The sequence below is a fragment of the Arachis ipaensis genome, chromosome B3 (genome assembly GCF_059453495.1).
Source record: "Arachis ipaensis isolate K30076 ecotype BB chromosome B3, ASM5945349v1, whole genome shotgun sequence".
NCBI classification, from domain to species: domain Eukaryota; kingdom Viridiplantae; phylum Streptophyta; class Magnoliopsida; order Fabales; family Fabaceae; genus Arachis; species Arachis ipaensis.
This window is the reverse complement of record NC_142438.1, coordinates 52,292,542-52,364,630: the sequence shown is the minus strand read 5'-3', so window position 1 is coordinate 52,364,630 and position 72,089 is coordinate 52,292,542. Positions and strand designations below refer to the sequence as shown.

Sequence of the window (72,089 nt, the reverse complement as noted above, 5' to 3'; positions counted from 1 at the left end):
AAAAATAAATGTCCTTAATTTGGATCTTTGATTAGCTTAGACTAGTGAGAGTATTTGTCATTCAATTGTGGGAGAGTTGGGAACATTGGTTGGGATAAAAGAGTGCTTTTGTATTTTTATTGAAAATATTGGCAATTAGGTACATACTCATGTATTAATTAAATGTTAAACCATATGCATTAATACTTTTGTATATACTTTATCGCAGAAAGAAAAAAAATACAAAATAAAGAAAAATATATCAAAAGAAAAATAAAAAGAAAGAAAAAGAAAGAAAAAGAAAAGCAATAAAAAGGGGACAAAATGCCCTAAAGTGAAGTTCAATAATAATCAATGCATATGGGTTGTGATAAAAAAGAGAATGTATGAGTGTGCGAAAAAGTGAAGAATGGGTAGTTAGGTTAGCATTCAAATTTTATAGGTTGTTATATAGGTTAGGTGGGAAGCTTAGGTTAATCAAAGATTCAAATTTCTAGTCCACTTAACCAAATACAATCTTACCTTGACCCTAACCCCATTACAACCTAAAGAAAAGTTCTCATGATATTTGTATGCATGCATGAAATAATTGTTGATTGTTAGATGAAAAACAAATCTTGGAAAGCATGATTAGGGGAGGGTTGAGTGAATCAACCCTATACACTTGAGTGACTAGAGCGGATATATATCCAGTGAGGATTCAATTGGCCAATTACATGTTTTCACCTATGATCATCTCTTTTCTTGCAAGTTTGTAAAATTTTTTTAATAACTCAATTCAATTGTGGGTTTGACTTGGTTGATATTACCTTAGACCTCATGTTCATCATGTTTTCTTAGAAGTTGATTTATTTTGACTAAGTAGTTGCATTCATTTAGATAGATTGCATGTAAGTAGATTGCATTTACATAGTTTGCATTGAATAAATAATGTTGATACCCTTTGTCTCTTTCTTGAGTTTAGCATGAGGACATGCTTAGTTTAAGTGTGGGGAGGTTTGATAAACCCCAATTTTGTGGTTTATCTTGTGCTTAATTTGGAAGATTTTATCAACTTATCTTATATTTATTCAATGAAATAGCATGGTTTTGTAATTCTCCCTAAATTTGTGCTCAAGAGTGAAAACATGCTTTTTAGGCCTTAAAATAGCTAAAATTAATTCACCTTAATTCCATTCGATCCCTTGATATGTTTGTTGAGTGATTTCAGATTCATAAGACAAGTATTGGATGGAAAAAGTGAAGAGAAAAGCATGCAAAGTGGAGAATTCATGGAAAAACAAGGATTTGGAGTGCATATAGCGACGCACACGCGTGAAGAGGTGCATCGTCGAAGGCGACGCATACGCATGACATGACGCGTACGCGTGACAAGAAAACGCCAGACGACGCGTACGCGTCACAGCCAGCACGTGACCTCATTAAAGTGAAAATGCTGGGGGCAATTTCTAAGCTTCTCAGGCCCAAATTCAACTGATTCCAGAGACTATTTCATGTAGAATTCAAGACTGGACAAAGGGGGAGCAATTAGTTTTAGGTTAGCATCATGTAGGTTAGTTTTCTAGAGAGAGAAGCTCTATCTTCTCTCTAGAATTAGGGTTCTTAGGTTAATTCTCATCTTAGATCTAGGGTTTAATTCTTGCTTTCATCTACTTTTTCTTGCAATTTATTGTTCTTTCATCTTAACTCCTCTAGTTTTACTTGTCATTTTCTTTATTTTGTTGCTTTTATGTTGATGAACTCTTGTTGGATTTGAATTTTCATTTAATGTAATTTATGTTTTACGTTTATTTATGGTTTAATTGAGTTGTTGTTATTGTTTTCTTGCAATTGGTAGTTGTAGATTTTATTCTTTCTTGCAATTTTACCATGCTTTCCTTTTATGCCTTCCAAGTGTTTGACAAAATACTTGGTTGGATGTTAAAGTAGCTTTTTGAGTATTCTTGGCTTGGAAAGAGAAATTAGGCAATCTTGAGTCATTAATACCCAACTCATGTGAGTGATCTAGAGTTGTTAGTTAATATTGTTTCCATTGACTCTAATCTCTTGCTAATTCAATTAGTGAGTTGATTAGGACTTTTGGATTGAGATTAACTAGTCCTATTTGACTTTCTCCCTATGTTGAAGATAACATTGTACCTTCTTCCTATGTTGGAGATGATGAAATAGGATAAGCTCTTGTTAATTATTGTTATGATTAGTGACTAGAATGGAAAGCCTATATTCTCAATCCTTGCCATGAATGTCTCTCTTTATCACTTGTTTTCTTTAGTTGCTTGCTTTATTTTCTTGCCCTTTTTCCAAATCAAACCCCCCTTGTTCCTTTATAGCCAATAATTGATCACTTCATTGCAATTCCTTGTGAGACGACCCGAGGTTTGAATACTTCAGTTTATTTGCATTGGGGTTTGTACTTGTGACAACCAAAATATTAAAATTTGATTTGAGAATCGATTATCGGTTTGGGATATGCTCACAACGAAATTATTTTGCTAAATTTCGAACCGGTATAAATCATCTCATCACCACTTTTTAAAGGGGATTCAAATAGATACTTGTACAGTAATCCACACCCTGCTGGTCTACGTGTGGAGCGCACGGGCTAGGGAGGAAGTGTGGGTCAACCGCCTAAACCGAGTCCGATTCACAACAAAACCACCCAGTTTTCAAGGGTTTGACCCTCGTTGACCGAGTTAATTGCAAGTCCGGTCTTAATAATGAACCAAACTGGATATGCCATCGGTTCACTGATTTTCTGGTCGAACCAGCCAGCCTGATATGAGGATTTATACCGGTTCAGAATTTAACAAAATAATTTCGTTGTGAGTATAGCCCAAACCGATAATCGATCCTCAAATCAAAGTTTAGAGTTTTGGTTGTCACAAGTCCAACCCAATAAAAATAACCGAGAGTATTAGTCCCGATTCGTCTTCTCAAGGAATTGAAGTGAGGTATGCATATTATTGGTTATGGTATCCAAGGGGTGGGTTGGTAAAAAGGCAAGAAAATAAATGACAAGAAAAGTAAAGCAAACAATTGAAGAAAGCAATTAATAAAGAGAAGCATTCATGGAAAGGATTGAGAATATAGGCTTTCTATCATAGTCACTAATCATAACACAATAATTAATAAGAATTTATCCTATTTAGTCAACTCCAATAATGGAAAAAGGTACAATGTTATCTTCACATGAGAGAAAGTCAAATAAGACTAGTTAATCTCAATCCAAAAGTCCTAATCAACTTACTGATTGAATTAGCAAGAGATTAGGGTCAATGAAAACAATATTACTAACAACTCTAGATCACCAACATGAGTTGGGTGTTAATAACTCAAGATTGCCTAATTTCTCTTTCCAAGCCAAGAATGCTCAAAAAGATACTCCAACATCCAATCAAGTATTTTGTCAAACACCTGGAAGGTATAAAAGGAAAGCATGTTAAATTGCAAGAAATATAAATTCTATAACTACCCAATGCAAGAAAAGTAAGAATAACAACCCAATTAAGCACATTAAACATGAAATACCTCAAAATTGCATTAAAGAGAATGAAAATTAACAAGAGTGCATGAACATAAGGGTAACCAAAATAAGAAATTAACAAGAAGAAATAGGAAAATCAAGACAATAGAACAAGAATTATTGTAAAGAGAACAAGATGAAAACAAGAATTAAAACCTAAATTAAAGAGAGTTTAACCTAATTCTAGAGAGAAGAGGGAGCTTCGCTCTCTAGAAATTAACTAAAGCATCATCCTAACCTAAACTAATGGCTCCCCCTTTGTCCAATCTTCAATTCTGCATGAAATAGCCTCATAAATGAGTTGGATTTGGGCCTGGGCAGCTCATAAATCGCCCCAATGAATTCACTTTAAGTGAGTCACGTGCCGCTCGTCACGCGTCCACGTGGATGACGCGTGCGTGTCGCTGGCCTAAATTCCACCTCACGTGTACGCGTGGGTGACACGTGCGCGTGGGTGACACGTGCGCGTGGACTTCAATTCTCCAAATGCTCATTTCTTCATGAATTCTCCACTTTGCATGCTTTTCTCTTCACTTCTTCATCCAATACTTGCCTTATGAATTTGAAATCACTTAACAAACATATCAAGGCATCGAATGGAATTAAAGTGAATTAAATTTAGCTATTTTAAGGCCTAAAAAGTATGTTTTCACTCTTAAGCACAAATTTAGGGAGAGTTATAAAACCATGCTATTTCATTGAATAAATGTGGGATAAGTTGATAAAATCTCCTAAATTAAGCACAAGATAAACCACAAAATTGGGAGTTTATCACGGCCGGTCCGGTTTTGATAACTATGGCTAAGTTGTTTAGGCTTACATTTTTACGAGTTTGATTTTAGAGGTAAATATCCATCTATTTAAGTCATGTAAACGAGCTAGTCCAACGGATTTGGCTCATTTTGACGATTCTAATTAATTCAAGAGCTAGTTCAAATTAATCTTTATTGAATGAATTCCAAAATGGTTCTAATTAATAATTAAATTTGTACGACCATATAAAAATAAATCCTCATATATAATAATTTAATTATCTTATCTATTATATATTTTTCTAATATATTTTGTGATTGAAAATATCAACATTATGCTCTCATTTTCTAAAAATGTTGAACTTTTAAACTTGTCTTTAAAATATATTAATTTTAAACTTCAATTCAAATTAACAACAAACTGTTCATTAAAATAATGACAAATTTGTGATCTAATAGGGGGAAAATGTTTTTTAAGAAAAAGCTTTTGATTTGAGTTGTTTGTAAAATTTTTGAGAATTGACTTCTTGCTAGAATATTGTAAATGATTAGTTATTAAAAATTAGCTAGCTAATTATTACACAGGACTTTAGGACATTAATTATTTTCTCATTTAAAATAACTTTAGATTAGTGACAAAATTGTGACAAATTACATTAGCGTGCTTGGCAAATTTGCTTCAAACTTTTCATGAATTTTCCATGGATTTATATAGAGGTTAGTGATTAGTAGCAACATGAAATAAGGACAGAATAAGGACTAACGTTTTTTTCTGACAAATTAGTAACAACTTGAAATAAGCGAGAAAAGTCTATCAGTTGTTAAACGGTCGTTAATTCCTCACTAAATAAGCTTTTGATTAGTGACTCAATTGCGACTAGGTATTTCTAAAATTTTGTCTATTAGCGAGTAATTTGCTACAAAATAGGTAGGATATAGCGTTTGCTTTGCGACAAGATTGCAGTTGCCAACTCGCTCGCTAAATTAAACTTGTGACAAATTAGTGACAAATATATTTCTCCCGCTAATCACAACTTGAAATAAGGGAGCGAAGTGTGTCAGTTGTTAAACGGTCACAAATTTGTCGCTACTTAGGTCCTAAGCGCTCAATTTCCGTATTTTCACTTTATCGACTAATTAGCAAGGAAAACTTCCCTAGCTGAATGATTTATCCGTTGCGACGAGTTAGCGACGACTGTTTTCTATCGCTACCCCAATTTTGAATTTTACAATATTATGCGACAAATTAGCGAGAAACGAATTTCTCGCTAAAAAAAAATTGGTGACAAATTAGTTAGGAGATTGTCCATCGCAAAATGTATTTCAAGTCTTTGTGATTGATTAGCTAGGAACATTGTTCGTTGCTAATTAGCCTTTTTTGCACAAAGTTTATTCAGCGACGAACTAGTGTGCGAATTGTTTCTCGTTAATTGTATATCAAACACTTGCGATGAAATAGTGACAATAATATCCCTCGCTATTTTACTTTTATTCGATTGAACCCCTAAGTAACTGATTTGCTTGAATATTGTCACTTGCTAATTAATTTGTGACAAATTAGCAAAGAAATTTTTCCCACTCTTTTTTTATCTACAAAAGTCAATTTGTGAGAAACAAACTTACTCGTGAATCTCTTGCTAATCAGTCGCTTTTCTCAAGTTCGGATATTTTGTGATCGCTGATTAATTTGCCGTTAGTGCATCACTAATTCCTCGCAAGTTAATGACGGATCAGTAACAAAAAATATTTCTTACAAAAATTCGTCGCTAATTTGTCAAATTCTTGTAGTGTTATTAAAAGAATATATTATTCTATGAAAAGCAGCATATCCTTTTATGATTCTATTTAGAGTAAAACAACATTGTCCATATATATACTTCTTGTTTACTTAAGTTCACTAATGATCAAAGGGTTTCTAAGGAGACAAAATTTTAATAGTTGGGTTGCTAAACAGATAAAATGAAATATTGAAGCAGAGAGTCACTAATAATGTGTGTTATTAATATAAGGATATCAACAAATATAAGATTATTTATTATACTAAAATTATACTAAAGAGTAATGATAGGATAAAATATTATTCAGACATAGTTGAAATTTAAATTTCATTTTGAAAGTAATCAATTTCAAATGAGTACAAAAGAACCTATTATACAAACAACTCTCTATAAGCAAGAAAAGGCATATGACTTCAATATAAACCCGAAAAAAGGCATAGAATATTGAGAACTTCATAGCCCTAAAGCATTTAAAAAATATAAATGATTATTTTTTTAGACAACATCATGCACAATGCACATAAGTTGAAACAACACAATGTGAACAAAAAATTCATCTACAATCTAACTTGTGCACATCGTCAACATATAACAACCTTGGGTTTAACTTCCATACTCTAAAAGCAAAGAGAAAAGTCGATCAAAAGAAAAAAATTTCATATAAAAATGTAAAATTTCACCTTGTAGAATAGAGCTAGTCCAATCTAGAAAATTTCTTTGATGTTGTCCTCATTCAGACTTAATTGATCCTACACTCGGGATAGAGCTCGAGTAACCTCATCATCAGTCAAAGTTCCTGCATATCTCACATCCAAGTGACTCATTTCATTGTTCATGATGGATACATCAAAGGTAACTTCTCCGATTACAAAACTGGAATAAGTATGTTTAGATAAAGGAATAATTAAATGAAGTATGCCATAGCCAAGAAGAAAAAGGACAGGATGACTATTCTAACTTTTAAAAAGAAAATTACCTCTGTAATACCACCGATGGTAAGATCTTAGATCTCTGCATTCTTTTCACTGGTATCATCAACTTGCTGCCATTGCTCCTTCTTCACTGACGACAGCAATACAACTCACAACTCACCACCGATGCTATTCTTTCTCCTCACCACTGCATCAAAAACCACTATTACCTCTCACTTATTGTTCTTCATCTATGCTGCTTGATGGAAATAGATTCGGAGCCTCTGCCACCATCTTTTCTTTTTTTTTTTTTGCCAGACGCTCTCCCAACTATAACGTCAACCACCACCATTCTCTATCTTCTCTGCCAGTTATTACTTCCATCACTGGCGAGCTCTTTCTACTCACACACAGAGAGAGAACAAATATATGTTTTTAAAACCTGAATTTAAATTTCTTTACTCCAACTCTCATTTCAAATTCTGATAAAAAAACAAAGATTGTGTTTAAAATTAATGTTTCTTTTCTTTCAAAATTTGAACTCTTGTTTGCTTTTCCATTGTGCCACTTTGCATGCAAATAAACTAGACATTTGTAAAGTAAGTAGATTGGACATTTGTCAAACAATGAATCACAAACACTAGTTAATTATTATATAAATTAATTAATTAATAATTAATAATTAATTAATTAACGATTAATCGATTTTTCCACTATGACAATCCATTAATAAGCACTTTTGTCAAAAGATGACAAATACAAATACATACATTTCACTTGCTTGTAGCTTAGGTTATTTATTGATGGAGAACATGTTAGTGGTTGCTTGAGATATTGGGAACAATACCACCAAAGAGACATATCAAAATGGTGCTATGAGTTTTTTTGGAGATGTCTTATCAAATTACATTGGTATTAGCAACTTTAGCGTCAAGCTTAGATGATTGTGGAATAGAGTCAAAAATGCTAGTGAATACATCTGACCATACTTATATATGTAGTATGCCAAATGCTGATTCTATATTTGCTTGATGTTGTCTTTTCAAACAAGCGAAATAACAAAGTGCATATCTGGTTCTTACCAGTTCTTAGCAATTTTTGTGACATAAATATTAGTTGAATTTTTTTTCTTTTTTGTTGTAGTTTATATGTCGTTGCTATATGTTGACCCTCGGATTTCTATAGTGTGCTGACAAAATTGTGGATGCCCTAAATTCTATGACTACGACTTTGGTTGTGCCTCTTATTTTATTTCTATGGGATTGACATGTTTCACAATGACCAAGTAGTTAGATAATTTGAAGAAACTAGTCTCCATCAGATGTATATTACTATTAAGGACATGCAATCAAGTTTGTTAGTAGCTCAGATTAAAACAACAAAAACATCTTATAGCCCAAACAATTTTTAATTACAAATTATAAAATAAAGAGTAATTAACCAATCAATCACTGAGGTTTTTAAAATCGAACACTTTACTCTCTCAAATTTTAAAATACACAAAATACTCTCTAACATTTACTTCCGTTAAACAACAATTACTTTCCGTTAGTCACTAACAGTGACTATTGATGTAGAATATTAACTCGCACACGTGGTCGTTAATTGTCCACGTGTGTAGTCTGGACAAATCAGTTCCCAGGGTAAAGTATAAAACAGTTTCCAAAGGTAGCGTTTGTTTTCAGGTACTGAGACAGAGACTGAAAGACTGAGACTCAGTATCGTATTTGTTAGTTCAGAGACTGGTACTAAAATTTCTGTCTCTGTCTCTAAAATTTCAGTATTTCAGTACCTCCAAAAAGTAGGGACACAGGAGACTGAAATTTTTAGAGATAGAGACTGAAACTTTAATAACATTTTATACCTAAAATACTTTCATTTCAATTAATTAATTCCAATTTTATCCTTTGTGCAAATTAAATTAGAGTTTCATTCTTATTTCAATTCCTGTCTCCCATTTTGCACCAAACAGAATACTGAGATTTATTTCAATCCCTGTCTCTTAGTCTCAGTCTCAGTCTTTCCGTCTCTATCTCTCTACCAAACGCTACCAAAGAGTTCAAAAAATCTCAAAATAGTCCCCAAAAAAATTTTAAAAATTTAAAAATAATCCTTTCAAATATTTTTAATCCTTTTCAAAAGCCGACGTCTTATAATACTTTTTATTAATAAGAATAATAAAAATTATTAAAAAGTATATAATAAATAAAGAACAAAAAAGAACAAAATAGATATTAAAAGATAATTTTATTAACTAACACTAAAAATATCATAAAGAGTAATATTATTTAATCATTGATCTATAACACTTATATCGAGATGATGTTGAAATCATAATAATAACAACTAAATCTAAGAAGTTATTGCATTAGAAAAGTCATTATTTATATACCTACACTCTTACAATATTAACACCAAATAAACTTAGAAAAATATTCTTAAATAAAAAAAATATTTTTCTTGGTATAATTGCTCATTGTAGTACACTACAAGAAAAACGGTGAATACCATCGGATTTAGTGACAGATGTTAACGTCAGGTTTACCAATGGATTTACCGACAGAGTTGGCAATAAATTCGTCAGGTAAAAAAATAACCATCAAAATTCATTTTTTTTATGGTAAATTCGCCGGTAATATTTAGAGGAAAAAATTAATTAGCGTGAGCATTACCGTCGAATTTACAAGCAGATAAATCCGACGATAAATTTGATTAGTGAAACGTTACGTTTTGGAGCACCCGCAAAGCTTTACCGGCGGATTAAATCCGCTGGTAAATTTTACGGTAATTGTGCCCTAAATTCGAACTGCGTACCCTCTTCCCCCTCATTTCGAATACAATTTCTCTCTCCTCATTCTATCGCCTCCCACACTCTCTCTATCCCTCTCATCTCTCTATTATCTCCGGCAACCCCTCTGACGACCCCTTCTGATCGTTGCTCCCTCTGCCTTCAACAATAGTTGTTGACATTTCGGTGACCACCTCTAGTCACCAGTCTCTTTTTTCTGGTAATATCATCATTTTCTAATTAATTTTTCTTTTTATTTTAGTTAAATTTAGGATTAATTTAGGTTTTAGTTGCCAATTAGTATTATGATTTAGGTTTTTGAGTGGATTAATGTTTTAGGGTTTGACAGTATGAGTACTATTTTAAGTCTTTAATATACATACTATTTTAGTTAGTTAGTTTAACTTAGTTACACTCAGTTTTCTAGTTTTAGTGGATTTGGGTTGTTAAGATAAGTTCGATTTAGATTAGTAGGTTTGAACTACTGAAAGTGTTTGAGCATTCTTGATTCTTGATGGATGTTGTTGCTTAAGTCATATAACTCCATTAATCTTAAGTTTTTCATTGATAAGTGAAGGATTACCATGTGTTCATAACATGCAGCGGAAGAAAAGAAAGTAATCCTTAAAGATCTATTTTGTGCTTAAACTTTATTCCAATAATATATAGATCAGATCTAAATACCTTTAGACACTTTAGTAAAAACTTTATTCTTCGATTGTACGACGACTCTATGCGTATCCACACCGAGACTAACCTTTGCTGTCAACTCCTTGACCAATGGACATCTGATCTAAATTGAGGAACCTCTTGCAACTCTTTACATACTATAAAATTCTTCTCCAAGAATTAGGCTCACATACATTTATGTGCGTAGAGGTAAAGGAATAAAACTCTTGTGTTTTATTCTCATCTCTGTCCCATTCCTCTACTCTTGGCATACATATATATAGTATGAGATTTGTTACTGATTTTAAATTTGAATCTCAATTCAAATTTAAATCATATCTTAAAATTCTAAATCTGAATCCTTCAAATTTATGAATCATATCATAACTCAATTTGAAACAGAATCAGTTAGGATCTCATCCAAATTTAGAATTCAAGTTTACAAATAGAATAACTAATTATTCTCAAATCTCATTTAATATTCTCAATTATCATACTATTATTATATTCTTGGTGCTAGCAAAGAATATAATAATATTCCATTTGAATCAATATAATTATTTATTTGATCAAATCAAAATAATAATTAAATAATTCTATAGCAAAGATTAGAACACTCGTTAGTGTGTGACCCCATAGGTTCAATACTAAGCGAGTAGTAAATTAGTCATACTAAATTTACTAATCAAGGTTGGCGTCTAGCAACACTCCTCAATAACCTGATAGTATGAAGTAATATATTTTTACTAAGAACCTTAGAAGAATAAAGTATAATTCCTTCCATCTTTTCAGCTCTTGGTTAACCCTTACAGTATGGTTTAATCATCAAACTCTAACTTGTTACCATTATTATAATGAATTGTGAATGACCTAAGAAACTCATTTCTTCATTCATTCAATCCCTTTGGCCAAGGTTTTATTCATCTCAGTCATTATAATCATAGAGCTCAAAATCTTTACCGAGAGTTGACGGATTTCTTATTGACTAATTATTAATTCTACAAGTATTTAAATCATACCCAATATCCATTCAACTAGCACCCTAGGGTATTAGGTGTCCGGAATCAAAGTATAATAAATACATTGTTAATTATTATGATAGTCGCAGGTCAAAGGAAACTCTATTACTATATTCATCTTGAGAATATTCTATTGACAAATATGCGGTAATTATAACCATTAGAAATTCTCAGAGTGAGTCAGTTCGATGGTCATATCTTTATATGCACCATTTATATATATAATTTAATAAATGAGATCTATTAATCTCCATCCAATAAAGACCATTATATATATATTGATCTTTCCGGATTATTAATGTCCTTTTTAATAATCCTATGACCAAGAACAATTTAGATTAAATTATAAAAAATTTATCTCTCAATATTATGATCACTATGACAATGATAAATCTCTAAATTTAATCAAGGACCTTATTATATTAATATTTTAATATAATAATAATAACAAATTATTTGACACATGATTGATTGGATTGTGGTCATATTCCTTATTCCCAACAATCTCCTACTTGCACGAGAGCCAATCATGATAGATTGGATCTTGGGCATACTATTATCTCAATAATCTCCCACTTGCACTAGAGCCAATCAATCATGTGTGTAATTTTTCAATGCACATTTGTGTTTATCAAAACTCTTTTGACCTTAAACACCTTTGCTCTTGAGCATGTTTGCTTGACCTTTTATAAAATGCACATAGTGCATAATAAATATCACGTTTTCTCAAAACATGAAATCTCCCACTACAATAGTGCATAATTTTATTTTAAGAACAATCCTTATTGAACATGATTATAAAAAATCTAAGTAACCATTAGATCTATCTTTATAGAATTGTATCATTATACAAATAGGCTACTTTTTCGAAAAATTAGTTTGACGATCAAACCTTTTATACTTTTAAGAGAAAGTATATCCTCTATTGAGTGGTATATAATTCTAATAAAAGTAATTGTACTCCTACTCTTTCTTTAAGATGGAATCCTTTTTCTAAAAAGAGTTCAACATCTTATCACAAACACTTTGTCTTAAGAAAGGTGATAGAAATAATACTCATTATTTCTTTAGGGTAACCACTAAATTTTATTTATCAGATCTAATATCAATTCTATTGTTGTGCAATCTCTTAACACATATAAGACATCTCCAAACTCTAATGTTATTGAGTTTCAGCTTATGCCTTTTTCATATCTCATATGGATAAAAAAATTGATTTAATGAGAAATTTGTTATTTTAGTAATATTTCTAAAACGTAGTCCAAATATTTAACAAACAGTAATTCTCAGCTAAATCAAATTCCATGTTTCTTTAAACATGATGGAGTACATAGAGTACTAGTATTTGTGCGTTGAGAGAATCTCATTCTCTATTCAATAGAATATCAATTAGATGTTAGAGATTTTACTTTAAGCTCTTATAATAAAAATATTCAATATCTTTATTATTGGTCAAACCAACCCTTGAGAATAATTTTGATTCTCATCCTCAATACTCATATTGAGTTTTTTCAAAAAAAAAAACACAAACCTTAATCATATTAGGGCCAATTATAAATTGTTTGTAACAAAATAAATCTCTAAAAATACTTACAAGAACAATTCTCGCTAAAGCCATTTGATTAATGGCATTCCAACTTCTAAAGTTGTTTAATTCAAAATATATTGTCCAATACTCCCACTAGTTTAAATAAAATTTTTTGATAGTTGTACTATCTTGTTTTGGACACCAACGTCTTCTTAAGATGTTTAGTAATAAATAGTGGGTAGATGTCTCTGAAATTAGAACTCATGGTTGTCAAAACAACCTATATTGCAATAAAACAATAATCCAAATACTTCACAAGTACTAACTATTCCGTCATCAATCTTATTGTAGGATATCATTTGAATAGGATTATCATCTCAATAATAACTGTACCCTTTGGAAAAATAATTCTAAATTGTAGCCAATATATTACTTTCAAGTATGCCACACAAAAGGTGGACATATTTAAAAATTTAAAATATGAAAGTAAATTAAGAAATCTATATTTCTGTTAAAATTATTTAGAATCATGAATGAGTACCTTGGTTGTCAAGTTGTTACTCATACCTATTCCAAATAAACATGATTAAATTGCATCCCATACAATTATAATCTCAAATAATTATCTGGTTGTTAGACAATTATTTAACTGAATTATATTTTATATCCCTAGATTGTCTAGGTTCAAGTATAAAATTAATTCTCCTTATGCATCATCATATACATCAATAAATTCTATCCGTGATTACAAGTTTCCTGGTTGTCAGGTCGTTCCTTGTAAACAAGAGATAAATTTATTTTTGACAATATCCTAACTTTTAGGACTTATCTCTATTGTTAGAGAATTTCTACCAGTATTCTTGGATTAAATTTTTATACTCTCAGGTTGTCTAGGAAAAAATATAAAATTTAATCCTTAATACATCAAATATATACACTGATTATTATCTTGAAATAAAACTCCTGGTTGTCAGGCCGCTCTTTATAATCAAGAACGTTAGAAAAACTAATTTCTAAAATTACAGTGTTCAAAACACATCAATCAAATTAGAATTTGATTTTTCATGTACTAACATTAAGCCTTAAAAAATTATCAAATCAAATTTGACCTTTATATATACACTTATATATATATATAAAAAACAAACAAAAGATATTTTGCATCTTATTCCTTTTATTGTGATCAAAATCATAATAAAATTTAATATATAAATAAAATCAAACAAAATATTTGATTATAAATATAACTTTTATATTAAAAGAATGATAATTTAATCACAATTAAATAATTAATATTGAAATAAATTAACTATTAATTTATTAGAAAACTATCTCAATGGAAATAACTGCATCGCATGTTTAAAAATTTTTTGAATTAATCCTATTAATTCACAAATTAAAAAAAAATAGGAATAAAATTTAAACATAAAAAGCCAAAGCTCTGATACCACTGAAGGATTACCATGTGTTCATAACATGCAGCGGAAGAAAAGAAAGTAATCCTTAAAGATCTATTTTGTGCTTAAACTTTATTCCAATAATATATAGATCAGATCTAAATACCTTTAGACGCTTTAGTAAAAACTTTATTCTTCGATTGTACGAAGACTCTATGCGTATCCACACCTAGACTAACCTTTGCTGTCAACTCCTTGACCAATGGACATCTGATCTAAATTGAGGAACCTCTTGCAACTCTTTGCATACTATAAAATTCTTCTCCAAGAATTAGGCTCAAATACATTTATGTGCGTAGAGGTAAAGGAATAAAACTCTTGTGTTTTATTCTCATCTCTGTCCCATTCCTCTACTCTTGGCATACATATATATAGTATGAGATTTGTTACTGATTTTAAATTTGAATCTCAATTCAAATTTAAATCATATCTTAAAATTCTAAATTTGAATCCTTCAAATTTATGAATCATATCATAACTCAATTTGAAACAGAATCAGTTAGGATCTCATCCAAATTTATAATTCAAGTTTACAAATAGAATAACTAATTATTCTTAAATCTCATTTTATATTCTCAATTATCATACTATTATTATATTCTTGGTGCTAGCAAAGAATATAATAATATTCCATTTGAATCAATATAATTATTTATTTGATCAAATCAAAATAATAAATAAATAATTCTACAGCAAAAATTAGAACACTCGTTAGTGTGTGACCCCATATGTTCAATACTAAGCGCGTAGTAAATTAGTCATACTAAATTTACTAATCAAGGTTGGTGTCTAGCAACACTCCTCAACAACCCGATAGTATGAAGTAATATATTTTTACTAAGAACCTTAGAAGAATAAAGTATAATTCCTTCCATCTTTTCAGCTCTTGGTTAACCCTTAGAATATGGTTTAATCGTCAAACTCTAACTTGTTACCATTATTATAATGAATTGTAAATGACCTAAGAAACTCATTTCTTCATTCATTCAATCCCCTTGGCCAATGTTTTATTCGTCTCAGTCATTATAATCATAGAGCTCAAACTCTTTACCGAGAGTTGACGGATTCCTTATTGACTAATTATTAATTTTACAAGTATTTAAATCATACCCAATATTCATTCAACTAGCACCCTAGGGTATTAGGTGTCCGGAATCAAAGTATAATAAATACATTGTTAATTATTATGATAGTCGCAGGTCAAAGAAAACTCTATTACTATATTCATCTTGAGAATATCCTATTGACAAATATGAGGTAATTATAACCATTAGGAATTCTTAGAGTGAGTCAGTTCAATGGTCATATCTCTATATGCACCATTTATATATATAATTTAATAAATGAGATCTATTAATCTTCATCCAATAAAGACCATTATATATATATATATATATTGATCTCTTCGGATTATTAATGTCCTTTTTAATAATCCTATGACCAAGAACAATTTAGATTAAATTATAAAAGATTTATCTCTCAATATTATGATCACTATCACAATGATAAATCTCTAAATTTAATCAAGAATCTTATTATATTAATATTTTAATATAATAATAATAACAAATTATTTGACACATGATTGATTGGATTGTGGTCATATTCTTTATTCTCAACAATAAGTTTGCACCAAATAATAATGCATGTATACAAAAGTGTACTAATATCATCAAGATGATATATAACCACCCGTGGCTGAGCTACAGAATTATTCCTGCTGAGACTAGAGAACGATGATTTTAGAAGTGAGCGATAAAAACTCTACATATTCAAACCTTACTTAGTTTATATCTTTTATTTTTTGTTTAATTATGTGTTTAATTTCAATGAACTATTTGGTGAATGTTCTTAAGAATTGTTTTGTGTATTTTAAAATCTAAGAGATTAAAGTATCCAACTTAAAAAATTTCAGAAATTAATTTGAATAATTACTCTAAAATAAATATATATAACAAGTTTATTTTTTAATTTCAAAAAAAAGTTTGAAAGTTCTAAATTTATAGGTACCATCCCATTCCTTGCTAGTGTAACACAACCTAACCCAAAATAAATAAGGGCAATGCTGTCATGTAAAAGCCAAAAAAACTTCTTTACTTTTTTATTCATTACCTAAGCTCCTTTCTCAACTTCAATCTCATCGATAGTGTGGCAGAAGTAGAAGCACATTAATTGAGTTTAAAAAAATAGATCAATATATTGAATTGGATAATATATTTATTTATTTAAACTAAAAATATTAGAATTATCTCTAATTAATAATTATGCTTCACTTTAATGTGAAATGAAAGTGTAGTTGATCCATAATTTGGGTGGATACTATTTTTTTATTTAAGGTAGTTGGTCCATAGTAAAAAAAAGTAAAATAATTTAATTTTAATTCATATCACTAATAAATTGCAAATTATTGAAAAAGACTAAAATATGTAAATTTATGTGTTGTTTCTGACTGATAAAAAAAAAGTAAAGAAAAACATTCTTTATCTATATACCCAAGCCACATAACACCAATAGTATTGGCTAATAAATATATCTTAAAAAGAGAAAAGTTTAACCATCAAATAAAATACCTAACCATAACTAAAGTATTATCAAGGATTTTAAATTCACACACGCCTCGTTTTTATTTACGTGTTGTTGTTGCATCATTTTTTTTTCTTTTTCTCCTATGTCATTATTGCATCTTTTTGTTGTTGCATCATTTTTTTTTTTCTCCTATATCATTATTGCATCTTTTTCTTCTTCTTTTATTATTATCATTGCGATCACTATCACTACTGTCACTTCCTTTTTCTCCTCCACTTCCTCTTCATTCTTCTCCATTTAAATTTTTTCTCTTTCTTTTTGCTTTTCTTTTTCCTCCATTTTTATCATCAACGTTATTATTATCATCGTTATCATTATTGTCATCATCGTCATTTTCTTCTTTTCCTTATTTTTCTTTATCTTTCTCTTTTATTATTGTTGTTGTCACCACCACCATGTCACTACCTCCATCTCCTCTTCATCCTCCTTCTTTTTTCATTTGAATTTTTTTAATCTCCTACTTCCTTTTCTTTTTCCACCTCCTACTCCATCATCATTATTATCATCATCGTCGTCTTCTTCTTATATGTATAACAGTTCAAATTCAGAATGCACCGCAATTTCTTAATGATGACGACACACAAACAAACTCAGTTCAAAATAAGATTAGACTAAAAGTGCACCTTACTTAAATCCAAAATGCACCGAAATTACTAACGATACACGAACAAACTCGGTTCAAAATAAGCGTAGATCAAGTGCACTTTATTTAAATCTAAAATGCACCAAAATTACTTAATGATGATGTCACACAAACGAACTCAATCCAAAATAAGCACAGATCAAAAGTACACCTTATTTAAATTCAGAATGCACTAAAATTACTTAATGATAACTCAAAACTCCTCCTTCTCCTTCTTCATTTTTTGTTTATCTTTTCCTTCTTGTTTTACCTTCTCATGATTCTTCTTGTTTTACTCTTTTAACAAGAATAAAAACAAGAAAAAATCAAACGAAGAAGAAGAAAAAATACATAATATTACAAAGTCACTTGGATGATGAAGACCCCTACATTCATTCAACTAAATAAGATTGTAATACATTACAAACATGTTCATTCAAATTTAATATGAGAAGCAATGCTTCTAAAAAGAAGAAATAAAAGTAACAAAAAAAAATAAATAAAGAAAAATAAAAAGAAAAAAAATACAACATTAAAAAAGATATTTTTATGCTTTTGTAACAAAATTTTGGAGTAAAAATTAAGAAATTTATATATTATTGTGAAATTTTGGTGTTATTTGTTCTGATGAATTCTACATAATTCAAAACTCTTCCTCTTCTTCCTCCTCATCATCTGCTACTTCTTCTTTTTCATCTTTTTTTTCTTCATCTTCTTTTTATTTCGTTTTCTCATAATTCTTCTTGTTTCACTCTTTTAAGAGAAATAAAACTAAAAAAAAAAATCAACTATCAGATAAAAAAAGAGTAAAAAAAACGCAACAATAAAAGAATGTCGATGAATTGAAAACTCGCGAAAAAGAAGAAACATGAAAAAAAACACAAAAAATAAGGAGGAAGAACACAAAAAAAAAAGATATGAAATGACTTGAAGTTGAAGTGTATATTCATACTCTTATTAATAAAATTGATTTTTGTTGTGTTTTGAATCAATTTAATTAAATTTAATTGTCAAAAAAAAACTTAGATAATCTAACAACTACGTAGCAACTTGGAATGCCATTGCTTCATTTTAAAACTGAAAATTTTTTTAGAAAAATATAAGTATACAATGAAAATATTAAACAATGTGAACAATGAATATATCAGATGTTCAATTTAATATATATGCAAATAATTATGATAATTATTTTTAATTGGATAGTTATTCTTTTTTATTCGATTTACTCGTGCATAATTAACCATAATTAGATGCTCAAATTCACTTAGTATGCAAATGATATTTTTTTACTTTATTAAATTAATTTTAAAACTCATTATTTATATTATTTAAAAATTATTATCTACCTAAAAAAACTCAAATTTTCCCCTAATTTCCAAAGAGAAATATATCCTGCAATGCATTATGTGACCGGTCTACGCAAAACAAACAAAAAATTGCACGCACACTCCCTCCAATCCCGGTCTATCTATATCATCTCCGAATATTATTCCTCTGACCATCTATTTTTAGCACATTACATGGTAATTCTGGCAACAACACCATCATCACCAATTCCACCCCACACACACTCTCTCTCCCCCTCCCTCCAAACCCCACCCTTCCCCCCAACATGGCGCGCACACACAAAACAACAAAACAAAGGGGCAACAAATTAGACCCCCAAAAAATCTTCATCTTCATAGACAACAGGAAGAAACCAAATACTTTAACCTCAACCTCTCCGAGCAGCGGTCCATTCTCAAACCCAAGAGCCTCTAACGTCTAACCAACACACACACATTCCCTCAAAGGCTCTCGGCATTACCAATAAATTAAATTAATAAGAAAAAATAATGGCCGCTGTTCGCTCTAACAACCACAACCGCCGCAGTCACGTTTTCTGCGTGTTCTTGTTCATTGCTGTCTCTCTCTACAGCCTCCCACTGTCTCTCTCAGGCGACGCGGAGTCCCTTCAAAAGCTGAAACAATCCTTCACCAACGGCGATCGCTTGCTGTACACGTGGGAACCCAACACGTCACCTTGCGAAAACTGGATGGGCCTGGTGTGCGCCGACGGCATGGTAATGGGCATTCGCCTCTCCGACATGGGCTTGTCTGGTACCATCAACATAGACGCTCTTGCCGAGATCCCCGGGCTCAGGACCCTAAGCTTCACCAACAACAGCTTCACGGGCCCAATCCCTGACTTCAGCAGGCTCGGCGCCATCAAAGTCCTCTTGCTCTCCTACAACCAATTCTCCGGGCCCATCCCTTCCGATTTCTTCTCCAAATTGACTTCCCTAAAGAAAGTTTGGATCGACTCGAATAGCTTCTCCGGCCAGATACCCGAATCTTTGATGGAGCTAGCGCTTCTCAAAGAGCTTCACATCGAGAACAACCACTTCACCGGAAGGATACCCGCTGTGAAGGAAGATTTGACCTCGTTCAACGCGTCCTACAACAACCTCGAAGGTCCTATACCGGAAGCGCTGGCTAGGTTCGGTGAGAATGCGTTTGCTGGTAGCGGGAACGAGAAGCTTTGCGGGAAGCCGTTGAGGAGAAGCTGCGATAGTAGTGGCTTGCCTTCCTCGTCTTCGTACACGTTACCACCGCTTGATAAGAATCAAGGGTCAGGGTCAGGGTCAGGGTGGGGCATGAAGATTATCCTGTTTCTGTTCTTGGCTGCAGTGGCAGCGCTTGTGTTCGTGTTCGTAAAGGCGCGGCGGAGGAACGATGAGTTCGGGTTGATGGGGAGAATAAACAGTGTGGATTCGATGGTGGACATTCACGTGGCGAGTACGAACGGCTACAGGGCGCCGGAGGGAGAGGGGTCGGTGGGGATGGCGAAGAGAGGGGATTCGAACAAAGGAGGGGCGCGGGGGAAGGGAGGGGGAATGGGGGACCTTGTAATGGTGAACGACGAGAGAGGGGTGTTTGGGCTGCAGGATTTGATGAAGGCGTCGGCGGAGGTGCTTGGGAACGGGGGGCTGGGATCGGCGTACAAGGCGGCGATGACGAACGGGCTGTCGGTGGTGGTGAAGAGGATGAGGGATATGAACAAAATGGGAAGGGATGTGTTTGACGCTGAGATGAGGCAGTTTGGGAGGATGAGGCATAAGAATATATTGGGGCCTTTGGCTTACCATTACCGTCGGGAGGAGAAGCTCTTCGTTACTGAGTATATGCCCAAAGGCAGCTTGCTTTATGTCTTGCATGGTATGCTATGCATCTCTTTATTAACATTTAAAGGAATGTAGAAACTATTTTGATTATTTTTATTTCAGGTGACAGAGGAACAGCCCATGCAGAGTTGAACTGGCCGACCAGGTTAAAGATTGTGAAGGGAATAGCAAGAGGGTTGTCATACCTCTACACTCAATTTTCCACCTATGACCTTCCCCATGGAAACCTCAAGTCCAGCAATGTCCTCCTCAGTGATGACTATGAGCCTCTCTTAGGTGACTTCGGATTCCACCCACTCATCAACCCCACGGCCGCCGTTCAAGCCATGTTCGCCTACAAATCCCCTGACTATATCCAGTACCAAAAGGTCTCCCAGAAGACCGACGTCTTCTGCCTCGGAGTCCTCATCCTCGAGATCATTACCGGCAAGTTCCCTTCCCAGTATCATAGCAATGGAAAGGGTGGCACCGATGTTGTTCAACGGGTATTCACGGCGATTTCCGAGTCCAGGGAAGCAGAACTCATCGATCCAGAGTTGCAAGGGAACATGGGATCGCAAACTCAGATGTTGCAGCTTATCCACATTGGTGCTGATTGCACCGAGAGCAATCCTGACAAAAGACTTGCCATGAAGGAAGCCATTAGAAGGATAGAGGAGGTTCAAGTGTAAATAATAAAAAATTATTAAAAACAAGCTTCTTCTTGTTATGTCCATAAAGCTTAGCTTTTAGCTCAAGTTGCCTTTTGTAGGTAAGGGAATTATTACATGCCTTTGTACTAAGAGGTGGTTTTGTCATTTTGTGTAACAAGGTGAAATTCAAATGATAATTTTTTCACCCATATTAGTGTCTCACTTTTGTAAGCCTAGTTTACAATTACAAGTGTGTTGTGTTGTTTTAATGATCACAGGATCTCAGGCTTTAAAATTTTATGAAACAACATGATTTAGTGCATTTTTTCTCGTTCATTTTTCTCTTTACATTCTCTCTCTTTTCTAAATATAGGTGTTAATGTCTCCACTAAACATGAGTTCAATTTTATTTTTTAATGTAAATACTCTTATTATCCAAACAACTTTTGCATTTCCAATAGTAGTAGTGCCTTTTATTGAACATCATTAAGTGGTTTAGGAAAAAAGATTGAAAAAACATCCGATTAAAATGGTAAATGAGATGAAAGATAAGCGAAAAATAAAAAAAAAAAAACATACATGAGATTAGGGTGTTCATGGCCCGACCTGACCCCAAACCTTTTAGGGGCTAATTTGGTGTGATTTCACTAGGTATAGGGCTGGATAAGGGTCTCAAAAATAGATTCGGTCATTATTTCGAGTCGGGTCTAGGTCATAGCTCGGGTCACCCGAACTCGGTCCGATGGTCGGGTCATCATACATAATTAATATTTTGTGTGATTAGTAATTGATGATGGCTATTCTTATGTGAAATTTAAGTATTGTAAATTTTAATATTTTGTGTTATTAGTCATTATAAGACTATAAGTTAATGTTTTATGTTTAAAATGCATAAGACTTTAGACTAATACATAATATTGTGTTATTTGTATTGATTAAAATATTTGGTGTTATTAGACAATATTAGTATTAATTGTGGTTATGCTTTAATTTTAGAAAATGGTTGATTCTTGTTATATTTTTCTAAGTGAATTATACCATGTCAAATAATGGTTGGAGTCTTGAAAATTTGGATATTTTCACATGCTAGATTGCTAGTTTATAAGAAGGTAATGTTAACGACCCGATTTTCACCCGGTATAATCATGGCTCGAAAGTGTATAAATTTCATCGGATCTAAGGCCGGATTCAGATCTAACAAATAGACCCGGTATATATTTCGGGTCGAGTATGGGTCACATCAAACCCGATTTCACCCGACCTATGAGCACCCCTACATGAGATTATAAAAAATTATCTATGTATAAACAATCTCATTATAAACAATTAAACATATATAATTTATAATAAAATTCAGTGATGTCATTTGATTCATATACCTCACCTCACTTAGTCGAACAGACTTTGTTGTTTATACTAAATCCATGGATTTTTTTTCAATATTCATTTTAACGTTTATATTAACTCCATGCCCAATTTTGTGATACTAATAGAAGATGCGACGTCTAATAGTTACTTTGATATTGTCATACATACAACAAAAGATAATAGTGTTATTCTCACCTACCGAGAACATACCAAAAACAATCGACATTAGTCATTCTGAAAAGAGCATTGTAAATGATGATGATCATAAACACTGATTAATAACATCTTCACTATAAATCATTTTCTAAAACCAAACTAAAATTTTAAGTGCACAATAATAACACATACCCCCCTCATGCATTAGCATGAAAACTACATGCAGAAAGGGGCATGATAATTGTCAGCTTCTCTTTAGAGAAGCCAGAAAGTCACAATTTACTTTCATGGCCTCTGCTACAAAAAAGATCTAGCTGCCAAGAAATCTAATTCTCTATCGTGCCAGTTTCCACGACGACAAATGGCGCATCCTATCGTAAATTATTCTTCCATCCCCACGATCGAAAACGAGCCACAGCTGCATTAAAATTTGCAGATGGACCAGCTTGACTGTTAAGATGACAGGATAGTTTAATCAAAATCAAGGAACTCCATCCTTTTCCTCATGGTGCCCTTTAGATCGGTAGCATCCCTTTCTGCCTTTTGAGCCTGAAAGTGTAAACCAAATGAAATTAAGCTAATTCATGTTAAAAAAAATAATGAACAAATTTGCCAGCATACAATTTTGCAATGGCTACATAGTCCTTTTAGCTTTCAGTTGGAGATCGTGCTGAAATTTCATTTCCCCGGAGGAATTGGAGCAAACACCAGACAATGTGAATGTCAACAACAACTAGGACTTATATGCATCAGACGATTTAAGTGCCAAATCATATATTAGGTTTACAATCAAACCATTAAAATTTAAAGGGCGTGCTTGAATGTACAACCTGATAATTACATTAGTGGCTATTTCCACAGCTTGAACCTGTGACCTTGAAGTCACACGAAGACAATTCAACCGTTGCTCCAAGGCTTCCCCCTTCTAAACCATTAAAATTTAAATCTCCTAATTCACACATGATTTTTTTGAAGTCTCAATACTTATAGTCATTGCCAATTACCCTTGAATTGATCTACTCTCTTTACCAAAGCCTTTATGGGCCTTTATCACATTACCAAACCACCTAAAATGATATTCTACCACATTTTTCATAATAGGCACTACACAAACCTTTCCTTCAATGTAATAATTGGGGTTAATAATCAAATTAGTCCCTGAAAGATAAAGTATTCTTCAAATTTGTCCCTGAAAGATTTTTTCAATCAAATTGGTCCATCAAAGATTAAAAGCTTAAGATACTAATTGGAGGCACAAAGAATGTTACACTTTAGCATATCAAAGTTATAATGCTAGTTATTTTCAAATAATCTGGCATAAAATAAACAAGAAGCTTTCCAATGACATCATTCTCTCAATGAGGATCCAAAAATTCTAATAAATTATAAAAAAATTATACTAACCTCCCCCTGAAGACTTAGGTTATGAGGTATGGCACACATCTTCCCTTAATTTCTCAAATGTGACACTAATATCTCTAAAGTTTGGGGAACATCAAAACCTAAGACCTTTATAGATTATAAAATGTGACACTTACTTTGACTTTTGGATAACATTACACCTTACATTCTAAGAGATTATGCATGTTGCTGAAACCATATGGAAAATGGACGGCTATTTGCATAAATCTAGTTTTCTGTAGAAAATTCTATGGTCCTTTGCCAGGGTTTCAATACTGCACCAAAACCTTCTTTACACTAAAAGTGCCAAGAAGAGGGACTGGGTTTGTGATAGGGTTGCAAGGCTGGTACCTCAAGATAATACTAATAATTTATGGACCTTATGGACCTCCAAAGAGATAATGTACTCTGGGATGAGTAAATGCAATGGGAAGAAAGGATAAAGGAAGAGGGGGGGGGGGGGGGGGTTAAAAGAGGAGGATGACAGGGAAATTGTTGCCATTAATAACCTAAATTGAAATAAAGGAATGAAATAAATGATAGATGAGAGGTTCAGAACTTCAGAGTTAAGAGAGGGAATGAAAGAGAGGAATGAACCAGAAAAAAGAAAAGAAAAGACTAATGTTCTGTAACAGAAGAGTCCCAAAAAGTGAGGGAAGGAAGAAATCAAAAAGGAAACCACCTGGAGAGGAGGGCCATCCGAAGGCAATGGCGATGTTGCAGCGGAGATACTGCAACGGCTTCTTCTGTTCTTCCTCAAGCAACAGATGGCGCCGTCAACAGTAAAGAGAATGACAGAGAAAGGAGACAAGGGAGGAAGAGGAGTTGGAGAGCCCGGACAAACAGCCCCCTCGTTCGCCCGACCCCACCCCCACCCCTGGGACAGACAGCCCCGCTTGGCTGCCAGTCCCCACCCCCCTCGGACGGACCGTCCCCCTCAGCCGCCCGCCCACCCACCCACTTTCCTACGGACCGACGGCCACCTCGGCTGCCTGCGCCGCGTGCCCCCACTCCCCAGACGGATGGCCACCCGCCCACCCCCACCTCCCGGACAGCCGCCGGCCCCCTTGGCCACATGCCCCCACCCTGCTGAGGCGCTGACGGACGGTTGAAGTAAGAGAGAATATATAAAATGTAAGTCCAATAACAGACATATAGACTCAAACTTAGAATAGAATTGAAGGCAACATCATCCCACTAGAGCTAAGTATCTTGGTTCATTATCCAAAATGATAAATAGACAAAACAGATGGCTAAATGGAAGAGTGCTTCATGCATTATCTGAGATGAAAAAATTCCAATAAAGTCATGGTTATTGGATTGAGTCAGAATCTTAACAGTAAAAGTCAACGTCCACATAAGCTTAATGGTGTAGAAATGAGGTTGCTTAAATATATGAGTGGTAAAACTAGACTATATAGCATTGGGAATGATCACATCAAGAGGTAGGGGAGACCTAAAAGAACTTTAGCGGAAATTCCATCCTCTGAAAGACTTTGTAAATCCACAGAAGCAAAAGGTTGTGTAAATAGTTTGCATAAAATGTCTGTTTCAGTGGGAAAGGGAGGTCCAGCTATCTATAATTCTAGTAGAGTAAAAATATTATGGAAGGGAAGCAAAATTTCTCTCAAGGGTTGAAGTGTAAGCCCACATTTTGAAATTTGATTTATTAGAAACTTCTTTTCCTACTGAGAATTGGGGGCAGAGGAAACAGACTTCAATTTGAATAAGTAAAATGTGGTGGTCTTATGTAATCAAGTTAGTAAACCTCCTTTGACAAATGAGGAATCTGCAGAGTGCAGCTGGCAGATTTCAAATATTTTGGTTTACAATTAACCTAAGATAAGAAAAACAATAAAAAATTAGAAGGGAAATTTACTGTCATTTGCTACCAGCAACTTGCATGTGAAAAGCACTGGTTGACTTTACAAATTCCCACTTGATAGTCCATAAAAAGAAAGAAAAGAAAATTCCAGAGTAACCAGTAGTTCCCAGACATTCTAAAATTCCAGCTATGCTTTATCTGGTTCGATTAACCATAGAACCCTCACCACAGCCCAGAAATTCGGAAAAAGTTAGCCACAAGTCATCAGTAAGCGATACAAGAGGATGCATAAAAAACAACCCAAGCAGCATTTGCATACAAGAATTAATTTGTCCATGGCCCTTCATAATTATAATTTTTCTACTAATGATTGAGAAATAAATGTCCAATTATCTGATTATTAACTAATTGATGGATTTACCTTTCGTATTTCAGCCTCTGACACACAAGTCATATGTTGTGGAAGCTCCTCCTTACCCAAATCCTATCCATTGATAAAAAGATAGAACATTATTTAGACTCTTTTGTGAAGTAACTGATAGTAGTCAAAAAACATAAAATGAGCAAAAACACACCAGCTCTCCAATTAAGACAACATTTTCTCCACGAATCACATATAAGCCTAAAGGGACATCACAATAAAGATCACCAACAATCAATCGCTCACATGCACCTTCAAGAACAACATTAGCTGTACATGGCCATCATCACAATGTCAGTCAATATTAGAAATAATAATAAGGTTAAATTAAGTTTTTTCTCTCTAAATGTTATCTTGATATAAACAATTCTAAATAGATCCCTTGCTATTACCTTCAGGTATGACCCTTCATTGAAGTTTGACATGGAAAACAGTATCCCACTTCATTTCATGACAAATACAAATGAATTCTCTATACGGAATACTAATCTATGTTATCTTCATCTTCTAGATCTGCCCTTAACACATAACAACAAAAGTATTTACAGCCAATAAAAGCCTAAGATTGCATTGTTCATTATTTCACTTTCATCCACCCATCGCAGCACTTTACTTCTTTCTCCCTACTTTCATGTTCTCAGCCACAAATGTTAGCTCAATTCAATGCTAACAGTGGCACAGCAGAGCGAAAAGGGGAGATAATTATTTAGAACCATTTACAAATACAAGGACTCAATCCAAAAGAAAAATAGAACAAATCAATTTAAAAATCAATGTAGTGTAGAGACCAAAAACTTAATTTAACCTAATAATAATAACAGAATTGATACATGTACGATGCAGATAGGACAGATACGTTACCAAATTGATCAAAAGAGCGCAATAACCCCAAAAGTTTTCGACCATCTCTCAAGAGAACAAGAAGTTTTTCTGTGAAAAATAACATAAATTGGTAAGAAATTTTTTGTCATGAGTTGCCATATCACACCATTCAGTGCACTTTAACCGAAGATGCAAATCTAAATACATATAATAAAATAATGTCACCAGACAACCAAGTTTCCAGATAAAGAATGCAAACTGTAGAACAGAAAGTCAGAAACAGAGATTGATTTCGAACATTTTCGAGTGATAGAACCAGAGTGTTATTTATACCCTGAAATGCAACAATCTATAGCATTTTTTAGAGTTCAGAACTTCCATGACTGGTTGCCATACATTAAACTGGTAATTGATAGTAACCTCCCAAAAGATGAAAACACAGAAATACTCACAGAAAATCACCCACTAAAACAACTGGCTGGGAGCTCTAAAAGTAGGTTCCTTTATGTCATCTCTTACTCGGATATTTATTAGATGTTCACTGATATTAGAGAAGAATTTAATAAGTGTCAAGACGTAGATGCAGCCATGCAGGAGACCTATCCTCTCTACTTGGGGTACATAATGTAGCCACTACCATGACCTAAACCTATCCCTTTGACCCAAATGCCCACTTGAACAACCTGCGCTAAGCCGCTAACCCTCAGCGTGCCAACTAGTTCTCAACTTTCAATTCTCATTGCATTAGGAATCATATATCATACGTATTAATATATCCCCATTCCACAAAAAGCTTCCTTTATTAAAATACATCTTTTCGTCCAGCATTCTATGGATTCATATCGAAGCACTACAAGTGAATATCTTACACTCACAAAATAAGTACCAGAAATCGGACACCACAACTTTTTCAGCACAGATAAAAATTAAAAAAATATATCACTACTGAAATCCCCAGGTGATGTACAAATCCGGAATGAAACAGCAATCCATGAGTTAACCCAAAAATAATTAAAATAAAATGAAGAACCCAAAATTGGGAGCAAGTTACTATTATCAGACAAGATTCAGACATGAATTTAAACACCAATCGCATAAGTTCAAAATAAGCAAAGAATTTAACAACCCAAAGCGAAAGATAGAGATTCATACTGTCAAGGTATGTGGCAAGGGAGGTAGAGAGCAAGACGTCATCTGGAGCAGGCCAAGACATTGAACCAATTCGGTTTTGGCACCTGAAAACACCAACCAAGTATGATCCAAAACCTACTTCAAAATCTCAAATACAATTAAAAATAAAGAATTGCAAATTGGTGCCCATTACATGCATTTTCAGCTTCCCTTCTTTAAAATCATACAAATTAACCAAACAAGACTAGAAAAAAGAAACCCTCTTTAATAATTCAAGAACATTTAGCATTTTTAAGGGTTAGGTTGGACCTTTATGGATCCGCAACTTTCGTCTGAAGAAAGATTTGCTTCTTCGATGTTCTTTCTCTGTTTCCCCTCTGAGATGTATGAGAGTGAGAGTGAGGGTAAGAGAAAGAGAAAGGGTATGAAAAGATTGAAAACAAAGCTTCGACTCTCACTCTCTGTGTTTGACCCTCGGAACCTTCTGTTTGGTCGGAGATGCCTTTCGTTCCGTAACACTTCCGAAGATATTTGATACTTCACAAATGAGAATCTCAAAATTGCAAGTTTCGCTCGGTAACTTTAGTATTGCACAAATAAGCTGATGCAGAATCCATATTTACACGTACATCTTTGGCTAAACTTTTTTACTTATGGGGCTGAAATGGATAAAGTCCCTAAAAAATTGGGGTTTTTTTTTGGAATTTTTCCAAAGATGGGACCGTTTTGCAAATTGTCAAATTGGAGGGACTGGTTTGAAATATTTATTTTTAATTCACGAGAAGTCAAATCACACGGTGTGATTTCATGAATTGATTTTTTAAATTTTTTTATTACATACATTGGATGATTCTATTTGTACTAGGGATGTCAATGGGGCGGGGTGGGGGATGACTCCCTGCTCCCCGTCCCCGCCCCCAGAATTAATCTCCATTCCCGCCCCGATCCCCGCCATGGGGGGATAATTGTCCTCATCCCTATTCTTTGCGTTTCCCATATTTCTCGCGGGCCCCATTCCCCATCCCCTTATATTTAACATTCATATGAAAATTATAGTAAAAAATATTAAAAAAATAAAAAACAAACTACAAAATACTATTACAAACACACAAACATATCTTATCCAATATTATAAGTCTAGAAATACAACATAGCAAATTATAATCCATAAAATAAAATCTTAAAATACAACTTCCATTCTAAAAAAAAGTAATAAGATATAGTCTTAACATCAAGTATTCTTTGATGGTCAGCATACTCAGCAAGAGAAATCATAATTGCTTTAGATACATAGAAGGAGAGAAAATCAAGCAACTATTTCAAAATCAAACCCTAATTATTTCAAAATTATAAACCATATATGTCTAATTGCTTTAGATACATAAAAGGAGAGAAAATCAAAATTATACAACACATTGAGTAGGGAAGACTGAATAATAGGGTTAGGATTTTTTTTAATTGGTAAAATTACTAAAAATCCCACCTATGTTAGAAATAAAGTAAGGTTATTTAAGAAATTTCAAACATTCGGGGAATTATCGGGGATGGGGCGAGGATCGCCGCTCGGGTCCTCGCGCCTGTCTCGGGGGAATTTTGCTCCCCATCCCCATCCCCACGGGAAAAATTCCCCACCAACGGAGCCCCATTCGGGGCGGTCTCCGCGGGGATCCCCGCCTCCTGGGGATTTTTGACACCCCTAATTTGTACAAGATATTTTTTAATTTATTAAAAATATTATTTATATATTAAAATTAGTCACTCAAAATTATAGTTATCAGAACCGAACCGGTAATCAACCCGGTTATATAACTGGATCACCGGATTATTGGTTCAACCAGCAGGTCATTGATTCACCTAGTTAACCCGATCATAACTAAAAAAAAATTATATAAATAAAATTGAAATAATATCTTAAAACTTAAAATGTGAGTCTTACAAACATTAATAATCAAATATCAAGTCTTAAACATAACTAATAATCTAAAAAAAGAGTTAATAAACTAGTCTCTAGTATAAAATATGTTCTCAATTTAAATCAACAAGAGCAAGTTAAAGATAACACAATCATTAAATCAAGTCCAAGGGGTGAGCTCAAAGTCGGCATCAGCATCTTCATAGGACAAATTAGGAGCTTGATCAACATTTTCCTCATTTTGATTTGCATCCATATCTTCCATATCATTGTTACTTGGTCCATTATTATCTTGGTCATCTTCCAAATTTAATTGATCTACATTTGTGTATTTTTGACAAATCAATATCAAGAATAATTCGTAACAGCAACTGACAATTAAAATATTCAAGTGATTGAAGAATTTACCAAGATCATCCAAAGTTGGTTGAATGGACATATTTGCCAAATCATTTCGTAGATACAATAGCAGCAACCAGCAACCAGCAACTAGCAACTAAAAAACTAAATACCAACACAGCAACCAGCAACAGCAGCAACGAGCAACAAACAGAGAAAAATGGAAAATACAGCAACCAGCAACAATACAACAGGAAAAATACAGCAACCAGCAACAATACAACAGGAAAAATACAACAGCTTTATACCGAATTACCGATTACCAAATACTAACATAACAACCAGCAACAAACAACCCTAAAAAACTAAATACAACAGTAGCAACTACCAAATTCAAGAACAATTTTAACTAAAATTTCCCTAACTTCAACAACTGCTCTAAAAAATTAAATTTATCCACCAGATTCCATAACAATGGGTCAATAGCTACTAAAATATGTTCAGGTTCAACAACTCTAAAAATCAAATACAACAGCAACTGACCTGAGGGAGCAGAGGCACTGAGGCAGAAGATGAATGCTTTCTGAGCTTTCTGACGACCACCACTTCCACCCAAATGACTCGAGGGAGCAGAGACTGATAGTGACGGAGAGGTGAGGCCACAGAAGATGAACGCTTTCTGAGCTTTTTTATGAACACGTTCTGCCACTGACGAGGTGAGGCTGAGACTGAGAGTGACGACGAGGTAATGCCGAGATGACGAGGTGAGACCGAGACTGGGTGACGACAGAGTGACGAGGGTGAGGCCGTGGGAGTGAGGGTGAGGCCGTGAGGGACTGCCGACGGAGAGACGAGGTTGGCTAGGGGGTATCGGCGGGGACTGGTGAGGGTTCGGCGGTGAGGGACTGCCGATTGATGAACTCAGAGTCTCAGACACTCAAAGAGTCTCATATGCCATTAAGGATTTAGAAGTAATGGGGGGAAGGGGGGATTAGCCTAGGGTTTCACTTTCACAGTTTCAATGAAGGGAGGATGAATTAGAAAGACGCCGTTTCAAGATTTAAAAAAAAAAAATTCACCACCCGGACCGGGTCAAATCACCCGGCCGAGTCACCAATTTTTATCAAAACCTATCAGGTCGAACCGAATTCCACCGAGTTCATTGCATGGCAAGTTCAACGAGTGGTTCAGCCCGGCCAGGTGATCGGGTGACCAGGTTTCCGCTCGAACTGGCCGGGTCGAGCCGAATTTGATAACTATGCTCAAAACAGTTATTATACACATATATATATAATTTAATTTAATTTTAATATATATTTTATATTTTAATGTATATTCTACATTAGTGATCAATTTTAATATCAACCTAACATTGTTTTAATTTATTAAAAATTTAGTTTTTTAAATATATAATTTATAGATTTTGAGACATTATATTTAAAAGAAAAATATAAAAAATTAATTTTTAGTTTGTCAATATTTACTAATTTTTTAATTTTTAAAATTTTTAATTTTTAAAAAATTTAAGATTTAGAATTTTGGATTTTAAAAATCACCGCGTCCTCAAGAGAATGGGCAAGCGTGTGAATTAAAGTTGGTTAAAATTCCAGGGTTGAAAGTCATAAGCAAGAAATTAAACTAATAAACTTAGCATGCAAGAAACTTAACTAACAAGAAACTAAATCTAAACATGCAAGCAATATCTAAGTGAGTAGCAATTTACCAAGATAAGATACGAATAATTCTATTCTAGAACTAATTAAACTACTAAAAGCAACTAAAGCAAGAATTAAACAATTGAGGTTTTTGGTGTTTCGATTAAGTGCAAAAGAACTCTTGGCTAGGTATGAGAATTGAGATCACTATTCTTGTCTGACAACCATGTATTGACAATTAAGAGGGACCAACCCATCAAGTCTACTTCTATGCTTGAAGTATGTCAAATAGGCTTGATCAGCATCAACCCATAAGTTCCAACCTAGCTACTAATTGACTTAGTAGTAAGCTAGTATCAATGGGTATCAAATTGACCAACAAGGGTTTCCAAATCACCAATCCAATTAGACCCAATGACTCAAGGTCACTCACTTCCCTTAGCCTAGGCTAAGAGTATAGAAAACTACTCCATAATTAAGAAAAATATTTTGTCAAACACATGGTAGGCACTAGTTAAAAACATAGCTAATTTGCAAAATCAAATAGAAATTAAAACTACCCACTAACAATTAACAATATCAACTTAACTAAGACTAAGAAAACATAAAAACTTAAATGCATTAATTAGAATTCAAAATCAACAAGGTTCATAAAATGAGAATTAAAAGAAAAAATAAGGAGAAGAACACAATTCTAACACAAAATCTAAGTAAAATTATAACTAGAGAAGCTAAAATTAGGTAAATAAAACTAGAAGTAACAAGATCTAATTCAGAAATTCAAACAAAAAAAAAGATCAAAATGCACTAAACCTAGAGAGAAGTAAGAGTTTCTCTCTCTAAAAAAAGCAAAGAACAAAAACTAGCTCAAATTATGTCCCAAATTATCTTTGGGTTGATACGGGAGTGAGTGAGCCAGAATATTATAACTTCTATTGTTGTTTCTTATATTCATTTTTCTACCTTCACGATTCTACGTGTTCTATAGTATTCGAGTTTACTGTTTCTGATGAAATGATTATTTTGGACCAACACGAATGTCCGTGAATCCACCACTATTACCTCTTGATGAGTTTGGAAAACTTGAAATTATTGTGATGATCAAACATTATTAAAAATTATTAATTACAAAATTGTTAATTCAATTTATGCTTCTAATTGTTTGTTTAATAAGTTTGTTAGTATACAGATTTTGTTATTGGGCCAAAAAGTTACACAAGCCCAATGTGAAGAAAACATATTCAGCCTTTGTACAAAAATTCTAAGCATTGTGGCTGAATTATTTTGCAAATGTTATTTGAGCCAGAAAAACCAAAGTGAAGCCCAAAACCTTTTATTGAGAGACCAACATCATCATGGTCCGAAATTGAAAAGAAAGAGAAAGGAAAGAAGAGTGGTTCGGTTACCCACTCTCTCCTTTGGTGGAATTCAAAGTTTAATTAAATTAAACGAATGCATTGGTAACAGGAAAGAGAAAATTCAAAATTGATTTTATGGCACTTAATGGTCCACACGTTACTATGCATAGAGGAATAGAAGTGGGATTTAATTTGTTTTAATTTCATTCATTGCATCCAAATCTTTTTCTCTCTTCTCTCTCCTCTCTCTCTCTTCTTCGGTCATGTCAACAGGAAAGAAGAAGGTAAAAGTCATCAGAAAAATTATCAGAGAAGCTAGGAAGAAGAAAGAGGCTAGGATGATGATGGCCTTGAGAAAAGAAGATCTAAAGTATGGCTGTGGCAATATTGTTGCCACTAAAGGCAAGGTGTGAAGAAGAACTTCAAGATCTTCATACCGAAAGTAGAAGCAATCAGCTCGGTCAGAGAAGAAGATCTCTGTGGTGAAGCTCATTTTCACTTTTGTTCATCTAAGACAGAAGGTAGCTACTGTAGCTACATGGAGGAAGAAGCAAAAATAGAACAAATAGAGCTGTCAAGGATCAAGAGTTCATCAAGGGTCAGAATTCTTTCTTGGGGACAAAGTCAAGATGAAAGGCTCAGATTGATGAAACTTGATGAGAAGGGATGAGAGAGAGGTAAATGCATGTTGATTTGCTTTCGGTTTCCCTCTCTCTTCTCTCTGTCCGAACCAGTCTTGTGTGATGGAGATAGGGGTGGCAAAGCGGGCTGGCCCGCCCCGCCCCGCCAAAGCCCGCCCAAATATGGGGCAGGCCGGCCCGCCCTGCCAAACTAATATGGGCTCAACTTGCTACCCCGCCCCGCCAAAGGGCAGATTGGCGGGTTGGCGGGCCGGCCCGCCTTTTTTTTTTTACCAAATTTTTTCTTTCATGATAAAATTTAATAAAATTCAATTTACCAAATTTTTACTTTTTAATAAAATTATTCCATCAAATTTGTTTTTTAATATATAGAATAATATCTTAAATTAATTATTAATCCATAAAAATTATAATTAACCATAATAACTTTTTTTATTGAAATTAATAATAAAAAAAATAACATAACAAATAATAAGTCTCAAAGTCTCAAACATAAGTGCATAATAATATCTTCTTCCATTTCAGATCTTTCCATATTTTCAGGATTTTGTGTTACATTCCCACCATCAACTTCCATAGAGACAAAATCATCCATTGCAGAATCAACAACTCAATCTAAATAACACAAATACATAACAATATCTAAATCAGCAATAAATCAATAATGTTGCATCAGAAGTCAGAACACATACACCAAGCATCACAGAAAGCAATGAAATAAAAGTTCAAACTAAAGTTACATAGTTAAAATGATACTAATACAGTAATACTCTAATAGAAGTCACACAAAGATAGACAAGAAACAAGATGAATAGCATGTATTATTCACACTAGTACACTACAAACTTTTGGAATATTTATTAGTACCTCACACCCAATACATACCACCACAAAATGAAAAAAGAACGAAGATAAAGATGGTGAAAATATGTAATAGCAGCATGTCAGAGATATAATTTCTGGTATAATTAATGTAATTCTTTTCTTTTTTTTCTGGACTATTTCAGTAGATCATAAGCTTTGCATAAATTAATGAACATAGGCCTTCAAATTACTATGCTTACATTTTCAATTCATAGGTGAATTTCAAGGGAGGCAAAACAATGAAATGGTAGCAAAATTATGTTATATATATACAGCCATTTAAATACAAATAATGCTTCCATATATGGATGGAAGCAGTGTATGTCCTGCATAACAAATATTACAATGCTGATATCTGAGGGTTACTTGCCTACTCTCAAAATTCATAAACAAATTTCAAAAACAAACACCAGTAAAACAAATTTTATAAACAAATCCACAGTAATTTCAACAGCATCAAAGAAGCTGTCCACAACCACAATCACAGATTCACAGTTCCTTACGAAAAAAAAACAAAAAAAAATAAAAATCTTTACTTACTGGCTCACAGCCGTCGAGAGGCAGGGGAGGAGAGAGTAACGCCGCTGGGATCCGCCGGAACACAGAACCGCCGAGACAGCATAGAGGCAACACAAGACAGCGTCGCCGGGACTTCAGTTTGGTGAGGATAGGCGAGATGAAACAGCGACCGGCGACGTGACTGACCAACGACGAGAAACAACTCAGAGAGAAGTCGAACTGGAGCGCGCCGCCAAGAACCGCAACGGTGTGATGCTGCATGCGCAGGGAGCTCAGGGAACACCTGAACACAGCGAGGCTGAGGAGTAAGGACAGACGAGGGAGCTGAGCTGTTGAAGGATGAAGCCGGGAGTCAGGGTCCGTCGGTCTGAGGGTCTCACCGTCTCAGGGAGTCAGGGTCAGGGAAGGCCGGAAGGGAGTAAGGGACGAAGGGTTAGGGCCGGCTGTTTGTGGGAAGTGGGAACTGGGAAGCAGGGGAAGGAAAACCTAATTTTCCTATTTATATATCACTTGCAAATTTACGAAATTACCCTTAAATAAATAATATGTCAGCCCGCCGGGCCAGCCCGCCCCGCCCCGCCTTGGCCCGCGGTTTTGGCGGTGCGGTTTTGGCGGGTTCAAAATCTCGTCCCGACTTGCCGTTTTTGGCGGTTTTGGCGGTTTGACCCGGCGGGTTCGGCCCGTTTTGCCACCCCTAGATGGAGAAGATGTTGGTGGCTTGGTTGAACTGGCTTCAACCTTGGAAGCTTCCCATTCTATAATAAGGGTGAACGGCCAAGGGTTGAAGCAAGGAGAGAAAGCACAGAGTTCTCATAGCTACCTTATGCTAACAGAAGTTCTTCTCCTTCAATGGGTTTTATTTTGTATTCTTTTCTTTAGTTTTGTCTGTCTGAGTCTCATGGTGAAAAAGGCAAACAGAGTGAGGTTTGTAAGAAAAAGCCAGTGAGAGGGAAAAGGCAGAGAATGCAAAATTAAAGAAAAAGTCATAGATGTCTGAGAGTTCCTTTGTACATATGTGTTGTGTTTCATGATCATGTGGGGATTTCCTTGCAAGTTGGGTTAGTACTTAGCAGTTGAAAGCTTGGCAGTTGACCAAGTCAAGTTCAGTTTTGGGGATAGATTCTGGACTTGTCCCGGATAGGAATGGGTAGTTCCTTGGGAAGAATTGGTGTATGTAATCTGTTGATTATAGTGAAATTCTGTCACTATTGTGATGGAGACTGGACGTAGGCTGCATTGCACTTAGCAGCTGAACCAGGATACTTCTGGGTGTGATTCTCTCTTTCTCTTCTACTCTATTTCTGATTCTGTTATATAGGAGACAAAATTAAAAATATCTCCTAACTGGTTACGAAACAAAAAGAAAATGTCTCTTGACTAGTTACGAGACAAAAACAGAAATATCTCCTGAAGCTATCTCAAAAGGCAGAAAGTTACTCACAGCAAAAAAGGGACTAAGATTCAACCCCCCTTCTCTTAGCCACTGATTACCATCAATTGGTATCTGAGCTTGGTCTCAAAGAGATCAAGCTTTGCAGCTTGGAGAAAAGATCCTGATGGCAGCTAACAATGGCTCAAATTTGGTTGCCTATACTCTGACAGAAGGGCAGTCAAGCAACAAACCTCCTTTTTTCAATGGAAAGAACTACAGTTACTAGAAAGAAAGGTTGAAGATATTTGTCCAATCTGTAGATTACAGACTCTGGAAGATAATCCTAGAAGAACCACATTTTCCAACAATTACAAGTGCTGATGGTGTGGTTACACTCAAAGGCGAAGCCAATTGGAATGAGGAAGACAGAAAGAAAGTTGAGCTCAATGCCAAAGCTGTTAACTTGCTCAACTATGCGGTCAGCTTCGAGGAATACCGACGAGTATCAAGATGTACAACAGCAAAGAAAATCTAGGACAAACTTCAAATCACTCATGAAGGCACAACCATAGTGAAGAAGACTAGAATAGACATGCTGAACAGAGAATATAAAATGTTCTCAATGAAGGAAGGAGAAACGATTGATGAACTGTTTGAAAGATTCAACATCATCATCACTAGCATGGATGCTATGGGGATCACATATCCTGAATCTATGCTTGTGAGAAGAATATTGAGATGTCTCACAAAAGAGTGGAAAACCAAAGCAATAGTGATAGCTGAAAGTAGTAACATTGATTCTATGGCATATGATGATTTGAGAGAAAATTTGCTTGCTTTTGAAAACACATATTTGAAAAAAGATACAAAAAAAGAAAGGAATTGCTCTCAAATCTGTTACTGAACCTATGGATAATGAATCCAGTGATAACTCATCTGAAAATGAATTTGTTTTGTTTGCTAAGAAATTCAGGAAAATGGTGAAGCTGAAGGAGCGAAACAAAAGAAGCGGCTCAAGGAAGACAAAGAAGGATCTCAGCAAAGTAATATATTACAACTGTAAAGAAGGTGGGCACTTCAAGTCTGATTGTCTAAAACTGAAGAAGGAGGACAAGCTGAAAAAGGGAAAGAATAAAGGTCTCATGGCATCTTGGAAAGACTTGGAAAATGACTCTGATGAAGATAATAAAACAGAAACCAAGTCTCAAACGTCTCATGGCCGACATAGTTGATGAGATAATATTTTCTGAACCCTCAACTGAAGACCTTCATCTTATGATTTATCATCTTTCTGAAAAGATTAAATGTTTCCTAAGTGAAAACCAAGATCTTGAGTCTCAAATAGAAATACTGAAGGCAAAAAATAGTTTTCTGAAAGAAAGTTTGAGAGAGGCTGAAACCGCTGTTGATCTTGTTGAAGAAAACAAGCGGTTGAAAGCTAAAATAAAAGCTTGTGAAAAACAGCATTCTGTGGTTGCATATCTTAACTGTTTTAAAGAAAATGAGAAGTTGCTTAAAGAGGTAAAAAGACTTAAAGAGGACTTAGCCACCTTTGCTCAAAGTTCTGAAAACTTAAATCAACTTTTGGCTAGTCAAAAACCTCTTTATGATAAAGCTGGCTTGGGTTTTTCTAAATCTGCAAAATCTATTGAAAGACCTTCTTTTACCAACATAGCGTCATCTTCAAATGACATAAGGTTTCAAAATCCAACAAGCTTTAGAAAAACATCAACTCATAAATTTTGTAGGTTATGCAATCGGAATGGACATTTTCCTATTCAGTATTTCATAAGTGAAAGGATGATTGAAAATCAAGTTTACAAAATTGTTTGTGATTATAATGGCTTGGGACAAAGGAGATGGTTTGACATCAAAGGATGCAAAAATATTTGGATACCTAAGGTCACTTGAGCTTGATTTGTAGGTTTGTCTAGCATCCAAAAGAAAAGGTGATGAGTTATTTTGGTGAAAAATAAATTTCCCCAAAAACACCCAAAACTAACCGGCAAGTGTACCGGGTCGCATCAAGTAATAAAAACTCACGGGAGTGAGGTCGATCCCACAGGGATTGAAGGATTGAGCAATTTTAGATTAGTGGTTGATTTAGTCAAGCGAATCGAGTGTTGGTTGGGTGATTTGTGATTTGCAGAATGTAAATTGCATGAAAGTAAAGAGTGCAGGAAATTACATTGCTGAATCTTAAGGAACAAGGAATTAAATAGCAGAAACTTAAAGTGCAAGAAATGTAAATTACGGAATCTTAAAGTGCAAGAAATATAAACAGCTGGAATTGTAAAGGGAATTGGGGAATGGATTTGCAGAATTTAAACAAGAAAAAATTGAATTGCATTAAACAGAAGAGGGAAAGGGAATTGAGATTAAACCGGATATGAAGCAGAAAAGTAAATGAACATAGAAAGGAAAGAAACAGAATGTAAATTGGGGATTTGGATCTCAGGAACCAGAGACTAGAAAACCAAGTTTAGATCTCAATGCCTTCCTAGATCCAACAAGAACAATTGAAAGGGAATTGTAAATTGCAAAGAAAAGAGATGAAGAGCAATTAACCGGAAATGAAATTCAATTAGCAGTAAAGAAACAGAGATCCAAGATTGAGATTGAAACAGAATTTCTTCAATTCTCTAATCCAAGATCCAAGACAAGTGTAAATGAAATTGAAAGCAATGAAAACAAAAAATTAAAGTTCACTCAATAACAAAAGCTCTCCGAAAACTATTCTGAAAATTCCAAAAGGAAAGCTCTCCGAAGAACTTGAATTCTATCCTATTTATACACTTTCTTCAAATGATCTTCAAGCCTTGAGTGGGGCCTTTGCTCTTGGTGGAATTGGGTTGAAAGAGGCCTTGGTTGATTGCTCTTGAAGTTTGGAGAAGAACCGAAGTGAACCAATTGAACCGGTTTTGAGTTTAGCAAAAGTTGGGCCAAAAGTTTAAGCCAAAGTTAGGGGTCTAACTTTGGCTCCAACTTTTCATATCAGCTTAGCACATTTTACTGGTATGAACGTTGGTGCCAATGTTAGGGGTCTAACTTTGACCCTAACGTTGGCAATGCCTTGTGTGCTAGTGGCGCCAACGTTAGCCACCAAGTTAGGGGGCTAACGTTGGCGCAAACTTTTGCTCCTTCCCCATTGTAATTCATGTGCCAACGTTAGCCTCCAAGTTAGGGGGCTAACGTTGGCGCAAACGTTGGTGCCCAGGGGAGAAATTCTCAAGTTCCAACGTTAGCCTCCAAGTTAGGGGGCTAACGTTGGGGCTAACTTTTGCTCCTCTTCCTTGAATATTCATGTGCCAACGTTAGCCTCCAAGTTAGGGGTCTAACGTTGGCGCAAACGTTGGTGCCCAGGGGAGAAATTCATGTGCCAACGTTAGCCTCAAAGTTAGGGGGCTAACGTTGGCGCAAACTTTTGGTGCCCAGGGGAGAAATTCATGTGCCAACGTTAGCCTCAAAGTTAGGGGGCTAACGTTGGCGCAAACTTTTGGAGCCCAGGGGAGAATTTTCAAGTTCCAACGTTAGCCTCCAAGTTAGGGGGCTAACGTTGGGGCTAACTTTTCAACCAAAAGTTTGTGCAAAAGTTTGATGCTAACTTTAGGTCCAGCTTCTTGCTTCCTGGTTCAATTTCACTTATTCCATTGTCTTCTCTTTACTCCTAGCTATTCCTTCTTGCTTCAACCTTTCTCCAAGCTTTCTTCACCTATCATTAATCAACCAAACTCATCAAAGATATGCTCAAAATCATGAGATATTCAATCTTTCATAATATGCAACAAATATAGCATAAAACCTCATGAAATGGCATGAATTCATATATGGTTGGTTCAATCAAGGGAAACATGAAAATCTACTCAATTAGCTTGCTTGTAGCTCAAGAAAGTGCATAATTCTAATGAAAACAAGAGAAAAAGACTAGCTAAAATAGGCTAGGATGACTTGTCATCACAACACCAAACTTAAAGCTTGCTTGTCCCCAAACAAGAAAAGATTTATTGAGAAGAAAGAATGAAATAGAAGATGATGTTCATGCTAGCAGAGTATTATTGATAGTTCATGGGGTTTTGTGTGGATATGCCAATACTCACTTCTTATTGACTCCTAGGCCTAGAAAGTCTCCTTCAAGCTTCAAGTGACATACTGCTATGACCTCTCATTATTCCTTTATCCTTGGCTATTACTTTGTTCATAAGCTTTATTTGAGTGTCATGTGTAGCAAGTTCATTTTCTTTTTTTTTTTTAATACTTGACACATTATTCACCATAGACACTTGGCTCACATTCCTTCTTAAAACATTAATGCCCAGCACCTCTTTGGGTTACTAAATGCCTTGTAGTTAGGTTGCTCTTGATAGTGGACTTTCAGCTGATGATCCCGGATTAGTTAACCCAAGTCACCGAGTGTTGAGGCACTCCTAAGAGCTTACTAATCCAAGCAGATCCTAGTACAAAGACATCACAGGCATATATTTCAAAGTTCAAGCTATTGGTGTCCAGCTTTGTTTCTTTTTGTTTTTCTTTTGTTCTACCACTTTTTGGTATCTTCTTTTTTTTTTCTTTTTTTTTTCTTTCTAACCAAGGAATTTAATTCAATTGAGATTCATAGACAGTAGGCCACTCTTTACTTAGAAGGAGATATCCTATCTCTTTATCTACTAAAAGTGAGCTATTATACAATCACACACATACCACCACTTACTTTTATTCCACTTCTATCTAACAGAAACCATTTTACTTCACATTCAAACTGTTCTTTTATTGAATTTAAAGATGCAGGGGATAACACATGCTTCTTGTCAAGTGAAAGTGAATACACAAGCATACACATAGACTAGTTTTACTTGTTCTAAGGGAAGTTTGAATCTGTTTGAACTAAATGAACACTTTATCAAGACATCAATCAAAAATATTTCCCAACAGTAAAGGTTAAGTATAGATACAACCTATTGGTTTGCATTTCTTTTGTTCTCCTTTCTGTTGTGCCCCTTTTTTGAGTCTTTATGCATGGGACCTTCAATTGGTAGTTAATTCCCACTTAATTCCTTGCTACTTCTTCTGATTCAACAGGTTAACTCTGGACAAACTTTTGTGTCCTTGCTAAAGGTTAAGATATTGGGACTAAACAAAAATAGTTAAGTTGTTGAATAATCTGTTTGATTGCTTGGAACTAGCAATGTGCAGGAAGTTAGAATGAAATTTTGGTGGAACACCAAACTTAGCATCTTGCATTCTCCCTTCAATTGTTTTTGGTGTGCAACACCAAACTTAGCTTCTTGCAATACATAGCAGTTATCCAACACTCTTATTGAAAAAGTTATGAAAAGAAAACTACCTCCGGTTGGGTTGCCTCCCAACAAGCGCTCTTTTATTGTCACTAGCTTGACATCTTTCAATTCTTCTTAAGAGGGCTGGAGGTGTTGAACCTCTTTTTCCTTATCCAATTGTCCTCCCAAATACAGCTTTGCTCTGTGACCATTTGTTGTGAATTGATTCTTTGTTGCCTCATCTAGCAGTTCAATACTCCCATAGGGAAAAACCTTTGTCACCAAGTATGGGCCAGTCCATTTAGACTTCAGTTTGCCAGGGAAAATTTTAAGCCTCGAATTATACAGGAGCACTTGCTGTCCTGGCTTGAATTCCTTCTTTGTGATCTTCTTGTCATGCCACTTCTTAGCTTTCTCCTTGTATATCTTCGCACTTTCATAAGCCTCTAGTCTAAATTCATCCAACTCATTTAGTTGTAACAACCTTTTTTCTCCTGCAGCTTGGGGATCAAGGTTGAGGAGTTTAGTGGCCCAAAAAGCTCTGTGTTCAAGCTCTACAGGGAGGTGGCAGGATTTGCCATACAATAGCTGAAAGGGTGACTTGCCAATAGGAGTTTTAAAAGCTGTCCTATAAGCCCACAATGCATCCTCTAGCTTTCTAGCCCAATCTTTTCTTGTGATTCCCACTGTTTTCTCTAGGATCTTCTTTAATTCTCTATTTGCAAGTTCAGCTTGGCCATTAGTCTGAGGATGGTAAGGTGTGGCTACTTTGTGAATTACTCCATATTTGTGAAGGAGTTTCTCCATTTGTTTGTTGCAAAAGTGACTACAACCATCACTAATAAGACCTTTGGGCATTCCATACCTAGTGAAGATGTGCTTTTTAAGGAATTGGAGGACGATCTGTGCATCACAGGTGGTTGTGGCTATGGCTTCCACCCACTTTGAGACATACTCCACTGCTACCAGGATGTATCTAAAAGAATAGGAAGGAGGAAAAGGCCCCATGAAATCAATTCCCCATAGATCGAACAATTCTAATTCTAAGATAAAGTTTTGAGGCATCTCATTCCTTCTTGTTAATCCTCCTGCTTTCTGGCATTCATTACATTGGTGTACATATTCTCTGGCATCCTTGAAGATAGTTGGCCAATAGAAGCCACTCTGCAGTATTTTTGTGGCTGTTTTTTCTGGGCCAAAGTGTCCACCATAAGCTGAACCATGACAATGCCACAAGATGTCCCTCACTTCACTTTCAGGAATACACCTTCTGATCACTCCATCAGAGCATCTCTTGAATAAAAAGGGTTCATCCCATGAAAATTTCCTTGCTTCGTTGATCAACTTTTTCACTTGTTGCTTAGAGAATTCTTGCGGTATCTTCCTTCCTACTTTGTAATTTGCTATGTCAGCAAACCATGGTGCTTGCTGGATTTGCAGAAGGTACTCATCTGGGAAGCTTTCATTTATGGGCTGGGATGCTTTTTGATTTGTTTCATGTGGTAACCTCGACAGATGATCAGCGACCTGATTTTCAGTGCCCTTCCTATCTCTTATCTCTATGTCAAATTCTTGTAGGAGTAGTATCCATCTGATGAGTTTTGGTTTAGCATCCTGCTTTGACATCAAATATTTAAGTGCAGCATGATCAGTGTAAACCACAACCTTGGATCCTACTAGATATGATCTAAACTTATCAAATGCATAGACTACAGCTAGCAATTCCTTTTCTGTTGTGGTGTAATTTCTTTGGGCCTCATTCAACACTTTACTTGCATAATATATGACATGATGCAAATTTCCCTTTTTTTGCCCAAGTACAGCACCAATTGCAAGATCACTTGCATCACACATGAGTTCAAAAGGTAATTCCCAATCTGGAGGTGTGATGATTGGTGCTGTTGTGAGTCTATTTTTTAAAGTTTCAAAGGCATGCTGGCAGTTTTCATCAAAAACAAAAGGGTTATCAAGCATTAACAGATTACTCAAAGGTTTGGCTATTTTTGAAAAGTCCTTGATAAACCTTCTGTAAAATCCGGCATGCCCCAAGAAACTTCTAACAGATTTCACATTAATTGGTGGAGGGAGTTTTTCTATGATCTCAACCTTTGCCTTATCAACCTCTATCCCCTTTTTTGAAACTTTATGGCCAAGAACAATCCCTTCGGGTACCATAAAATGGCATTTCTCCCAGTTTAAAACCAAATTAGTTTCCTGGCACCGTTTCAAGACAAGGGTTAAATGGTTTAGGCAAGCATTGAAATTATCACCAAAAACAGAGAAGTCATCCATGAAAACTTCTAAAAATTTTTCGACCATATCAGAGAAAATGGAGAGCATACACCTTTGAAATGTGGCAGGGGCATTGCAGAGCCCAAAGGGCATCCTCCGATATACAAAAACTCCAAATGGACATGTGAAGGCAGTTTTCTCTTGGTCCTTGGGATCCACTACGATTTGATTATACCCAGAATATCCGTCCAAAAAGCAGTAATAGGCATGGCCGGCTAACCTTTCCAGCATCTGATCAATGAATGGGAGAGGGAAATGATCCTTCCTGGTGGCATCATTCAATCTTCTATAGTCTATGCACATCCTCCACTCAGTCACTGTTCTAGTAGGGATCAACTCATTCTTTTCATTAGTGATGACCGTCATTCCTCCCTTCTTTGGTACAACTTGAACCGGGCTTACCCATGGGCTGTCAGATATTGGGAAAATTATCCCTGCATTCCACAACTTCATTACTTCCTTCTGGACAACTTCCTTCATTGTGGGATTTAACCTTCTTTGCGGTTGGACCACTGGTTTGGAATTATCTTCCAAAAGGATCTTATGCATACATACTGCAGGGCTGATTCCCTTCAGGTCATCAATGGTCCATCCTAAAGCATCTTTGTGAGCTTTGAGTACGTCAAGAAGTTCTCCTTCTTCCTTCTTTGTTAGGGATGAATTAATGATTACTGGGAAGCTCTCCGATGTGCCAAGGAATGCATATTTGAGATGGGTGGGTAAAGGTTTCAGTTCTTGTCTTCGTACATCTTCCTTCTTATCTTGCCTTTCATCTTGCTCAGTAGAGGTCTCAGCCACTTGTTCCTCTGTTGCCCCTTGATTTCTTTCTTGCTCTTGAAAATTTTCTTCTAATGCTTCTTCCACCAAACTGTCTATCATATCCACTCTTACGTAATCCTCTTGCTCAGGAGCATTTTGCATTGATTTGAACACATTTATGACCATTTGTTCATTATGGACCCTGAAGGTCATTTCTCCTTTTTCTACATCAATGATGGCCCTTGCTGTGTGTAGAAATGGCCTTCCCAGAATGATTGAGTCGTTTCCTTCTTCTTCAGTGTCCAAAATTACAAAATCTGCTGGGAAGATAAACTTCTCAACCTTCACCAACAGATTCTCCACAATTCCATTGGGTGTCTTGATTGATCTGTCAGCCATGACTAGCGACATCCTGGTGGGTTTAAGTTCTTCTATGGCAAGTTTTCTCATCATTGAGAGAGGCATTAGATTGATGCTGGCACCCAGGTCACAGAGAGCCTTGTTGAGAATTATCTTGCCAATAATGCATGAGACTACAAAGCTTCCCGGATCCTTAAGTTTTGGTGGAATACCCCGTTGGATCACAGCACTGCATTCCTCGGTGAGTAATATGGTTTCCCTTTCAAGCCAACTTCTTTTCTTGTTGATAAGATCCTTCAGAAATTTGGAATATAGAGGCATTTGCTCAAGTGCTTCAGCCAAGGGAATATTAATTTCCAGCTTCTTAAAAATCTCAAGGAATTTGTGAAAATGCTGGTCTTTAACCTCTTTGTTGAACCTCTGGGGATATGGCAGTGGAGGTGTGATGCTCTTTCCTATTTGCTGCTGTCCCTGAGCTACTTCCTTTGAGCTATGTGGCTGGTTGTCCTTCTCTTTGAGTTTCTCAGTGTCTTTGTTTGGCATCACAACTTGCTCTTTAGCCTCATCTACCTTTGCTTGATTCTCATCCTCCATTGGTTCTTTGGTGTTCTCTGCTTGCTTCCTTGTAGTGTCATTGTTGCTTATCAATGTTCTCCCACTCCTTAATTGTATTGCCTTGCATTCTTCCTTGGGATTTGGAATTGTGTCACTGGGCAGTGAGTTTGAAGGTCTCTCAACAGATACTTGCTTGGAGAGTTGCCCCATCTGTCTCTCTAGGCTCTTCAGGGAGGCTTCCTGATTCTTGGCTACCATTTCTTGGTGTTTCAGCATTTTGTCTATCATGGCCTCCAAGTGAGTGATTCTTTGGGCTTCAGGTGATACTTGAGGTGGGTTATGAGATGTGGGTGGTGGATGGTAGGCATTTTGGTTGGTGGGTTGGTTATTAGGTTGGTATTGGTTGAGGTTGGGGTAGTTGTTTTGAGGTTTTCTGTAGGGGTTTTGGTTAGTCTGCTGCTGGTTGTGATTTTGGTTGCTTCTTGGGTTGTGTTGGTTTGAGTTCCTCTGCCATGGTTGTTGGTTTTGGGTATGGTTATCTCCCCATCTGAGGTTTGGGTGGTTCTTCCAGGATGGATTGTATGTATCACCATACACTTCATTTGGTCCTTGGTTGTGCATATACTGTACTTGCTCTTGTTGTTGTTCTTCTTGAGTTTCTTCACTCTGTCCCCATGTGGTTGATGATTGGCTAGTGTTGACTGCTGCAACTTGGAGACTATCAATTCTCTTGGCCATTTGCTCAAATTGTTGCTGAATTTGCTACTGCATCATCTTGTTTTGAACTAGGATTGAATCCACTCCTTCTAGCTCCATTACTCCTCTCCTTTGTGATGGTTGGCGGCCTCTTTGATGAGCAAAGAAATACTGGTTGTTGGACACCATATCAATGAGTTCTTGAGCCTCTTCTGCAGTTTTCATGAGTTGCAAGGAACCTCCAGCTGAATGATCCAGAGCTTCCTGGGATTTCAGTGTTAAGCCTTCATAGAAGTTTTGAAGCTTCTCCCACTCATTAAACATGGCAGGGGGACATTTCCTGATCAGAGCCTTGTACCTCTCCCATGCTTCATAGATGGGTTCGGCCTCCATTTGTGTAAATGTTTGTACCTCAGCCTTTAACCTTATAATCCTCTGAGGTGGATAAAATTTGGCAAGAAATTTAGTTACCAAATCATCCCAGTTGTTGATGCTGTCCCTTGGAAACGATTCCAACCATTGAGTGGCCTTGTCCCTGAGAGAAAATGGGAATAGCATCAGTTTGTAACTGTCAGGGGGCACTCCATTAGTTTTGACAGTGTTGCATATCCTCAAGAAAGTCGATAAATGTTGATGTGGGTCCTCAAGTGGTCCTCCACCAAAAGAGCAATTGTTCTGAACCAAAGTGATGAGTTGTGGCTTGAGTTCAAAATTGTTAGCATTGACATTTGGAGCCAAGATGCTGCTCCCACAATGTCTAGGATTTGCAAAGGTGTAGGAAGCCAAAACTCTCCTCTGGGGTGGGTTGCCATTGTTGTTGTCTTTTCCACCTGGTGGATTGGTTAAATGTTCCTCCATCTCTTGGAATTCTTCGTCTGATTCCTCTTCTCCAACAATGTTTTTCCCTCTTTCAGCTCTTCTTAACCTCCTGAGAGTTCTTTCGTCTTGTTCATGAAAATTGGGTATGATTCTTCTTGTACCTGACATACAAGCAGAGCATGAGGAATGCACAAAACCAGTGACACTTCAATTTACTGCCAGATTGAAGTGTTAGTTAGTTTAAGCAAAAAATCAAACAGTTAGTGGGTTAATCAAAATTAAAGAAAAAGTGCTTGATCTAGATTACCACCTCACTTAATCATTGTCAATCTAATCAATCCCCGGCAACGGCGCCAAAAACTTGATGAGTTATTTTGGTGAAAAATAAATTTCCCCCAAAACACCGAAAACTAACCGGCAAGTGTACCGGGTCGCATCAAGTAATAAAAACTCACGGGAGTGAGGTCGATCCCACAGGGATTGAAGGATTGAGCAATTTTAGATTAGTGGTTGATTTAGTCAAGCGAATCGAGTGTTGGTTGGGTGATTTGTGATTTGCAGAATGTAAATTGCATGAAAGTAAAGAGTGCAGGAAATTAAATTGCTGAATCTTAAGGAACAAGGAATTAAATAGCAGAAACTTAAAGTGCAAGAAATGTAAATTACGGAATCTTAAAGTGAAAGAAATGTAAAAAGCTGGAATTGTAAAGGGAATTGGGGAATGGATTTGCAGAATTTAAACAAGGAAAAATTAAATTGCATTAAACAGAAGAGGGAAAGGGAATTGAGACTAAACCGGATATGAAGCAGAAAAGTAAATGAACATAGAAAGGAAAGAAACAGAATGTAAATTGGGGATTTGGATCTCAGGACCCAGAGACTAGAAAACCAAGTCTAGATCTCAATGCCTTCCTAGATCCAACAAGAACAATTGAAAGGGAATTGTAAATTGCAAAGAAAAGAGATGAAGAGCAATTAACCGGAAATGAAATTCAATTAGCAGTAAAGAAACAGAGATCCAAGATTGAGATTGAAACAGAATTTCTTCAATTCTCTAATCCAAGATCCAAGACAAGTGTAAATGAAATTGAAAGCAATGAAAACAAAAAATTAAAGTTCACTCAATAACAAAAGCTCTCCGAAAACTATTCTGAAAATTCCAAAAGGAAAGCTCTCCGAAGAACTTGAATTCTATCCTATTTATACACTTTCTTCAAATGATCTTCAAGCCTTGAGTTGGGCCTTTGCTCTTGGTGGAATTGGGTTGAAAGAGGCCTTGGTTGATTGCTCTTGAAGTTTGGAGAAGAACCGAAGTGAACCAATTGAACCGGTTTTGAGTTTAGCAAAAGTTGGGCCAAAAGTTTGAGCCAAAGTTAGGGGTCTAACTTTGGCTCCAACTTTTCATATCAGCTTAGCACATTTTACTGGTATGAACGTTGGTGCCAACGTTAGGGGTCTAACTTTGACCCTAACGTTGGCAATGCCTTGTGTGCTAGTGGCGCCAACGTTAGCCACCAAGTTAGGGGGCTAACGTTGGCGCAAACTTTTGCTCCTTCCCCATTGTAATTCATGTGCCAACGTTAGCCTCCAAGTTAGGGGGCTAACGTTGGCGCAAACGTTGGTGCCCAGGGGAGAAATTCTCAAGTTCCAACGTTAGCCTCCAAGTTAGGGGGCTAACGTTGGGGCTAATTTTTGCTCCTCTTCCTTGAATATTCATGTGCCAACGTTAGCCTCCAAGTTAGGGGTCTAACGTTGGCGCAAACGTTGGTGCCCAGGGGAGAAATTCATGTGCCAACGTTAGCCTCAAAGTTAGGGGGCTAACGTTGGCGCAAACTTTTGGTGCCCAAGGGAGAAATTCATGTGCCAACGTTAGCCTCAAAGTTAGGGGGCTAACGTTGGCGCAAACTTTTGGAGCCCAGGGGAGAATTTTCAAGTTCCAACGTTAGCCTCCAAGTTAGGGGGCTAACGTTGGGGCTAACTTTTCAACCAAAAGTTTGTGCAAAAGTTTGATGCTAACTTTAGGTCCAGCTTCTTGCTTCCTGGTTCAATTTCACTTATTCCATTGTCTTCTCTTTACTCCTAGCTATTCCTTCTTGCTTCAACCTTTCTCCAAGCTTTCTTCACCTATCATTAATCAACCAAACTCATCAAAGATATGCTCAAAATCATGAGATATTCAATCTTTCATAATATGCAACAAATATAGCATAAAACCTCATGAAATGGCATGAATTCATATATGGTTGGTTCAATCAAGGGAAACATGAAAATCTACTCAATTAGCTTGCTTGTAGCTCAAGAAAGTGCATAATTCTAATGAAAACAAGAGAAAAAGACTAGCTAAAATAGGCTAGGATGACTTGTCATCAAAAGGACAACATGTGGTATATGGATAGTGGGTGCTCTAGGCATATGACCGAAAAGGCAACGTTCTTCATCAAGCTTAATGAGTATGATGGAGGCTTTGTTACCTTCGGTGATAACGAAAAAGGTAAAATAGTGGCGATAGGCAAAGTTGGTAAGAACTTTTCTTCCTTCATTAATGATGTCTTACTTGTTGATGGATTAAAACATAATTTACTAAGCATTAGCCAATTATGTTATCTTGGATATTGGGTTATTTTTAGACAATTGGACTGCTTGGTTGTATGTGAAAAATATGGTGACATTTTGTTTGAGGCTAAAAGGTGCAATAATATATATGGGTTAACTCTAGAGGACTTAAAAGATCAAAAAGTAACATGTTTTACATCTTTTGAATCTGAAAAATGGCTTTGGCATAAGAAATTGGGTCATGCTAGCATGTGCCAAATTTCTAAGCTTGTTAAGAAAAGTTTGGATAGAGGAATTCCTAAAATTAAATTTGATAAGGATATTACTTGTGATGCTTGTCAACTAGGCAAACAAGTAAAATCTTCTTTTAAACTAAATGATGGAATTTTCACTAAGAGGCCATTAGAAATGTTGCATATTGATCTTTTTGGTCCAACTATGACTCAAAGTTTGGGAGGTAAACACTATGGTTTGGTGGTGGTGGATGATTACTCTGGATTCGGTTGGGTTCTCTTCTTAGCTCACAAGAATGATGCTTTTCATGCTTTTTTTACTCTTTGTAAAAAGATTCAAAATGCAAAAAGATTTAAAAATTGCCCACTTGAGAAGTGATCATGGAAAAGAATTTGAAAATCAAGATTTTGAAAAATTTTGTGATGATTTTGGTATTGCACACAACTTTTCATGTCCTAGAACTCCTCAACAAAATGAGGTAGTTGAAAGAAGGAATAGAAGCCTTTAAGAAATAACTAGGGCAATGCTTTGTGAAAATGATGTACCAAAATTTTTGTGAGCTGAAGCTGTAAATACAGCTTGTTATATTTTGAATAGAACCAACATTCGAAAAGGTTTAAAGAAAACTCCATATGAGATATGGAAAAGAACCCCACCTAATCTTAAGTATTTTCACATTTTTGGATGCAAATATTTTACTCTTAACAATAAAGAAAATCTTGAAAAATTTGATCTAAAATCCTATGAAGAAATATTTGTTAGATACTCTACCACTAGCAAAGCATTTAGGATTTACCTCAAGGAACATAGAACAATAGAGGAGTCCATACATGTGTCCTTTTGTGATTCTAACTCTATTCCCAGTGCTGTGATAGAAGATCATGTAGGTTGTGATGCTGATGTATACCAAGAAGCCAGTCAAGATGATCCCAAGTCCGTCCCAGCTGCTGAACCTGACTCTCCAGAAACGTCTTGTCAGAATGAATGAGACATTTCTATTTTGTCTCCTGAACAAGCTAGAGAATCCAGAACAGAGCAATCCACTGAAACTCACCAAGGCAGAATCTTCCCTCAAAGGCCACGAGAATGGAAGTTTTTGAAGGGTTACCCCCATAATTTTATCATTGGTGATCCTTCCCAAGGCATAACCACTAGATCCTCAAGCAAGAAACAAGTGGAACAAAGCAATGTTGCCTTCTTGTCCCAATTGGAGCCTCTTAATGTAGAACAAGCCCTTGAAGATCCCTCATGGGTTAAAGCCATGGAAGAGGAGCTTGCTCAATTTGAAAAGAATGAGGTTTGGACACTTGTACCAAATCCTAATGGTAAGAAGGTAACTGGTACAAAGTGGATTTTTAAAAATAAATTGGGTGAGGATGGTAGTGTTGTTCGTAACAAGGCTAGATTAGTGGTCCAAGGTTACGATCAATAGGAAGGGATTGATTTTGATGAGTCATTTGTCCCAGTAGCAAGGATGGAAGCAATTAGATTGCTTCTTGCCTATGCTGCTCACAAGGGTTTTAAGATGTTCCAAATGGATGTCAAATGTGCTTTCCTTAATGGTTTTATAGATAAGAAAATATTTGTGGCTCAACCCCCCGGTTTTGAAAGTAAAGAATTTCTAAATCATGTTTTTAAACTATTAAAGGCTCTTTATGGCTTAAGGCAAGCTCTAAGAGCTTGGTATGAAAGGCTTAGTGCCTTCTTGTTGGAAAACTATTTTCAAAGGGGTACCACCGATACTACTTTATTTATAAAAGAATCTAATGATGATATTTTACTTGTTCAAGTTTATGTGGATGACATAGTATTTAGTTCGGCCAATGAAACTTTGTGTGAAGAGTTTGGAAAACTTATGACTAGTGAGTTTGAAATGAGTTTAATGGGTGAATTAACCTTCTTTCTTGGTCTTCAAATTAAACAAACTCCTAGTGGTATTTTTATTCACCAAGGTAAATATGCAAAAGAATTAATCAAGAAATTTGGCTTTGAAAATTCCAAACCAATGGGAACTCCTATGCATCCAAACACTAAATTTGATAAGGATGAAGATGGAAAAGATGTGGATGAAACAAGGTATAGAGGTATGATAGGATCCCTCATGTATCTTACTTCCTCTAGGCCGGATATTGTTCAAAGTGTGGGTGTATGTTCAAGGTTTCAATCTCACCCAAAAGAATCTCATCTTTCGGCCGTTAAACGAATCATTAGATACATTAAGAGAACATGTGATTTTGGCTTATGGTATTCTAAATCTAATGAGTTTTATGCAGTAGGTTTTGTAATGCAGATTATGCGGGTGATTGAGTGGATAGAAGAAGCACTTCCGGAATGTGTTGCTTCCTTGGAAGCTCACTCAATATGTGGTCAAGTAAGAAACAAGCCACTGTTGTACTATCCATGGCTGAAGCTGAATACATATCTACCACAGTTTGTTGCTCACAATTAATTTGGTTGAAAACTCAATTAGATGATTATAAATTGAAAATCAATAGTATAGCTTTATTTTGTGACAATATGAGTGCTATAAACATTTTCTAAAAATCCTGTTCTGCACTCTAGAACTAAGCACATTAAAGTAAGATATCATTTTATTAGGGAACATGTGCAAAAAGGTACTATTGATATTTAATTTGTGAAATCCGAAGAGCAACTAACTGACATCTTCACTAAACCTCTATGTGAAGATAGGTTTTTTTCTTTAAGGAACAGTTTGGGAATGATAGATTTGAACTGTGTTGAAAAATTGTGATCTTTATGTTTCTGTTGGTTTTTGTCTCGTAGGAAGCAGGGAGACAAATCTGGGCATGTGATGAACAAGCTATGAAACAGGGGGAGACTGAACCTTGGTGCCTTCTAACTTAAGCCCAACCCAACTACTTTGATCATTCCATGATTCTGGCCCGCTTTCATTTTTTTTTCTTCATCATGGTTTCAATAAAATAATTTTTAAATATTTTTTGGAAGGTTATCACATCATATCTTTAAAAGGGAGTTCATGTCATATCAAATCTCTTTTCCCTTATTCTCTCCCAAGTTTCAAGGAAAAAGTTTTTCAGTTACTTGTTTTAATTTTAAATTTCCTTGATTGAAAACTGTTTCTATTAAATGCTCATTACTTTAAACGATATTCTCTCCACTAAGCATTGAATGTGATCTTAACCTCTCTCCACCTTCCACCTTCTTCAGCCTCTCTTCATCTTCTCATTCTCTACTTCATCTCTCCCATCATGAGAAAGAAGTTAGCCACAAGAAGAAGTAGCCGAACCCCATTGTGAAAAATTCACCATCTTCCTCTATGCCTCAATCTCACACTCACATCCACATTCACCCCAACTCCTCTTCTTCACCTTCCTTACACTCAACCGCATCCATGGCACGTAAAACAATTCATGCAAGAGCGTCTGCTAGACAGAAGGCTGGTTCATCCAAGAAGAACACCAAGGGATAGGAGCAAGTCCCTGAAGAATCTCTTTCATCTCCTCAACCTTCATAACCGCGTCGTTCAACACCCCATCCATCCAGCTGGTCCTAAAGATCAAAGAAGCCAGTACTCCACAACACCAGGGAACCCTCCAACCTGGACTCTCTGGACTTCAAAAAAAATTTTGGTAAAAGTCACTTACATTTTGATCCTGCGCGATTCATGTCTTGTGCTGCGTTTGAGTTCCACTCACAGGTTTTGGTAAACTGTCATCTTTGTACTTCCTATGTTATAAATCTGGAAAATCTGTGTGAAAAAGGGTATTAACTTTACTGCTCTCTTTGACAATCTCAAATGGACTCCACTTTTTAAAATTCGCAAACCTGTTTACCCGAATCTGGTTCATGAGTTTTATGCGAATATGATATATCATGATGGAGCTCTACACTCATATGTCAAAAAGGTTCATCTAAATTTGAATAGAGATACAGTGAGCGCTGCCCTAGGGTACGAAGATGAAGGAGCAAGGGCGTACATGTCTGGAAAATGGGACTTCCATGTTGGGGTTTCCCTTCAGGTTGCTCTGTCTCGGGTCTGTGAAAACTTCTCTGCACTTGATGGAACTACCCTGACGCACAAGGCTCTCGGACCTGTGAGGGCCTTGCTTCATCGTATCATCAATCACATTCTCATGCCTCAAAGTGGTTCCTATCAGCGAGTCACTATTTGTGATACTCTATTCTTATTTGCTATTCTTACTTATGCATCAATTTCTTTTTCATATCTGATGGTGCGACATATGTGGGATTGTGTTCGCAGTGATAAAAAGGCAAATTTACCTTATGGAATATTTCTGACTTACATCTTTGAATATTTTAATTTTGATCTAAGCAATGAACCTGTTGAGAACAGGGTTTCTACCATTAAGGGAGGCGGTGTTCTCAAGTCTATGAAAGGGAAAAAGGGTAAAAACTCAATGGCATCCATGCTATCTAATAGTGACAGTGACAGTCGTCCTCCTGAGCCTTCTAAGCTTTCTGAATCAATCAAGGACGTTTTGAATGAGCTTTCAGACATGTCTAATATGATGGTTCGTTCTTGCAAAGAAGCTCGCAAGCAGGCCTACGAAAATGAAAAGGCATGGACTAAATGTAATGAGAGGGTAAATCTGCTGCTCAAGAGCTTGGAAAATGACATGTCTCATTCCGACGGAGACGATGATCACCTTGACTCGGATATAAATCTTTCTGATGCTTGACTGATTTGCCCATTGCTGCCTATGATTTTGAACAATTTCTATTTTTCTGCTCTTTTGGATTTAGTGTCATTTGAACTGTTTGTTGGTGGATGACTGTACTAAGTAACTTTAAGTACTCTATTTTGGTTTTTAATCAAATATTTTGCATTACACTACTATTTTCATCTGTTTTGCAGGTTCCCCTCTTGATGACAAAAGGGGAAAGAAAAAAAAAAGAAAACGGGGCTGATCTTTTGCAAAAAAAAAAAGATTAGATCTGTCAATCCAATTTTCTGAGCTCTGATTTTTGAATTTTTTGTTTTCTGATGATCATTGATGCCAATATTTCTGATGCTTTGTTTTGATGAATGAATATTGGCTATATGTTCCTATGCTTGATTTATTGCTTTGATTGGCAAGAAATATTTTTTTTGTTGGTAGGAATTTGTTTGAACATGTTAATATAAGCAGTATGTTGAGTCTTGATCTTTTGTTGAAATGTATTCTGAATGTACTCTGGCATACTCTGTTTTACATGAACATTATTTGAGCAGCATGTTATCTGAAGGATAACAAATTAAGTCTTGATTATTTGATCAAAAATCATTGTTTAACATGTCTTTTGTTCCAAGTGTTGAATACATATTTTTTTGGAACTGTTTAAAGCATGTTACCGGTATTGCTTTCACTGGACTAATGCACATATTAAGGGGGAGCCATGTGATCAATTGAAAGGGAGAGGATTCAAAATCTTCAAGGGAGTTCTCTTAATCCTTAGCCTTTTTCAATTCAATTTTTAATAATGTTTGTCATTAAGGGTGAGATTGATGAGTTTAGAAAACTTGAAATTATTGTGATGATCAAACATTGTTAAAAATTATTAATTACAAAATTGTTAATTCAATTTATGCTTCCAATTGTTTGTTTAATAAGTTTGTTAGCGTGCAGATTTTGTTGTTAGGCCAAAAAGTTACAAAAGCCCAATGTGAAGAAAACATATTCAACCTTTGTACAAAAAGCCTAAGCATTGTGGCTGAATTATTTTGCAAATGTTATTTGGGCCAGGAAAACCAAAGTGAAGCCCAAAACTTTTTATTGAGAGACCAACATCATCATGGTCCAAAATTGAAAAGAAAGAGAAAGGAAAGAAGAGTGGTTCGGTTACCCACTCTCTCCTTTGGTGGAATTCAAAGTTTAATTAAATTAAACGAATGCATTGGTAACAGAAAAGAGAAAATTCAAAATTGATTTGATGGCACTTAATGGTCCACACGTTACTATGCATAGGAGAATGGAAGTGGAATTTAATTTGTTTTAATTTCATTCATTGCATCCAAAGCTTTTTCTCTCTTCTCTCTCCTCTCTCTCTTCTTCGGTCATGTCAATAGGAAAGAAGAAGGTAAAAGTCATCAAAGAAATTATCAGAGAAGCTAGGAAGAAGAAAGATGCTAGGATGATGATGGCCTTGAGAAAAGAAGATCTAAAGCATGGTTGTGGCAAGATTGTTGCCACTAAAGGCAAGGTGTGAAGAAGAAGTTTCAAGATCTTCATACCAAAAGTAGAAGCAATCGGCTTGGTCAGAGAAGAAGATCTATGTGGTGAAGCTTGTTTCCACTTTTGTTCATCCAAGACAGAAGGTAGCTACTGTAGCTACGTGGAGGAAGAAGCAAAAATGGAACAGATGGAGCTGTCAAGGATCAAGAGTTCATCAAGGGTTAGAATTCTTTCTTGGAGACAAAGTCAAGATGGAAGGCTCAGATTGATGAAGTTTGATGAGAAGGGATGAGAGAGAGGTAAATGCATGTTGATTTGCTTTCGGTTTCCCTCTCTCTTCTCTCTGTCCGAACCGGTCTTGTGTGATGGAGAAGATGTTGGTGGCTTGGTCGAACGGGTTTCAACCTTGGAAGTTTCCCCTTCTATAATAAGGGTGAACGGCCAAAGGTTGAAGCAAGGAGATAAAGCACAGAGTTCTCATAGCTACCCTAAGTTAACAGAAGTTCTTCTCCTTCAATGGGTTTTATTTTGTATTCTTTTCTTTAGTTTTGTCTGTCTGAGTTTCATGGTGAAAAAGACAAACAGAGTGAGGTTTGTAAGAAAAAGCCAGTGAGAGAAAAAGACAGAGAGTGCAAAATTAAAGAAAAAGCCACAGATGTCTGAGAGTTCCTTTGTCCATCTGTGTTGTGTTTCATGATCCTGTGGGGATTCCCTTACAAGTTGGGTTAGCACTTAGCAGTTGAAAGTTTGGCAGTTGACCAAGTCAAGTTCAGTTTTGGGGATAGATTCTGGACTTATCCCGGATAGGAATGGGTAGTTCCTAGGGAAGAATTGGTGTATGTAATCTGTTGATTATAGTGAAATTCTGTCACTGTTGTGATGGAGACTGGACGTAGGCTGCATTGCACTTAGCAGCTGAACCAGGATACTTCTGGGTGTGATTCTCTCTTTCTCTTCTACTCCATTTCTAATTCTGTTACATAGGAGACAAAATTGAAAAATTTCTCCTAACCGGTTACGAGACAAAAAGAAAATGTCTCTTGACTAGTTACGAGACAAAAATAGAAATATCTCCTGAAGCTATCTCAAAAGGCAAAAAGTTACTCACAGCAAAAGGGGCTAAGATTCAACCCCCCATTCTCTTAGCCACTGATTACCATCACCTCTGAATCCTTCGTTGTTGAACACTTGATGCTGCAACTGCTATTGTTTTAATGAATAAATAACAAAGATTTATTACTTCTTGATCATCATATGTATTGGTAGTTGGATATTAGAGTGTGGTAATGAAAGAAAAATATTATTTGTAGCATGAAGGAAGGGGATAGGTTGGTACGATGGATAAATAGAACATATAGTTAGGTAGAAGAGAGAGAAACTCATCATGGTAAATTTTAGCAACATATGTTTTTCGCGTTGCATATATTCCAATGAAAAAAAAGAAGAGAAAACAAAAAAGAAAAAATAAAAGATAAACCAAAAAGTAACGTCTCTCTATAGTGCATTCTCTGTCATCTAAGTTAGGATTTGGATTAAAAGGTAGTGGTTGATAGATTTATAGGAACGAGTTGAAATTGGGTAAAAGAAACCTTACACTTATCATTCTATTTCTTTCTTTTATATTGGAAATAACAAATTTGATGAGAGATTCCAAACATTCATTCTTTTTCTCTTTCTTTTTTTCTTCCATCAACAAATAATCAGATTCAAAGGTTAAAATTAGTAGTTTTTTCAAATCCTTAAGTTCTTCATTTTTTTATGCATTCGGCCCCTCTTTTTGATAGACCTCTATTAGTATTGAAAAATGACAACTTACATTTTTGTAAAATAAATTTTTTTATCCAATTAAAAAATAAATTATTTTAATACGATAAATCAAAGAATTTTTTTATATACATAAATTATATTGGTTATGGTTCTTATTCATGTTTATTTTTTGAATTGTGTTATTTATATTTTTAATATGTTTTATCGTCGCATAATTTTTGAAGGTGAACAAAATACAATATAATATATAAAGCAGAATCTCTATAGCCAATTTTAAGAAGTGTTCATTAAGTAAATGTTTTGAAAAGTAAGAATAGAAAGAAAGAGTAAAAATTTGGTCCTAATTGAAAAAATTTATGCAAACTATGAGAAGTTAAGAAAAAATACAAATTATGAGAAGTTAAAAAAGAATACTCATGTATTTTAAGTAGTGATAAAATAAATAAATATATTACTTTTAATAAAAAAATTAATCAAAAACAAAAATACTTTTTAAAAAGTGACAATTCAAGAAGACTAAAAAGATTGAAAGAAAAAACAAAAATTTTCAACCTATACACACGAGTCTTTTATATATATATATATAAAAGAACGGTGAATGAAAAACCAAATGAGAGAATGTGTAAACTTTAACTTTTATTGCTCTCAATTTAAGCTGTTGGATAATTTAATAATTATTAAAATTAAAAATATTATTTATATATTAAAATTAATTATTATATATTTATCTATAAATATATATAAAATTTAATTTATTTTTAATATATATTTTATATTTTAATATATATTTTATTTAATTTAATAATTAATTTTAACGACCAATTTTAATATACACCTAATATATGGTATTAAAATAACATAATCACGAAGTATATTGATGATGGGCCTTGCACTATTACATAATACCCTATGATATAATATGTACACACTCTCTTTATTTATGCTTAAAGCATGATTTCTTCAACATCGTTTTTATGTCACAGAAAGGCTTTGATACGTAAAGCCACTTCATTTCTTGGAAGCTTGAAAAGCAACAAAAGGCTAATAATATTATGTTTGAAGAAACTAAAATCTCCTCCAAGATCTTGATTAAGCTATCTGATGTTCAAGTAGTGATCTGTAAAACCTTTTTTGTCTTCCCATAATATCCTCCAATAATTTTTCACACTTGCTTGGTTTGGTTTCACCCCTCAAAATGAATAATATGTAGGTCACTCTCTAGTGTTTATAAGCTATTATTATTATTAGCTTCCTTGATGAGCAGGGTTGACCAAATAAATCAAAGTAGTAATGAATAAGAAGAAGCCAATTATATTTCAAGAACAATATCTGCAACCACAAAGTAGAAATTGAATTAATGTCAGAATAGCTATTAGCTGCAATCTATCTATTTATAATAATATTATTACAAGAGAAACTAAGGTATTCTTACAACAAACAATTTGATAATTTTCTAATATAATATATGCATCACATTTTTTTTTTCTTAGGCTGCATAGCTTTATTTTCTTCTTTGTATTATTTTTTAATGTTCTTTTTATCATTCTAATTCATTTTGATATTTATTTATCTTTAAATTACTATAAGTATTTAATATTAATACTATTTCTCTTAATAGGTGCAGTTGAATAATAAAACCTGTATATTGATTCTCTTCTATTATACGCTTTTACTATGTATGATATTTCTTATATGAAGTCATATAATAATAATTTACAATATAGGATTAAAATTCAAAATATATTAACATTCAAGTTCCAACAAGCTAGTAGGAAGAAATTTGGGTATAATTTGCATGGGATTATATTATTATAAATTCAAATGTTTAAAAAATGAAAACTAAATCTGTATGAAAAGAATGTATATGCTAATTGACCACAAAAGCTTAATTAATAAATAATCAAATCATTGTAGAGAACTTACACTCAGCATCTGTCTTGACCCATTTGCATCCATTGACTACAGCTTTAGCAAATTCATCATCATCATTGTCATCATCATCAGAATAATATTGGGGAATTGATTTGGTTTCTAGGTACTTCTTTATAAACATTGTTGAAGAGGTCCCTTGGGGATATATCTTTTTGTTAAGTATTGCCCTCAAAATCTGAAAAATCACAAGCATAAAGTAAAGACTAATAGAATAGTCAATCATAAAAGGAGTAATTAAGTTAAATTGCCAGAGGAATGGCTATCTATTGTTTTTTATTTGAAAATGCTGTTTCAACAATTTTTTCCAAAAAATTGTCTATATCAAACAACTTTATTTAGTTAATAATTTTTTAGCAAATAATTTATAACATTATCTTATAAAATTTCTAATTTCTAAAATAGATTACAATAACTTTGATTACTAAAAAAGTGAGAGAGAGAAATGTCAACTTTACGCTTTTTTTTATTTTTTATTTTTGGTGACAACATTACGCCTTTTTTTTTCTATACACTTAAATTGATCTTTAAAAAATTTCAATAAATTATTTTGATTTTTAACAAATTTTTATCCATTGAATGTCTTTAATGCAGTAACTTATTTATTCTCAATGAAAATTTTAATATGCATATTAGAAAAATGAATTTCTAATAACAAATTTTATCATCATAAGACAATTAAATCCTAAATATATAATTATAAGAAAAATTAGCCCGCTTGCAAAATAACAAATAAATAATAAAAATTTATTAAGACTAAAGTCTTGGATTTAAAATCTTTTAAAGACCAATTGGAGTGGTTATTCATCCATTAAATTGTCCAAAATTTATTAGTTGTGAAAATATCAAAATAACAAACCATCTATGATTTACCTTCTCCATTCTGGACTCTGTGGAGAGTGATGGATCTTTGAGAAAAGGAGTAGTAGGCTGAAATCCACTGTTGCAAACAAGCATCTTCTTTAGAAGAAAATTAAGTGATTTCTTTGCAACACCATTCTTGCGGCTATGATCCAAACATTGATCTTTTCCCTTGGCATCCATTAAACTGCTGCTCTGGTGGAAATCACCATAATGCCCTTCTTCTTCTAAGCTTGAATTTTCAGTGCTCAATGGCTTTGCGGCCGAGTTTGGCTCCTCCGGCACCTGAAAATACTTGTTGAATTCATTCTGAAGGCTTCCAACTTCTTCAAGAGTGAATTCATCCTCACAATCTTGAAAACAAGGTGGATCTAATGCTCTGCCCTTATTAGTCTTTTCTGAATCTTCTTTCTGATTATCACTATTAGTCCCAAAGGTTCCAATTGCAAGAAGTGCTTGAGGCCAATCACCGAACTCTTGTTTGCAAGGTTCATAATGTCTCATATAATCTGTTGTTTAGGGAAAAAAAAATGGTCAGTGATCAAATTAAATTCTCTCATAATATATATTGATGAATGAATATGTAGCTGATGTATGTTATTTTTAACTGTTACTTTTTTCTTATATATTCTCCTATTTGAAAATTTGGAAATTACAATAACTCCACCTTAAGTCCTATTACGTAGTCACGTAGATCCCCCTGTTCATCCAAAACAAAGTTTAGGACTTTAGGTGTGACACATTCTTTAACATAAAGTGATTCCACAAAACTTAATTTTGTGGAACATTAGTATTTTTTTTTTCTCTATAACTATATATGTGATCTTAAATCCATAAAATAAAATAAAAAAAGAAAAAATTTCATAGAAAATACTGTGTTATATTGTTATCTAAACCTAGAAACAAAAAATCTTAGTCAAAATCTTTACAAGTTATGATAAAAGAGACAAGGACTTATAACACAGTGTAATCTAGCTTTTAAGAAATTTCCTGTGTAACTGGATACTAATGTTGATGCAAAACAAAGACAAAGTTGAAAAAATGATTTTACAAGTAGTTGAAATTGGGCTTGGTTTCTTTTTCTCATCGTTCCCATTTATCCTTTTTTGCATCCATTGAAGAATCTGCAAGAAAAAAAAAAACATAGTATTGCTTAAAGAATGCATAAGTTGGCTATAAAAAAAAAAAAAAATTTTAACATAAGAGAAAAAAGACGGTACTCTTCAATACCTTCATTGTGATGATCAATATTGTCAAACACAAAATGATAATAATAAAATTATTATTATTGAGATTTTGGGGAGAAAGAGTAGTGAATTGCAAAGTGCACAGATCTCACAAGCTTATAGTTCCAGTAAGTGCTGAGCTGCAAAGGACTTTAAATAGACATTCTTATTTGGTTCAAGTTCCCAAAAACAATTACTTTTGAAAATCTCTTTGATTTCTCTATGTTGTCTTTTTATCATTTCTCTTTTCAACCACAATTTTATTTTAAGTTCATTGCCTCCTCAGTCCTCAGCCAGTGGATTTTTTTATTTTGGAGGAAATGTTGGATTTAAAAATGACCTTAGAGAAATTTAACGTCACACAAACTTTCTGAAAACAGCATCACACTCAGGTGTTCATTCCTTCTCTTTCGTTTTCTTGAAAAGAATTTTATAAGGAATTAGATTCGGAAAGCATGCTGTGAATTTTTGTTTTCTCTGTAGGAAGAGTGTATATTGGTATGGTACAATTCTTTTCTCTGTACGACATCTTCCAACCTGATAAGGACTAATCCGCCATTAATATGAGTTTTATTTAAGAGTTTGTTACTAGTCAATGAGTTGTTACATACACAAAGTGAAATTTAAACCTCAACACATGTTTAAACAGACGAATGAGTTAATCATTTAATTTAGGGGTGAGTACGGGTTGATTTGGTTCGGATTCAAGGTGAAATTAGAACCGAATCGATCAAAATGTAATTGGTCCACTTTGGTTTGGATTTGTATTTTTTGTGCATGTACCCGAACCAAACCAAACCGATTAAGAACGGATTGATTCAGTTTGGATAATTGGGTACCCGATGACTTTAAAATTCATAAAAAAACCAAATTTTTATCTTAAAAATTCAACAAATACGATAAACATGTAACATTAATATAAATAATCTAAACATGTTAAACACCAAATATATTAAAAACTAAACTCATTAAAATCAAAACATATTAATAGTGAATAATCTCATTAAAAGCCACTAAAAATCATATATATTTTTATTTTTTTATTTAATTAATATATGGTCAGATTCACGGGTTGGTTCAGATTCCGCACCCCTAGAACTGATACCCGATATCCGAACCAATCACTAACAAAGGTCATTGGTTTGGTTCAAATTAGACCCAATTAACCGTTAGTTACAGAACTAATTTAATTAGTTCGGTTCGGATTCGGACAAGTAATCGGGTATTCACTACCCGTGCTCACCCCTAATTTAATCAACCCAAATTAATTTATATAACCAGCTTATTCAATCTACTAAAATTAACTATCTAAAATATTCTTAAGTTTAATAAATTTTTGAATAAAGTATCAACTAAAATAAAAAAATATTGAGTCAAGAAGTTATTTTTATAACTAAATTCAATTATATTCCTTCTCCTCTTTTTTATGTTTTTTTTTCTTCTTCTTCAATTATAATTTTTGTTATCAATTTTTAAATTATTCAACTAACTTAATTTAATTTTATTATCAAAATATCTTAATCATTTAATATTACTGACTAAAATATACATTATAAAGACGTGAAAAATTCAAATTTAAACGTAAAATGTCTTTTTATCTTAAGTTTCAACATTTTATCGCTATTATTAATCATTTTATCAATTAGTTAAAATAGTAAGTATATGTATAATACAAATACTTGCTATTTTAACTTATGGATAATGTCCAAAAGAAAAAGTTATACGCTTGAGATAGATAAAAAAAGGAATTATTATTAGAAAAAAGTGTGAAGATGTAAACGGATCATGAATTTAGCAAAACAAAGCATTGCATGCTATATATGTGGCGTCTAGGCTGAACGTTGATGTACTGTGCAATTACCAAAATACAGTTCACACTTACTGTCTGCTTGTGATACCTTTGACCAAACCATAAATACGTGAGAATCAAAGTATACTTTTGTTTTTGAATTTTTTAAAAAAATTTAAAGATACTTTTAATAATGTGTAATTTGTTTTAATTTTCTTTAAGATTTTAAATATATTTTAATTATACTTTTAGAAATTAACACCGTTAATGAAAATATTAACGTGACAATTATATACCAACATATAGCAATCTAGGTTAATATGTCAGTGATATGTCAATTCAAAATTGTTAAAATATATTAAAATATTAAGAATAAAATTAAAACTAAATACAACAACAATAATAAAATATTGTTCTATTAGATAGAGTCGATTACATGAATTAAACAACATTATTGAGCTCTATCATATATCATATCTATAGAGAGACAGTTTACAATGTAGATCTCGTTTGACCACCTCATGAATGTTTTTCCTAAGTTTTTCTCTACCAACCTTTCACCCCTTATCCATCTTCTATCTCATCCACCCTCCTAACTGGGTATTCTGTCAGTTTTTTTCTCACATATCCAAACCACCTAAGACACAATTCTACCATCTTTTCCTAATAGGTGATACTCCAACTCTCTCTTTTATCTTCGTTCCTTATTCTATCTAATCGCATATGACTACTCATCTATCTCAACATCTTCATCTTTGTCACACTTAACTTATGTTCGTATTCTCCTTTGACCGTCCAACACTCTGTACCATAAAGTATAGCCGGTCTGATAGCAATGTAATAAAATTTACTATTAAAATTAAATATTAATAATAAAATTGAAATAACATGCAAATTTCAAGTATAAAAATAAAAATTATATTGATAACACCTTTAAAATTTATTATTTTTATTAAGACTAATTTTAATATAATAATATTTTATTTTATTAATAACAAAAAATATAGTAAGTATTATATATTACTATTAGTAAATTATATAAAAATATTTTTTTAAACGTATCACTTTTATTATAAAGTAAAGTATCATTTATGTCCCCAACGTTTGGGGTAAATCTCAAATATGTCCCTAACGTTTTAAACGTCCTATTTGTATCCCAAACGTTTCTAAATCAAGTCAATGTTGTCCTACCGTCCAAATGACTAACATTTCGTTAACGGCGTTGCATACGTGAAGGTTAAGTGAGTAAGCCCAAAGGGTAACATAGACACGTCTGTTTCTTCGCGCCCATTATACCATTCACTGTAGCAAATACGAAACGTTGAAGAAACAGAGCACTTCTATGCAACGTTTTTCATTCCAGTTCTCCTTACTACACACGTTTTACTCTTCTTCGAGGCTGATCGCAGGTAGGGGCTGCAAGGTAGTTGGCGGAGCGTTGTTGGTTGTGTTGCATAAAAGCTTACACCTTTGTTCTGGTGACAGGGTGGTTTCGTTCGACAAGGTATGTACTAGGAAAAAATTTTGTTTTTTGGGGTTTTGTTGAGTGGTTCCATGAAAAACAATGGCCATATATGAGATTGTTTGCATTTTAGGGTTTAGTTGATTTTTTTATTCCCAGAAAAATGTCCCTTGCTTATGTTAGTTAGGGCATGAATTTACTTTTTTTGGTGATTTAATCTGTGCTTACGGTTGATGTTGTTTCACTATGTTTACCTGATGTAACAGGGTATGTTGTTTAGGATGAGTTATTTTAGTGTCAAAGTTTACCACCAAGGTAGCTTTGGACTTCAAGGAGGGCCTTTGAAGTATTTGGGTGGGGAGACAACTGTGATAGACTACTGCAATGAAGACGAGTGGAGCCTGATTGAGGTTTACAACATAGTGAGCAGACAAGGGTATTTGAAGAAAGATATTGCAGTAATGTGGTACAAATCACAGGATCAGAGTACAGAAGAAGGCTTAAGGATGCTGCGAACTGACAAAGATGCAATGGATATGGCTAACATTGGGGTTAGGGAGGATATGGTGGAGCTGTATGTAGTTCACAAAACTAGTGATATCCATGAAAAGGTTGAGGATGTACACATGTTAGGGAGTACTGAAACTACCATGCAAGTGAAGGCAGGTGGATCTGATGGGCCAGGCCCAATGGTTACATTTGAGGCCCATGCAGTTGGACAGGTGGAGATAAATCCTGGCCCAAATGTGGAGGAAAAAATTGTGGGTAAGAAAGATGGAACAGATGAATCAGATGAGGAAGAAGAGGGTAGTGATGGCAGTGAGGACGAGGACTATGAACCCAAGGGTGGTGAAGATGATAGTAGTGATTCATGGATTTATGATTCCAAAAATGGTTATTGTTCAGAAGATAGTGCTGTCGAAGTTGTGTTTGGTGACAGTGATAATGACAAGGAAGGGGTAGAGGACTTAGTAGATGTCAACATCAAGGTATGGGATAGATTCGAGACTGCATCAACTGAAACCCAAACAGATACAGCAAAAGAAAGTAGGAGTGACAAAGGTAAGGAGAAGATTGTTGCAGGTTTAGGTGATGAGGAAGAAGGATATGAATCTCAAGATTTTCTGGATATGCCTATTATTGATGATGATGAGGATGATAATAGTGTTGCCAAGAAGTATCCGTTGCACAAGCAGCTAAAGGACATGAGCGAGTACAAGTGGAAGGTTGGAACTCTTTATGTATCAAGAGAGGAGTTTAAGGATTGTGCTACTGCCTATGCTGTACACACTGGGAGGGGTTTGAGGTTTGATAAGGTTGACCTTTGGAGAGTGAAGGTTACTTGCGTGGAGGGTTGCAACTAGTTTGCATACTGTGAAAAGATGAAGAATGAGCAAACATGGCAATTAACCAGCTGCCACAACAAGCATAGCTGTTCTAGAGAGTTGAAAATTGGGATTATGCATGCAAAATAGTTGAGCAAGGTGTTTCTAAATAAGATTGCTGAGAATCCAAAGATAAAGCTCTCCACACTAATAAAGAAAGCATATAGCAAGTGGAATGTAGAGCTGACTAAGTCTAAAGCTGCCCGGGTTAAACAGTTTGCACTTGATGAGTTACAAGAAACGTACATAGAGCAGTATCAGAGACTCTATGACTATTGTCATGAATTGCTGAGGTCTAACCCGGGTTCTACAATGAAGTTGCAAGTGGAGAGACCACCTGAGTTTGCTTCTGAGAGACCAAAACTGGGTGTGAATTTAAGGCCAAAGTTTCAAAGACTCTATGTGTGCCTTGATGCATGCAAGAAGAGTTTTATGGTTTGCAGACCAATAATTTGCCTTGACGGGTGCTTCATCAAGACACCATATGGAGGTCAACTTTTCACGACTATTGGCTGGGACCCGAACGACCAGATATTGCCAATAGCCTATGCAGTAGTTGAAGCAGAGACTAAGGACACATGGACTTGGTTTCTTACCAATCTGTGTGATGACTTTGGCTATGACAAGATAAGGAGATGCACCTTTATGTCTGACCAACAGAAGGTACTTATTTCTACACTCACCTCAACTAAAAGCTACTTTATTGATCCTAGTGTTAGTGTTAGTCTTGCTGCCCTGGTGATCCTAGTGTTTGAATTGTATGAGTTAGTGTTTGACTCTTCTTCGGACTTTTATTAGTTAGTGTTTGAATTGTGCATGTCCAATTCAATTACTAATTTAATTGTACCTATCAAATATCATACTGATTTAATTACTGCTTCAACTGTGTATATGGTGGGTTTAGGGTTTAGTTCCAACCTTCGATGAGCTCATTCTTGGAGTGGATCATAGATTTTGTGTTAGACATCTTTACAGCAATTTCAGGAAGAGATTCCTAGGGCTACAACTAAAATTGATGATGTGAAATGCTGCAAAAGCTACTTACTTACAAGAGTGGGAGAGAAGGATGGCTGATATCCAAAAGGTTGATAATGGAGCCTACAACCACCTTATGGAGGTACCAACCAGATATTGGTGCCGGCATAAGTTTGGGACTTAGTCTAAGTGTGATACTTTGGTAAATAATATGTGTGAAGTATTTAACTCTGTGATTGTGGACGCCAGAGAGAAACCAATAGTCAGCATGTTTAAAGACATCAGAGTATACATAATGAGGCGTTGGGCTGATAATAGGGATCAAATAATTGAATACCCAAGAGAGGTGTTGCCCCGTATCAAGATTAAGGTTGAAAAACAAACTGATGCAAGTGGTAAGTGGGTGAGCACGTATGCTGGTCGTGACAAATATGAGGTAACTAGTATCCATGGAGGCAAAGAGAAGTTCGTGGTTGATTTGAAGACTCACGAGTGTTCGAATCCCCTGTGTTTATGCAATGACCTGCATTAGGAAGATGCGATTCAATGTGGACAACTTTGTTGCAAACTATTACAAGAAAGCAACTTACTATGAGTTCTACCAACATGAGGTATATCCCGTGAATGGCCCCAACCTGTGGGAGAAGACACAATTTGATGACGTTTTGCCACAAATCTATAGAAAACCCATTGGAAGGCCTAAACTAAAACGGAATAAAGCTGCAAATGAGAACCCAACTAAGGGAGGAGTATCTCGCGAAGGGCAGAATCAGAAGTGCTCCTATTGTTTTGCTAGAGGTCACAACAAACGGACGTGTCCAAAGAAGCGCAAAGTAGCTGCAACTACGTCGGTAAGTACTCTGCTTGGTTTTTTCTGGTTCGGGCTTCATTTTTATTAATTGCATTCAAAGATTATAATGTGGTATTGTGGCTGTTAACAAGGCAAACAAAGTTGCTGGATCTACAAGAAGAGCTTCAAGAATCATCTCTAGAATTATCTCTAGCACTATCTCTAGTACTATCTCTAGTCAGGCTTCTAAGCAATCACAAGCTGCTTCAAAGAAGACCACAATGTCAAGGCCAAAGAGAAAATCATCTGCCAATGATGTGAGTTTCCAACAATCTCAGGCTACTTCAAAGAAGGCTAAGTTGACCCCATCCAACAATAATTCTGGACAACTCAAGGGTGCTACCAAGCACAACAATCTCAAGGTGCTGCCAAGCCCATCGAAGCACGTCAGCATATCCCAACTCAAGTTCATGGCTAGGACACCTCCCAAAGCATGGAAAAAGATGTGATGATTATGATGTGTGCAGTTTTATGTTTTTTGGAAACTTTATTTTTGAGTAAAAAACTTCTCTTTAGTATCATTATAATGTGTGAAAACTAGTTTAAAGACTATAGTTTGTTATCTCATACCGTTATTGTGGAGCAAAATGTGTAGCTCTTATTTGTTATTTTGCTGTGAATCTGTTGTGGTTGTAGCCAATGACAATGTTATGGTTAATGATTAAGTAGTATGTTAAAGTTCTGATTGTTGTTATGCTCATGACTTGATTGATTTAAATAGGATGAAAAATATAACACTTCATTTCATTCAATTCATTTCCACAATTCAGATGAGTTCAATAAAACAACATTGCATTTAATTACACATGCACAATCTAGCCTTTCATCAAACTTAATTCAACAAAATATCATTTTATTACAATTTCATTGAGTTCAACAAAACACCAACCAGTTCAACATCACTGCTATTTCTAAGCCAAAATACAGAGTACAAGTTAGGGATCTAATAATTTTTTCCTAAGCCTCATCATCTCCAGCAACATCATTGTAGTAAAAGTCTCCCAAATTTGGTGGTGGTTGTTCTTTCACAAACCAATATTAGTGCAACTGTCCATCCAACTAAAGCAACTCCCACTGCAACCATGAACCTGAACTCAACTTTATCCAATTTGCCCTTCAAATTTCTGACCTTCATTCTTAACCTTGAAACTTGTGGGGGATCTTCCTCTGGTTCTGCTATACAAAATAACTGCATTCTTCTCCAATCTAAACCAAACATGAGACAACCAAGTCACACCCACAGATTGTCAAAACATATAACTCAACAACAAATAAACACATGGCTAAACCTCACCCCAAAGTTAACACAACCCCGAACCTCCGCCAAGGATTTTCTACCATCGATGAGGTGGCGAGCACAGGCCGTTCCCCACAGTAGCAAGTTGTCCTCCTTCGACGTGCTTGGTTTCTATTTCGTGTAGCCTGCTTGCTGCTTTGCGTCGCTTCAGATTGGCATGCTTCATACTCCATCTTTTTTCAAGCAGAGGAAATCGAGCTTCAGAGAAGCTGCAGCAGCAAGGAGAAGACGATTTTGCAATTAGGGTTTTGAAGAGGACCCTATTTTCACATTTATGATTTATCTATTTATTTTTTTCTTTTTTGTTTAATTCAATAACGGTAACAAACAAACGCCCTGTCACCGTGTATACTAACCTCCACGTATGCAACACCGTTAACGAAATTTTAGTCATTGGATGGTAGGACAACATTGATTCGATTTAGAAACGTTTGGGATACAAATAGGACATTTAAAACGTTAGGGACAGGTTTGAGACTTACCCCAAACGTTGGAGACATAAATGATACTTTACTCTTTATTATATAAACATAACTTGGATATATACTGTTAAAATACTTTTATATTGTTTACTAGTAAGAATATGTAATAGTTAGTTACTTATCCTAATTACATATTTGTTTTTTAATAAAAAATGTTACCATAATAAATGGGTATATTTTAAAAATACTTGGTATACTTTTATTTTACAAAAATATCTACCATATTACTACTATGCTTTAAGTTTTGTTCTCAAAGAGTTTACATTTAATTTAGTTTTAATTATATTCATAACGTTTGATTTTTTATTCCTCATGTGTTAATATATTTTAGTTATAAAAAAAGTATAGGTAGATAATAAAAATATTAAACAATATTAACAATGAATATATCGAATGTTCAATTCATTAGGTATGCGAATGGTTATCCTACTATTAAAATTTAGGTGGATAATTTAGGAGTATAGTATATTTTTATTTTATTAGACCAATTTTAAAACTCATTATTCATATTGTTCACAAAAGCTATGTCCATCTAGCAAAATATATATCGGAATATAGACGATAAATGGAATACTCTTGCATTGATGCTTTATTGACACGTTAGTCTAAAATTACCATACATTTGTGGCACACAACATATAATTGTCATGTAACATTTTCATTGGTGGTGTTAACTTCTCAAAAATAAAATTAAAATTTATCTAAAATATTAAAGATAAATTAAAATAAATTAAATATTAAAAATGTTTTTAAAATTTCTCAAGAAAAAACTTAACCCTAAATATGGAGAAGTGGAAACAATATTATTATATGTGTTAAGGTGCATTTCCATATATATTATTAGGTATGCATCATTATATATAAGGTAATATTATGCATTATATATGACTTTACTCATTATTTGAATATTTTTTAGTATTGTTCTTGCGTAACCTTGCTTGTCTGTTTTGTATTGTTAGAATATAATTAGATCAATTAGGATCAATTATTTAGCATATCTGAATATTTATTATAGGATATTACGTCTTTATTATTTCAATTTTCTTAGCACCTATAAATACCCTTCTATATTGTATTATTACAGACAACTTGAATACACTCAATAATATACAAATCCTTTCTCCAGTTTAGTCTCTTTTTTCTAACATGGTATCAGAGTCATGGTATCCTCCTTGAAG

At 34.8% G+C, this 72,089-nt stretch overlaps 3 protein-coding genes and 1 pseudogene across 5 annotated transcripts; 2 read left to right on the top strand and 2 right to left on the bottom strand.

The window, feature by feature from the left end:
- The first annotated feature begins 19,108 nt into the window (after positions 1-19,108).
- LOC107633086 (pollen receptor-like kinase 3) lies at positions 19,109-21,744 on the top strand. The gene is made up of 2 exons (XM_021118913.2): positions 19,109-20,810; positions 20,879-21,744. The coding sequence occupies exons 1-2, from the start codon at positions 19,448-19,450 to the stop codon at positions 21,445-21,447; spliced, it is 1,932 nt and encodes a 643-aa protein (XP_020974572.2). The 5' UTR covers positions 19,109-19,447; the 3' UTR covers positions 21,448-21,744.
- A 1,166-nt stretch (positions 21,745-22,910) lies between these two features.
- Positions 22,911-29,157, bottom strand: LOC107624623 (sm-like protein LSM1B). 2 transcript variants are annotated; one of them, XM_088509442.1, is made up of 7 exons: positions 28,991-29,126; positions 28,842-28,909; positions 28,554-28,636; positions 27,441-27,509; positions 26,734-26,849; positions 26,580-26,642; positions 22,911-23,481 (listed from the first exon to the last, which is right to left on the bottom strand). In XM_088509442.1, the coding sequence occupies exons 3-7, from the start codon at positions 28,612-28,614 to the stop codon at positions 23,404-23,406; spliced, it is 387 nt and encodes a 128-aa protein (XP_088365568.1). In that variant the 5' UTR covers positions 28,615-28,636; positions 28,842-28,909; positions 28,991-29,126; the 3' UTR covers positions 22,911-23,403. The 2 variants fall into 2 exon arrangements, with proteins under 2 accessions (XP_088365568.1, XP_088365567.1); XM_088509441.1 differs by having other exon boundaries at positions 28,842-29,157.
- A 30,411-nt stretch (positions 29,158-59,568) lies between these two features.
- LOC107633087 (protein DEEPER ROOTING 1-like) lies at positions 59,569-62,788 on the bottom strand. 2 transcript variants are annotated; one of them, XM_088509818.1, is made up of 5 exons: positions 62,676-62,788; positions 62,497-62,569; positions 61,458-61,954; positions 60,579-60,762; positions 59,569-59,984 (listed from the first exon to the last, which is right to left on the bottom strand). In XM_088509818.1, exons 1-5 carry the CDS (start codon positions 62,679-62,681, stop codon positions 59,965-59,967), a joined length of 780 nt encoding a protein of 259 aa, XP_088365944.1. In that variant the 5' UTR covers positions 62,682-62,788; the 3' UTR covers positions 59,569-59,964. The 2 variants fall into 2 exon arrangements, with proteins under 2 accessions (XP_088365944.1, XP_088365943.1); XM_088509817.1 differs by lacking the exon at positions 59,569-59,984 and having other exon boundaries at positions 60,463-60,762.
- A 3,415-nt stretch (positions 62,789-66,203) lies between these two features.
- LOC148570639 (uncharacterized) lies at positions 66,204-68,105 on the top strand (annotated as a pseudogene).
- Positions 68,106-72,089: the final 3,984 nt, after the last annotated feature.

Coding starts and splice junctions, on each gene's coding strand:
- LOC107633086 (XM_021118913.2), top strand. CDS start 19,448: ATGGCCGCTGTTCGCTCTAACAACCACAACCGCCGCAGTCACGTTTTC. Junction 20,811..20,878: donor CTTGCTTTATGTCTTGCATG/GTATGCTATGCA, acceptor TTTTTATTTCAG/GTGACAGAGGAACAGCCCAT.
- LOC107624623 (XM_088509441.1), bottom strand. CDS start 28,614: ATGTCTTGGCCTGCTCCAGATGACGTCTTGCTCTCTACCTCCCTTGCC. Junction 27,510..28,553: donor CCTTGCCACATACCTTGACA/GTATGAATCTCT, acceptor TATTTTTCACAG/AAAAACTTCTTGTTCTCTTG. Junction 26,643..26,733: donor TTGTCTTAATTGGAGAGCTG/GTGTGTTTTTGC, acceptor ATCAATGGATAG/GATTTGGGTAAGGAGGAGCT.
- LOC107633087 (XM_088509817.1), bottom strand. Junction 61,955..62,496: donor AAGCCCAATTTCAACTACTT/GTAAAATCATTT, acceptor CCTAAACAACAG/ATTATATGAGACATTATGAA. Junction 60,763..61,457: donor CAGAGTCCAGAATGGAGAAG/GTAAATCATAGA, acceptor GTGATTTTTCAG/ATTTTGAGGGCAATACTTAA.